Source organism: Acomys minous, assembly GCF_964271855.1.
Source record: "Acomys minous genome assembly, chromosome: 2".
Classification (NCBI taxonomy): domain Eukaryota; kingdom Metazoa; phylum Chordata; class Mammalia; order Rodentia; family Muridae; genus Acomys; species Acomys minous.
In genome coordinates, this window is record NC_140484.1 from 46,639,872 (window position 1) to 46,690,807 (window position 50,936).

The 50,936-nt window shown below is 45.7% G+C and overlaps 2 protein-coding genes across 6 annotated transcripts; one reads left to right on the forward strand and one right to left on the reverse strand.

Moving 5' to 3' along the window:
* Positions 1 to 2,637: 2,637 nt before the first annotated feature.
* On the forward strand, positions 2,638 to 44,940 carry STX3 (syntaxin 3). 5 transcript variants are annotated; one of them, XM_084771771.1, is made up of 11 exons: positions 2,638 to 2,887; positions 19,654 to 19,737; positions 27,334 to 27,433; positions 29,199 to 29,273; positions 30,752 to 30,819; positions 32,416 to 32,524; positions 33,661 to 33,734; positions 33,918 to 34,052; positions 36,284 to 36,394; positions 42,759 to 42,841; positions 43,353 to 44,940. In XM_084771771.1, exons 1-10 carry the CDS (start codon positions 2,858 to 2,860, stop codon positions 42,834 to 42,836), a joined length of 864 nt encoding a protein of 287 aa, XP_084627897.1. In that variant the 5' UTR covers positions 2,638 to 2,857; the 3' UTR covers positions 42,837 to 42,841; positions 43,353 to 44,940. The 5 variants fall into 5 exon arrangements, with proteins under 5 accessions (XP_084627897.1, XP_084627896.1, XP_084627893.1 ...); XM_084771770.1 differs by having other exon boundaries at positions 42,759 to 44,940; XM_084771767.1 differs by lacking the exons at positions 36,284 to 36,394; positions 42,759 to 42,841; positions 43,353 to 44,940 and adding exons at positions 36,057 to 36,167; positions 40,688 to 42,406.
* A 239-nt stretch (positions 44,941 to 45,179) lies between these two features.
* MRPL16 (mitochondrial ribosomal protein L16) lies at positions 45,180 to 49,836 on the reverse strand. The gene is made up of 4 exons (XM_084771804.1): positions 49,673 to 49,836; positions 49,346 to 49,411; positions 46,947 to 47,095; positions 45,180 to 45,833 (listed from the first exon to the last, which is right to left on the reverse strand). Exons 1-4 carry the CDS (start codon positions 49,731 to 49,733, stop codon positions 45,348 to 45,350), a joined length of 762 nt encoding a protein of 253 aa, XP_084627930.1. The 5' UTR covers positions 49,734 to 49,836; the 3' UTR covers positions 45,180 to 45,347.
* Positions 49,837 to 50,936: the final 1,100 nt, after the last annotated feature.

The following is a 50,936-nucleotide window of genomic DNA, read 5'->3' on the forward strand; positions in this document are numbered from 1 at the left end:
TTTTAATTTAAATGTAGGCACTTAGTGCTTGCTATGTGTTGAATAGATTCCCTCAATTCTAAGACTAGAAATGGAAAGGGTGCCGGAATTGTCAAGAGGTCCAATTACTTATTTATTTATTTTTTTATGTATATGAGTGTACAACAGCACAACAGAAGAGGGCATCAGATCACATTATAGATGGTTGTGGGCCACCATGTGGTTGTTGGGAATTGAACTCAGGACCTCTGGAAGAGCAGACAGTGCTCTTAACCGCTGAGCCATCTCTCCAGACCAGGAGGGCCAATTATAAGAGCACCTTAGGTATGGGTTTTCCCCTCTGCCATTCACTGCTTTTTGAGACAGGATCTTGCACTGGCCTGGCGCTCACCAAGCAGGTAAGTAGGGTTGGCCAGTGAGCTCCAGGGACCTGCAGGTCTCTACTTTCCCAGTAATGGGATTGCAAGTATGTGCCACTGTGCTTGATTTTTAAAAAACAACTGTGTTTTGAGGATTGAACTCAGGTCCTCATATTTGTGTAGCAAGCACTTTACTGACTGAGCTATTTCATAAGCTCTGATTTATTTATTTTTAAGTGTCTGGATAAAGGCAAGAATAATGGTGAAGTTACAGGAAGGACATTTGTTCTGTATAATAACTTATTAACTGACTTTATTCCATTCAACCATAAAAGTTGCTACCTTGGGAGTGTACAGAAAAACTGAGCAAATTAAAATGGCCAGTGATCACCACCACCACCAAGAAGCTGTTCCATGCTATGTACCCTGTGGTTGCCTTATTTAACACACCTTTCTGATTATATAATGGCTTATCTCTTTCATTCTCTTACAGATATTGTCCAACTGTGAAAATTAGAGGCAAATTGGTAGTAACAAAAGTGCTTCTATCCATGGAGATGACAAGAGCTCTCCTACCTGCCCAAAGCCAGTTTTGCATTGAGTAAACTACTCATTCCAGAATTCCTGCTGCTCGTCTATGGATCTGAATGAGTGTAACTCCATTTAATTATATTTATATAATTTAATTATATATTGTATAATTATATTTATACAATTATAAAAAATAAGTGTCTTCATTTTATATTTGCATGAGAGCCACAATTTTACCCCGTTGAAATCAAGTATGGTTTTTGTTTTCCGAGACAGGGTTTCTCTGTGTAGCCTTGGCTGTCTTGGACTTGCTTTGTAGACCAGGCTGGCCTCAAACTCGCAGCACTCCGCCTGTCTCTGCCTCCCAAGTGCTGGGATTAAAGGTGTGCACTACCACGCCTGGCGAAGTCAAGTATGTTTTTGAAAATAATTTTCTGAGTTAAAAAATTTTTTTTTACTTGTATGAGTGATTTTGCCCGCATATTATTACACTACATGTGTGCAGTGTCTGCATAGGCCAGTAGAGGGCGTTGCACCCGGAACTGTAAGTCGCTATGTGTATGCTGGGAATTGAACCTAACTAGGTCCTCCAGTCAGTGCTCTTAACTGCAGAGCCATCTTTGCAACCTGAAAGCAATTATATCTTAACAGAGATCCTTGGTTCTTGCTTCGAAGTGAATGGTTTACGGCCACCAGGGGGCGTGGAAGCCTTCTCAGCGCGGAGGGGGCGCAGCAGGAGGACAGGAGCGGTAAATCCTCCAATAGTGTTGAGCACCGCAGGGCCAGCTCATAGTGCCCAAGTCCTGCGTTACTTGGTTATCTTTATGGCAGCGGACGACGTCAATAGGAGCGTGTACATCTCAGAGGGCAAAGTCCGGTTATAGTTATATGACCTTTAAAACTGAACACAAAGCTCAAGATCCTTCCCCGAACTTGAGACTGAGTCTTCGCTAGCTCTGGTTGTTGACGATTGGCTCCGGCTGATAGTCCATTTGTTATACAAAATTAAATACGGAGGAGACGAGGTTAGGGGCATGGCTGAACAGAGAAGAATAGTGAGAGGAACTACACTTCTCCAAAAATTCTTCAAATCCCGAGGCTCTTTACAGCAAGGAGGAGATGGGCGGGGCTTAAGTTTTCCCAATCAAGCTTCCTCATCCTAGAATATTGCCTGCCTGGTAGTTACAATTCAGTGGCTTCGCAGAAAACTACGAAGCAGTCTCTAGTTTATAGCTATGGAAATGGAGTCCTCTAGAGGAACAGGGTTTCCCTAACAGTTATTCAGAGTGTTAGTAAAGGGTGGCTGACCCACCTCCACACACCTTTCTGAGACGCATTATGGCCACTAACAGCATAACCCCGAAATTCCTCGCTGCAGCCCGACCTACTGTGTCTCATCTCCAGTTACGTTCCCTGAACAGGTCTCTGAGACCAGACCGCGCGCAGATTCTATACCTTGCAGGCACCTTCTTTCAGGAGGAACAAGTTCCCCCATCAAAGGGAGCGGGAACCAGGTTGCCTTCAACCGGACAGTCCGCGGAGGGCTGGACACTATGGACAGCACGAAAATCACGGAACCGAAGGCAGACAGATCCCTTCTGGTTTTCTCTGTCTTGAGTGGGGGACCCTCATCTGCTTCTGCTTCTTGGAACGCCTTGAGATATAGGGTGGAGTCGGAGCGCGCGCGCTGGCCCTTTAAGCAGGAGCGCGGGGCGCGGCCCAGGTACGGGGCGGGCTCGGGGGCGGGCGAGCGCTGAGCCGGCGCTAGTCCCGGAGCCGGATTTGAGCGCGGCGCCGGCGGGGGCCGGAGGGGGCGGGCGCGGCGGACTTCGGTGGCCTCGGACGCTCCTCCTCGAGAGCGGCCCCCGCCCGCCTCCGCCTGCGCTAGCAGCTCCCTCGCCCCGGCCGGCACCCGCCGCCACTCCTGGCCGCTCACCTGGGACGCGCTCACCTGGGACGCGGTGCCCGGCGTCCTCACCTGGGCCAGGATGAAGGACCGGCTGGAGCAGCTGAAGGCCGTGAGTCCGCGGCGCCTGGGGATCTTGGCGGGCCCGGGGGCTGCGGGGGGTGGGGTGGGGTGGGGTGGGGATCCGCGCTGGAGGAGTGGCATGGGAAGGGGGCTTTCCCTGAGCTCCCCTAATCCAGGTCGTAGGGGTGCTCTGCGCGCTAGGCCTCACAGCCCAAGCCCCCGCCTCATCCAGCCGAGCTCTGCACCCTCCCCTCCCCTGCAGGGTCATGTGCTCGGTGATTCATCACCTAGCAGCGATTCCCTGAACGCCTAGAACCCTCACACCCCTGTTCCCCCAAAGCTGGACGGAATTCCTCTAGAGCTTGGACCCACCTCGGTACTTGAAATCAGCTGGGCTAATGGGGAAGTCAGGGGACTCACCTCACCAGCTGCCTTCTGCCGCCTGGCACGATGCCTCAAATCGGCCTCCTCTCTTCCTTATTTCCCTCTCTGAGCACCGGGCAGGGCTACCCCATCCCCGGAGTAGCTAAGAGTTCCGGTGACTTCCCGAACTGTGAGCCTGTCAGGTGCAGGGATGGCTCCCCCTCCCCTACCATTCACTGGTCTGTAATTATTTTTTTTTTCTTGCACCCCCTGAGACAGCTGTGGTCGTCTGTACCGCACAAACGCTGAAAAGCTTAGGTCACTTACTCCTTTGAGCCTATTTCCTTGTCTGTCAAGAAAGACTCACCCTCCCTTATAGGTCTGTTACGAAGATTAAATGCCACAACGGGACTTGACAGAGGGAAGTGCTGAGCATGAATTTTTGAGACACTGGTTCATTTAATAAGACATTGCGTACACTCTACGGGGCAGGGCTAGTGTGAAACTTTGGGGACCCACCGGATGATACTGGCTACCCCTTAGACTAGAAGCGCATCACTTGGGCCTCAGTCTAGACCCGATGAAGGTCTCACTGAATCTTCCCAGGCGATTAATGAGGTCCTTACGGGGTTGGGAAGCATTAGTGTGCATTAGCACTGGAGCTTTGTCCTGGCCCTAATGCTTACTGGTTACCCTTTAAACTCCAAGCTTAAGTTTTGTTATTTGTAAAACCAGTAGATGTGCAAGCTAAAAGCAAGATACCTGCAGAAGAGCCCTTTGCACATAAGACTTAACAAATAGTGAATGCTTTGCTGATAACTTTGGGGTGTTTTTTTTGGGGGGGGGCAAGAATAGAAATGTTGGTGGCCAGTGTGTTTCTTTGCTGAGATCTTCCTGACCCGGTTTGCGTGCTCTGGGTATTGGGCTGCAGAAGAGGTTTGGGAGATGGAGAAATGAGAGAAGGAAGGGGCAGTTGCTGATTGTGAGAGCTGAGGCTCTGCACCAAACTTTTCCTTTTGTTTTGAGCCTCCAGGCATCTTGGTTAACTGCAGGGCAACAATTACTTGTTTTTTGTTTTGTAACTGGGGAACCCCGTGGAGCTCAGGAGTTCAAAGCTGAACAGCAGTCAGAGGTGGTGCTCCCTTTCTTTAGTTAGGGAATCTATGTCCAGACTGAGGTACTGCCTGGCTGTTTTCCCTAGCTGGTCATCAACAGTAGTCTTAAGTGAGCTTTGAGTTCCAAGAATAAAGTGTTTTCCCGGGCACTGGAAGTAAGTGGCTTCGCCTTTCAGTCTTTCGGGTTAGCCTCTGCAAAGCAGGGCTAATGGTGTGGTTTCTTCCCTGTACCTCTTTGGGATGTAGTGAAAGTGAGATGCTGGATGGTCCTGCCTTATTGTCCTGTTCTGCAACCACAGGGAGGCTGCTGGCCTGTTTTGGAGCAGTGCAGTGAGAAGAGGGCCGGAGTGAGGTTCAAAGGCTCCTCTAATTGTGGCCTTGACACTTAATAACTGGGATCCTTCTGCAACTCCACCTCTGTGCTGCTGCCACTGCCACTACTGCTGCTTCTTGGTTATTTTTATTTATTCATTGACAATTTCATACATGTGTGCACTGTAACTTGATCATATCTGACCCAAGCCCTCCCTCCACTAGCCTCAGATAACCTCCAATGCATCTAACCATCTTGTACTTTCATGTCTTCTTTTTTTTTCCTTTCCTTTTCCCCTTTAAAGATTTTATGTAACCAACTGAGTCTAGTAAGGACTGCCTACGTGCAAATGAGTGTGGCCCCTCTACCAGAGCAGTGGGCAGCTTCCTGGGGACACACTCCAAAAGGAAGGAAAAAAGATTCCCCTCCCCCCCCTTGCCCCTTTTCTAGAAGCCATCAACTGCCAATAGCTCCTCACCTAGGGGTGGAGCCTCCTGAGCCCTCCCCCTCTGTGATGGAATGTTGACTGACTAGATTTTGTGCAGTCAATCACTTCTGTCAGTGAGTTCATGACAGCCATGCAGTGTCCACGTCCAGAAGAGGACAGCATTTCGTGGCACTCCTCCCCATCCTCTACCTCTTAGGTTCTTTGTGCCTCTTCTCCTACCATAATCCCATGAGTCTGGATGGTGGTGGTATAAATGTCCCACCTAGGGCTGAGCACCTAACTGTCACTCATTTTCAGTACTGACCAGGACTTTCTACATTGGCCGCTGCTCACTGCACAAAGAAGCTTCTCTGATCAATGTTGAGGGCAGCAGTAATCTTTGGGCACAAACATAAGTATTTTGAAGGCAGGTTGACAAGCATGACCATTTAGCAAAGCATCAGTAGTAGGTACCTCACCTCCAAGCTGCTGCTGCTTCTTCTTCTCCTTCTTCTCCAAATGATTTATTTGTGTTCATTGGTGCTTGGCCTGCATGTATGTCTGTGTGAGGGTGTCAGAAGCCTGGGAACTGGAGTTGCAGATAGGTGTGAGCTGCCACGCGGGTGCTGGGAATTGAACCTGGGTCCTCTGGAATATCAGTCACTGCTCTTAACCTCCGAGCCATCTCTTCAGCCCTACCTCAAAGCTTCTGGATGCTTCCTTTGTAAAACAAAAAACTCAGTTGGCTTCAAAACACGCTTCTGCCATTATTTATGGTTTCTGTGCATTATCGACCATTCTGTGGCATACCGCCAGCTTCCTCTACCTCTGTCCCTTATCCCAGGAACCACCTTTATTTTGCAACAAGATAGGGCATGATCTCTCTCTGATTCCTATTATCTACAAAAAAAGATTTGATAACCTGCACGAAACACATTTCCCACTGAGCAGCCTGTGTGGTGTCTTTCTAAACCCCAGGGGAGAGGCTGGCGGCTGCCTTCAGATAGCTGGGGCTGTGCCTTGTGCTTGGGATTGACTTGGCTGTGAGTGGATAGGAGGGAAGACGTGGCTGCTCAAGGCCTGGGCAGGCCAGCTGACCAGGTGCTGACCCCTCTTAGCATGAGAGGCAGGCAGGAAGGCTGTGGAGGTGTTGAGTGCTGTGGGAATTTGAGCACCTCTGGTTTTGTGAAATGCTGATGATTCTTATTTAACCCACCGTTCTGGGGCCCACACGGATGGAGGCATCAGAGTCACACCTGTTAGGGTGATCATCAGTCTTTCCCTCAGGGTCGCTGTGCAGGTGACATGAGACAGTCTGTGATGGTCATCTGCTATATTACATGTGAGCTGTCCACACTTAGCTCCCCGGGAGCAATGTCCACCCTGAGCCACACACGGTTCGGTTCTAAGGCTGCAGTCACATGACCTGGCTTAGCTTATCTCCTGACTGCTCCTCCTGAGGGGCTCCCATCAGCGTTTTCTTGTTGATCTAGAAGTTTGCTGGGAATGTGCCGTGACCGCACCCAGCCCGTCGGCTCTTCTCACCCACTTCTCAGTAATTGAACTTTGAATCTGCCTGACCATTCCTGCCCTGGGAACCCTTTGTGTGGTCTTGTTTATACCCAGTAAACATTTACTAACTGCTTACTGTGAGCCAGGCCCTGCAGTAGACTCTGGGATGTAGTCAGGAGCAACATTTGTTCCTGGAGCTTAAGAAGTTCATGGTTGGGTAGAATTAACAGAGGTCTAGGGAATATGATGGGTAATCCTTGTGACAGAAGCAACCACAGGAAGACCCTGCTGTCTCTGGCCTTCGGGAGGTAGGGGCTAAGTCTAGGGGTGCCGTTCTCAGCTGTAGCTTTTGAGTCGAGTCCCTCTTCAAATTTAATGTAGTCTCTTCAGATGCAAATAGAATTTGTTTGGAAGCAGACATGGATCCTAGTTTTTTTTTTCCCCTTTACTCTCCCTTTGGTGAGTACTTTATGTATAAAGCACGAAGAATATAAAAATAGGCATGCTAAGCTGGGTGGAGGTGGTGGTGGTGCACGCCTTTAACCCCAGCGGATCTCTGTGAGTTTGAGGCCAGCCTGGCCTACAGAGAGAATCCAGGACAGCCAGGGCTACACAGAGAGAAACCCTGTTTCAAAAATCTAAAATCTAAAAAATAAAAAAAGTGCATGCTAATATCAAAAAGAGGTGTACGTGTGTGTGTGTGTCTGTGTGTCTGTGTTCACAGTACATCCTAGACAGCATAATCAGGACTTTTAGAACCATATTTAGCTTGTATCCTGCTGCATATGAAGGCTGGCAGAATTATTGTACAAAGCCCTTGTTTTAAAGAGTCAAACAGGGAAAACAAATGTATTTGGTGGAAAGAGAAACAAAGTGAAACCTCATAATGAAAACAGAGCAGCCAGTATCAAGGTCAAGACTTTGAACTCAGCCTAGAGACCCACCAAGGAATAAGAAAATGACTTGGATGCTTATGGCCTTCTAAGACCAGGCCTGTTAGTCGCTCTGCAGCCTAGGCTCCACCTTTTACTCTGCCGGTCTGGCTCTTGCTGCTACCTAAAGTCCTGCCCACCTCCTGCCCTGACAGAAGTTCAGGATCTCAGTAGGAGCGGAATTCCTTAGGGTAATTTTTTATGCTGTAATCCTGTCAGAAGTAAGGAGCTGCAGCTCTGCTTTGAAGCTTAGTTTAGTCAACGAGTGCTTGCCTGACCCCCACTCTGTGCCTGGTGCTTTGGATCATGATGAATCTTAACATACCAAGTTGTCCTTTGTTGAGTCTCTCTTTAGTAATAGGATTTCCAAGTCGTCTGCCTTCTCTCCTCCTCTCCTCTCTGTACCTGGGAGGATTCATTTGCTGGGAGGCCTGTTTTGTTGTGAGTAGATGGAAGCAGAGATGAGAGGGAGAGGGATTGAGGAGGGATTATAGACCCATCAGCTGGAGGCCAGAGAGAAAATGCTTGGATGAGAGAAGGGGATTAATTTTATTTTTATTCCTGTGAGCTTGGGGGAGGTGAAGAGAGCAGCAGGAGCGTGTCCATACTGTCCTCTCCCTCCCAGGCTTGCGGTCTCCCTTCTGTTGTTGCTCATGCCTTTGCTTCCCAGATTCATTCTTTTTTCTTTCCTCAAAGATTTTTGCTTCATTTTATTTATTACTGTACAGTATTCTGCCCACATGTGTACCTGCACTCTAGAAGAGGGCACCAGATCTCATCGGAGATGGTTGTGAGCCACCGTGTGGTTGCTGGGAATTGAACTCAGGACCTTTGGCAGAACAGATGGCGCTCTTAACCTCTGAGCCATCTCTCCAGCCCTGTGATTCATTCTTTACAAGCAGTTACTCCCTAACTGCATCCTAGAATACTCTGTATCCAGTCCTGCTGCTTGCCTTAACTCTGTATTGTTTTGCAACTAAGTGAGTTAGTGCTTTTTAACAAATGTATTACCACAGAATGGGTTTGAAACCACCTTCCACTAACTTCTTTTGATTTTTTTTTTTTTGTCTGATAGTCCCAGGTGTCTTGGAACTCACTATGCAGAACAGGCTGGCCTTGAGCTCAGGGGGATCTGCCTGCCTTTGCCTTCCAAATGCTGGAGTTAACGTTGTGCACCCAGCGTCACCAGCTTCTTAATGAATTATGCTTTGTATTCCATGTCCTCTTCTGTCTAAGCTGCTGACTCAAATACTTGTCACGTGAGCTACAGCAAGTATCGCTTATTGAGCAGATTACGTTTGTCCAGGACTTTGGTTTGATGCCCGTCACACCTTCTCTCCAGTCTTCCTCTGTTCTACAAGCTGAGGTGGTGGTGTATGTCATTTCTCCCTTACAGGCGAGGCAGGTGAGGCTCGGATTCGATTGAGATCCATCCTTAGCTGGGAAGTGACTGGATCAAGGATGAATATGTCTGCTTTTGAATCTCTTCCCACACTGCATCTGACCACCTCCTCCCACTGTACTGGGTGCTCCCTCCCCAGTTCCCAGACCCAGCATTCTGCATGGTAGCCACATGCTAGACTTTCTCTTCCTGCTGGTCTGTATCAGCATGGCTCCTACGCATCCCTCATTCATTATTATGATTGGCATTTCTTGTTCCACTCCTGTGGTTGGTGAGGCTTTGCCTGATCGGGCGGAGTAGGACATTTACTCAGGGAATCCATAGCTTTGCAAATGAAGCCAAAAGTCATTGGTTCACACCCCCCCCTGCCCCCCCCCCCCAGGTACATTAATTCCGAGGCTTTCCCCTTTATTAAGACACCAGCAGTTCAGGATGTCACAGAGGCTGTCTTTGTTCAGGAAGACAATGGCAGGCATGTGGATACCTAAGTGAAACCCTAGCCAACTCATGTTTCCCCTGGTAAAACCTTTCTCATCCCCTAAGGCTGGGCTCTAGTGTCACCACCATGGGAAAGCTTCCCAGGCTAAATACATTAACCGTGCATTCCATGACCCCCCCACACTCTTTATTTGGTTGATACAAACATAGCCATATGGCCAATATATTATTATTAATTAGTTTGCAGTGTATATAGTATATTGCAGTTTGTGATACTATAGTATTGCAGTTTCAGAAGCTGCCAGCCTTGTCAGGTTAGGCGCCCTGGAAAAAAGCAGACCGCACATGCTTCATTTATTTCTTTCCAGTTGAAGGGTAAAAAGCTGAATACCACGCCATTCAGTGGGTGGACAGTTATACTGTTGATGAATTTACCGACGCACAGATTTTGTAGTCCCAGACAGACCTTATTTCTAGTCTCCTTTATGTATGGCCCCACTTCAGCTTTCTCCCACTGCTGCTTTTCCTGTTAGGTCACCTTGCTTTGTGGCCTATGGCTGTTTCTATGGCAACATTTCCCAGTGTGTGGGGAGGCAGAGTGAAGTTCAGCTCCTGCCTAAAGAGATTAGTAGAGCGTGTACTGTCTGGGTATGCCAGCTGTATGGGTTAGGGCAGCTTGGCATGGCATCAGGTTTGTTTATTTATTTATTTTTTAAATAATTTCTTTCTTTTAAATACTTTCAGATTTATCAAAGATAGTGCAGAGAGATCCTTTCCACTCATCCAGTTTCACCCCTGTTAACACCTCACTTTTCAATGTGCAGTCATCAAACAAAGAAAGCGCTACTGGCACGGGATTCCACCAGGCTTTGTCTGGGTGTTTCTGTTATCCCACTCAAGTCCTTTCTGTTCTGGGATTGAGCCAGGGCACTGACCACTCGTGATGCTTTCTTGGCTTCCTCTGTCCCTACACAGTCTCTCAGCCCTTTCTGTTTTTCATGACCCTGTTGGCATGACATCTGCTTTACAGTGCTTTAGAAATGCATGACCTGGAGCCAGGGCTGCGTGCAGCTGGGGTGTGGGTGTGGGTGAGAGTGGGGAGTCTCTGCAGGTTGCTTGAGAACAGGCTCCCCTGGCTTGGGCACACACTATCGGCAGGGTAGGTAGCTGGCATGTTTCAGCACTAGTCTGTAGAAGATTCGTGTTGGGATTAAATGCTGTGGTAAATACAGGCCTTAGAAGAGTCATCAGCTTAGCTGCGTGTTTAGCCAATGCTGCCTGTTGCAGTAGTGACTTAAGTATTGTAGGAGCATGCTGGGAAGGAGGTCAGGGGCAGCCTGAAAGGAAAGATCCAGCAGAGAGTCAAGGAGGGAATAGGACATTGTCAAATTCTTCCTTCTCCTTCTCTGTATCTTTGAGAGATACCCAGGGGCAGGACTGGGGAGAGAAGGAGGAGAGAGAGTCAGAAAAAGAGTGAAGGAGGATGGGGTTAAAGACCTAAATGGGAGCTAAGCTCAGGAGGAGGAAGAAGAAAGTATTTTTGAGATTTCTCTTACAGCTTCAAGAAGAGAGAGAATGCAGGGTGTGGTCTTCTCACTCAGACTGGTCTTGCCGGAAATTTCCTCTGGGTAAATCCTCTCAGTTTTCACAGTTTTTCTCAGATGTTGCTCTGCAAACATTCTCTCATAAGCTTCCATCTCTAACGGGCTTTCTATGCTTAGGTGAAGTTGGGTGCCCTGCCTTCTCCTGTGCGTAATTTCTCATTATAGTTACTGTCCCGTGTCCTCATGTGGTATCTGTAGTCATCTGTAAGCCGACTCCCAGGTTATAGCCAGAGCGAGCTTGGGAAGCCAGGGATGCTGAGTTCGCCCTGTGAGCCTCCAGCATTCAGACTGTTACTTGGCAAACATCCGGTGCTCCCCTTGTTGGATGAATGAAGGGACGCAGGCATCTAGGGGAGAAGGAGAGACTCTTGGGTGTGGAGGTTGGTTATGAAACCTTGAGGTCCTTCTCCCAGTCAGTGTAGCAAGGAAGCTCAGTTCATATCCAAGAGAGGCCCAGGGTGGAGCATTGTTCCTTACCAGCTGAGGGACTCTGAAGGAATGGACCTTCCCAGCCTCATTTATAGCTGTAGCTAACTCTACCCGTCAGGCCTCCCTCAGCTCCTTCCTCTCTTGAGAATGTTCACTGCTCTACTCTGGATCTAGCTGAGGTCTTGAGAACCAAAACCAAAGTAGGCACTAACTGGACGCGTGGGGATGGGAGTTCACTGTTTGTTTCAACAAGCAGAATGGAAGGGATTTTGAAACATACATTGACCCTGTGCTAAAGTACAAGAAACCATTCCGTTCCACAGGGTATGAGTCAGTGACAGCTTCAGAATAACAATACAACAATAGCCTCCCAGGGTTACCCATGCTGGAATTTCAGAAACTTTTTTTCAAATAGCACTTAATATAAATTAAAGCAGAATGGACAAAGTATTAAGAACTAAATGATAGTAAGAGGAGTAAATTTGTGAGATTGTAGCTGGAACACAATTCAGAGGTTTTTTTTTTTGTTTTTGTTTTTTTTTGGTGGGGGCAGGCAGAGTTTGCTTTAAAACTCATAGCAAAAACCAAAAGGTTTAGAATACATGAAAAAAAATCCTGAATATATGGATTTCCCTTGTCCTCCATCACCTCTGAGCACTGGCATTGGAGTACATGTGGTGTGTGTTGCTGTAAACAGTTGGTATGGAATAGCTAATTTGATCCTCTTAAGATTTTTGTGAGCAGAGTGTTCTGGTCATGCTACAATTGAGGAAACTGAGGCAGAGAGCATTAGCCTGTTCAAGATGGCAGCTTATGCCATACTGGGTCTTCACTACAGAAGTCAGATGTACTTGCATGTCTTTATATTCATGAACAGAGTTTTGAATACATGCATAATATCTCTTTCATTTGAGCACATAGATTCACCTAGCTTAGATTTATGAATATTACAGCATCCTCTAAAATAGGTGAAGATTGAGACTGTGGAGAGGTACCTCCAGGCACCAGAGCAGATAAAGGCGGGAGCTCCCATGCCTCTGCTAGAGGAGAGTCCTAATGATGCCATTTAATAGCTGAGTTACTTTGGATGAATTAATTAACCTAATTAGCATTTACCATTATCTGTAAGTGAGGAAAGTAATATTTGACCCTCAGGGGGTTGATGTAAGGCTTAGATAACATGTTTGAAATCATGGAAATGACAAATATACATGCATATTATCTACTGTCATTGTTGTCACAAAGTATATGGAGTGAACCCTCAGGGACTTTGGCTCTTGTCCTCTGCCTTGCTGGTCTTGGACTGATCTGATAATGTGACTTTATTCCCCAGGTCTCCTCCTTTGAGGTAGGGCCAGTGTTTTGTCTTTAACTGCTCAGCTAGAACAAGATGTTGAAAGTAAAAGCAGGATGCTCACTAAGGTATCATTATCTGCCTATTTCCTCTTTATTTGTGTGACAGGGTGTTGCAGAAGATGAAATTCAGAGAAAAGAGGAAGTATTTTCTCAGGGAGGGTTTTGCTAGTAAAGAAAATCACACTGGTTACCCATTGAGATCCCATGTACTCACTTAGAATTTCTGGCTCTTTAAATCAAAGAAGAGGGACAGGGTGCTCAGATTGGGTCTCTCCTCTCTCTGTCTCTCTCTTTCTGTCTCTGTCTCTGTCTCTGTCTCTCTCTCTCCATGTGTCTGGGGTCCTGTGAATCATGGTGTCTGTCTTAGGAGTCCACAGACCCTGGTCCTAGGCCAGGAGAAAACTGGCTTTATAAAGAGGAGTCTGTGCCTGGAGGAAAGAACTGTTTTAACCAGGGGAGAAGATAGAAAAAAATTGTCATCTCCTGTGCTTGGCAGGAGAGCTCCTTCCACAGACCACAGTCCTTTACTAGCCCTCTGGTGGGGATGATGGTGACCAGATGCCTCCTTTCCTCTATTGAATCGTCTCCTCCCCCCTCTTCTCATCTCTCCAAAGTCCCAGTGAAGGAAAAGCTCCTGCACACTGAAGAGGGCTATGGGGCCCCCCAGCCCCCCAGCCCCCCAGCCCCCCAGTCCCCCATCCCCCCATCCCCCCACCCCCCCATCCCCCCAGCCCCCCAGCCCCCCAGCCCCCCAGCCCCCCAGCCCCCCATCCCCCCAGCCCCCCATCCCCCCAGCCCCCCAGCCCCCCAGCCCCCCAGCCCCCCAGCCCCCCAGCCCCCCAGCCCCCCAGCCCCCCAGCCCCCCAGCCCCCCAGCTGGGCTTCCCTTCCTTGACTATGCTGGGTGACACATTTGGGGGTATCCCGAGCTTTTCCCAGACTGCAGTGGAGAGCTCAGCTCCTTGCTTGGTGAGAAAAAGCAATGTTTAACGAGGACATGTGCTGTGACCAAGATCTATCGCTCCAATTCCTCAGCACAGTGCTTTTTGCATGCCTGGACTGCCAATCTCATGTTCCGGGCTGCTGCCGTTGGTAGCCTTTGAGCAAGGAAGGGCATTAAGAAGGGCTTAAGAGAGAGAGGCCCTGTGCCCAAGCTGTGTTTCTGCATATCAATAGCTGTAAGACCTTAACTACTTTGTAACTTCTGACCTCCAGTTTCTTAGCTACAGCATGTAGATGGGATTTGTTGACATGATGTGCACAAAGCAGTAAGGGTGTTACGGCCACCAAGTACCAAATAGTGGCTATAGGTGACAAATACATTTTATACATTCAGCACATATACATATACATTTAGTACATATTGTACATATGCATTTAGTATATATAAACTGGTATAGAGTGACCTGTGGTCAGACAGAGGATGGTAGAGAAGGCCTCTGAGAAAAAGGCAGTTGGCAGAATTGCAGGTTAAGTTGCTTGTGTGGGAGCAGGTTAAGTTACTGTGTGGAAGGAATCAGCCTTAGCTGTTGTCTTTGAAATATGGACTGTAGTTTAGGCCTGAGGAGTGGAGATAAATCTTTGGGTAGCTTGCTGTTGCCTGAGTCGTTGGTGGTATCTTTCTTCTCACAGGATAGGCATCAAGAGGAAGTAGGTGGCTGGGCTTGTGGTTCTTCTGCACATTTTTTCACCCCTGTGGCTGAACTTTCAGCTACTGTAACGTCCTCGTTACCACATGCCTTGATTCTTTGATGCTGATGCTGATGTTCTCTGGGTTAAGTTCAGTCATGTGGCCTGAGGATAAAGGGCAGAGTATGTTTTCCTTGGCCCCTCTTTCCCCCTGTTGGGAGGGGCCCTGAGGAACCTGGATTTATGACAGCCACCTGAATCAGAGGGAAAGGAGGCCCACCCGCTTCCTGGGATACATTGTAGAGAAGCCAGAGGATGGTTCTGGGTCCAATGATGTCAGGTGGCACGTGACCATGGCCTTTTCCTTGCATTTTCTGGTGTGGGTTAAGTGCCTGAGAAGATGGACATCCAGAATCCAGACTAATCCCATTAGTGCCAGGCATCCTTGAAGTTTCATTCAGCTCCAGATGTCCTGTTTTACCTTAATGAGACTTAGACCCGTGGTATAGCTGCTGAGAAGTAGCCCTCATTTACAGTGCTTTCTTGAATGTATGTTTGAATGTATGTATGTATGAGATATGTATGTATGTATGTATGTATGTATGTATGTATGTAAGATGAAACTTGAAAGCATTGCCTAATTTAATCCTCACAACAGTCGTGCCAGACTATACACATACGTTGATTTTTGCGGATTTGTTATGTCCTATCAGGGAAGGAGCAGGGAGAGGAGGTGGACCTTTCAGTTTCTCCTGTTCCTGTAGAACTTGGAAGTAAATCTTGGCAGAGCGTAGGCCTGTGGCTATATAGAATGCGGTAGATTCAGGCAGCTGACTCCTCCTTACTTTGTTTGGGTGCCACCCTGTGCTGTGTGCCTCAGGATTTAGGAGATAAACTTTTCTTTATCTCTAGTTGCTTAAAATTGAGATCTTTGAGATCCCAAATCCTAAAACTATTAGAAAAAAACAGGGTAGGGAAAACTTTGGGGAGACTGACCAAGGGTAGGCTCTGGAGATAGAGCTTCCAGAGGTGTGGGCTGCTAATCATGGCTGTTTGGGAGGGAATGAAGGGCCGTGGTGCCAGCAGAAAGCCCAGGAACAGGAGCAGACGTGACATGTGAAGAGGATGTAGGATCAAGTTGGTGGGGACAGAAAGTGCTTGGTGCTGAGCAGGGGGACTGTGACTCTGAGACGTAGGCACAGTCATCTTCTAAACGGTCTTAAAAAGTAGACTTTTGACTTTGCCCAGGGTGTTACATCATGTCCTGGGAGCTGGGGAGTAGTCGGAGTGGAACCAAGCGGTTTGGGGGGCCTCGCTGATGCAGTGGTACAGAGCCTGATACTCAACTTAGGCAAGGTCCTGTGGTATAGTATATTTTCTGTTTGGTAGATGAGGAAATGGAAGCTCAGAGATGTTAAACCACGTATTTAGGGTTCAGTGACTAGCATTATAACCCTGGTGTATGTTCTCCCACAGAACTGTCTTACAGATGCAGACTTCCAGAAAGGGATGGTCTCTTTCTTACAGGGATTCTGTTTTTTCTATGCTTACATCTCTAATACCAGGTGCTGGTGTAGGGGAGTTAGGTATTGTGATAACAGGTTTTCATATGTGATTTCTTCATTTCTCATATAAGTAATAAAGTTTGTGGTGGTAGTACTAACAGTGGGTTAAAAAACAGACAAGTGTGTTTGATTGAGACCTCACAGCTAAAGCTGTAGTGGACTGAGCTTGTAGGTGTCACCACACACTTCTTTCTCTTTTCCTAGTCCACTCTCTCACTAAAAGTGGACCAGGCCACTTGGCTCAAGCCTGCTCAAAGCCAAGAGCCATTCTTGGTATTGGGCAACCCTGTACACTGTCTAGTCTTAGGAGCTCATGTTATGATAAGCACTAGGTATATGCTCATGTTCCGATCCGCAGTTGTCCCCAGCTTCTGGAAGCTTCGCTTGATCCATTCACAGGGTAGCTTCTTCCTACTTCTTTAGCGTGTATGCCAGTTTCAACACTGAACTGACATGTGGGTGTTTCGGTGTGTGTCAGTTCCATACTTGAGGTATCTTCTTTTAGTGGGGTTCCTGGGCCATCTCTTTCTCGCAGAGATCCCTGGTTCCATTCTGGTCACCCTCATGGTAGCTCATATCTGTCTGTAATTCCAATATCAGTGGATACAACAGCCTCTTTTGACATTCCTGGGCACCACATACAAGTGGTATACAGGCACACATGCAGGCAAAACATGCCTAAACATAAAACCGATGAATAAATCAATCCTTTAAAAAATGTCCCATTCTTGGCAAAACTTTCTAGCTTCCCAGAGGGACAATGGCTTTGTGCTCTATAGCAAACAGCCCAGGTGTCATCCCCGGAGAGAAGATCCTGTGGAGGCCTCTGAGAGGCTTTGATGTTGAGGGTGCTTGAGTAATGGAACATTTTGTCTTAAAATTTGGAAACTGATAATGTGAATTGAGTCTGCAGGCCAGTGTGAATGCCAGGTATGCATTCAGTTAGGAGCGATTCACTTTCTGTTAAATACTTGGGAAATGTGGAATAAATTGTTGATAAGTGTCTCTCAGTCACTGTTCTATTGCTGTGAAGAGACACCATGGCCAAGGCAACTCTTACAAAAGAAAGCATTTAATGGTGGGCTTGTGTACAGTTTCAGAGGCTAGTCTGTTATCATCGTGGTGGGGAACGTGGCGGCACACAGGCAGACATGGCGCTGGAGAAATAGCTGAGAGTTCTACGTGCTCATCTGTAGGTGGAGAGAGGGGTGGGGCAGACAGGGAAAGGAGACAGAGACAGAGACAGGCAGAGAGACTGGGCCACGCCTAGTGACACACTTCCTCTAAACAAGGCCAGACCTCCTAATCCTACTAATCCTTTCAATAGTGCCACTTCCTGGAGTCTAAGCATTCAAATATATGAGCCTATGGCGGCCGTTCTTATCCAAGCCACTACAACAAGTATGGTGTTGCACCCTAATTGCAGGTAATAAGACTGATTTTGGCTAAATGAACAAAAGAACCATTGAGCTAACAGAAAGAATACTAGGGGAGCTCTGCAGAACCTGCCCGCAGCCAAGGGAAGCGGGGCTCAGGAAAGGAAAGAGGGCAGCTCCGTGGGGTGTTGCCAGCGCTTCTCAGGGAGCGTGAGTGATCTCATGGCCTTCCCCAAATCAGGAGGGAAGGGTGAAAGAGCGTCCACAGAGGGAGGCTGCCCTGGGCTGGCAGGCAGATACACCAGTGGATGTATTCTAACAGATGCACAAGTTAATCCTCCTGGAGTTTATAATCACTGAGTGCAGTGACGAGTAAACGGGCAAATGACAGTAAGCCGTGGTGGTTGCCGTGAAAGGTCTTTACAGAGTGGTGGGAACTTATGGGAGGTTTTAAATTTTGCTCCGGGTGGGGGTGGCGGGTAGCAGCACCAGGTTGTGTGAAGTGAATTTTAAAGATGATTAAGGTTTTGGTGGTTGGACAAAATAACCTTTTTGGTTAGAATTCTTGTGTGCGTAGCAGCATGGAAAGAAAGATGTTACTTATAAAGGAATGATGTGTCTAGGAAATGCAAGGAATTTCCTTATTTGTTTATTTATTTATTATTTTTTGTCTTTTTAAATTTTATTTATTTATTTATTTTATTATTATTATTATTATTTTTTTGTCGCAAGGAATTTCAGGTGGCCAATCTCAAGAATGCATTGAGGGAGGAGTGTGTGGGGCTGGATTTTAAAGGCCCTCGTGTGCTCTTTGGGGCAGAGGGATTTTTGGTCCTACGAGATGAGTTGTCATTACATGACCTTGGGTGTCAGGAGGACATAATTGAGTTTTTTAGGAGGCAGTTATGGAGTGGGTAGGAGGACCCTCAGATTTAACTCTCTTGGATGTAGCTGTTAAGCTTGGGATGTTGACTGCTCCAGACCAGACAGAAAATGAGATGTCGGGAGAACCCTTGAAGAGATCCCCTAGGTTGTTGCAGATTTCTATGGGAATTCTATGGCTATGTGGGGATGGAAATAGTGACGTGAGGCCTGGCGGTTTTCACCGCTTGTGGAGTTTTGAGCCTTCGAGGCTGACGTAGCTAGATGTAGGGGGCTGAGAGGCATTGAAGGGCGGGCTGAAGCACTCTCTCAACAGCCAGTGTTCTGTGTGCTCAGCTCTGCAGCTCTGTCTGTCTGTACAGCACTTGCCTGGGAGAGAGCAACCAGGAAGAGTGTGCAAACAGCTCAGGCTTTTGTTGCTGGGTGGGAATGGAGTCACTTCCTCTAGCTAGCCATTTTGTAATTCTGAGGAGGAAGGTGAAGGAGGTTGAGGAGGCTAGCACTCCCCGAGGCCGCTGCGGGGGCTGCGGAAGGAACTTCCTTTTCCTTTATAAACACGAGCTGTGGAGAGGGAGCAACAGGATTTTCTTTGCTATAAGTAGTTTCCAAACACAGGAACCTGTTCACTCCAACGGTGAGGATCAGTGGTCCATGCTTTGTGGGAACCACCCGGAACTTGTTTAAACAGCATGGGTGGCTTGGAGTCTGCCTACTGCTAAGCCTCCCTAAGTTTTAGGTTCTTCAGCCAGGGCGAGTTACAGAAATGCCAGCAGCAATAGCACCAAGGTTGGATTGTGTGTGGAGTTCAGTGACAGAGCACTTCCCTAACGCAAGCAGAGGCCTCGGTTTTGACCCCCCCCCCCCCAGTGTAAAGTAAAGCAGAACAAGGCAGATGAGCAACAACCACTAAGGCCCTGAAGTTGAGTGTTCAGTGTACCAGATCTGCGCACAGGTGTTTACGTTTATCATCTCCTGCCTGCCTTCCTTTTCTGAGACAGGATATCTTGGGTAGTCCTGGCTGTTCTGGAACTTGGCCTCAGGGATCTGCCTGCTTCTGCCTCCAGAGTGCTTGGTATTAAAGGTTTGTGTCACCACCTCCCAGATTATCTCATTTGTTTCTTAACTAACGCTATGAAATAGTGCTATTAGCTTCTGACAGTTAAGGAACCCGAGGCCCAGCAAGCTGAGGGGTAACTTGCTTGTCCCTCCCTTCGTCGTTTGCACAGAGCCAGGAGGTGATAGAGCTTGGATTTAATCACAGACAACTCCAGAGTATTATAACATTATTTTATTAATTTTAAAGAAAATTATATATGTATACATATATATATAAATTATAAAACGATGTCCTATATTGACGTCATTAAGCATATAATATATATGTATGTGCTTGAATATAACTCCTTCAATTACAGTGGCTGTTTATTGTGTTTTTTTTTTTTCCTCACTCTGGCCTGATCTGGTCTCTTGCAGAAGCAGCTGACACAGGATGATGACACTGACGAGGTTGAGATTGCTATCGACAACACAGCCTTCATGGATGAGTTCTTTTCTGAGGTGGGTAGCCTTCCGGTGTTTTTTTTCTGAATGTGCGTGAGGAAACACAGTTTCCTCACTAAGAATAAAGAAACCTCAGATCTTTCAGTGCTGACAAAGGAACAGATAGGGCAGCAGAGTTGTTCCAGGGAGATTATGTTTGCAATTCTTGGGAGTGTCTAGAATTTACATCTTATTAAGGATGTGAGCAGGAAGGGGCCGCAGAGATGGCACAGTGGTTAAGAGCTTTTGCTGTTCTTCTAAAGGAAGCAGGTTTGATTCCCAGCGCGCACACGGTGACTCACACCATCTATAATTCCAATGCCAGGGATCCAGTGACCTCATCTTGCCCCTGTGGGCACCAGGCATGCACATGGTATACATACTCACGTATATAAAACACCCATACACAAATAAAATAAAATAAAATAAAATAAAAGTGAATGATTTTTGAAAAGTCAGCTGAGGGTAAGTTATATCTTATTGAAGATAGACCTGTAAAGTACATGAGAACATTTTAATGAGGTCTTTTCTAATTTAAAGTTATATAATTTAAGTACATTGTCAACCATGGTGTCACAGCTAGAAGTAAAAACAAAATTATTGCTTCTTTAGGCCTTTGATTCATATTGGTCAAATTTGTTATTTCTTAAAATTTTTCTAATTGCTTTAATTCTAGTGTCGACAGGGAAAACAGGATTCTACAGGGTCATTTTTACAAAGCCACATGTTCCTTCAGATTCATGTGTACTCGAGCGTGAAGGTCTTACAGGTTGAGCTATAAGTCATATGGAGTGGTGGGAGCACAAGGAGGCAGGAGAAATGCTGCTGGGCGGTGGTGGTGCACGCCTTCAATCCCAGCACTCGGGAGGCAGAGGCAGGCGGATTGCTGCGAGTTTGAGGCCAGTTTGGTCTACAAAAGTGAGTCCAGGACAGTGAAGGCTACACAGAGAAACCCTGTCTCGAAAAAACAAAACAAAGCAAAAAAGAACAGAAATGCTGCTGGCTTTGGACCCGAATCTACTTAGGTTCAAATCTCAGACTGCTTCTGACCAGCCACTGATTTTGTGAGTGTTCTTAACCTGCTGAACCTCATTTTCCTCATCTGTAAATTGGGGTTGGTTATATAATAATTTCCCATAGGGTTGGATAGATTGGGTCAGATTATAGGTATAAAAAGTCCAGAATATTACGAGGCACGTATGCACTTGGTGAATAGTACTTAACATCCCTCTTCCCAGTCTTATTGTCACGGAAGTTTCTGTCTGTACTGTGTTCTGTATTTATCTTTTCATCCCCCTGGAAAGAAGGAAGAAACATCATTTTTCCCCCCCTGAGGGGCAGTTCAGGGGTTTCTCAGCATCTGGATCGTAGGTGTGGAGAAGTGGTCCTCCAGAGTCCCCCTGAGTGGAATGGAGGTGGAGATTGAGGGTTCATGCCTGCTCATCTGCCAGATTAAGAGCTGGGCTGAGAAGTACCCGACTGTGTGTTGGCCTGACTGGAAAGTTGCTGTAAGCCTTCCCAGGTCCTAACTCTGCTTGAGAGTAGGTGTGACCTTTCAGTCAAGGCCTCATGGTGAGGTCAAACAACACTTCTGTTGTTCTACTTGTGGGCAGTGGAAGACAATGCTCTTGTTCAGTGGCGGAGGTGAACTTGAGTTTGATGTCAGAAGATGTCGTTAGTCACTATAGTCTAGCCTGGGAGACTCACATGCATTAGAGAGTGTCTTCTGTATGATGAGCAATGTTCTCTGGTACCTGGGCTCTCGCTCTTCTCCTGATCCACAGGAGGGCCCCTAAGAGGCAGTATTCCTTGCAAGGTAGCAAGATACGAGGCTTTGGTCTGTGAGTAAAGGCTAGAGTCTGTTTTCCTAGCTGGTACTGGGCACATGGTCTTGACCATCCATTGTAGTAAGGGACACAAAGAGAGTGAGTATTTCACAGAGAGATAGGATGACCAGGATTGCCATAGAAACGACAATGATACAGCCTCTACAGAGGACCACACTGCTGCCCAGACATGGCAGGGACTGTTAGTAAACGACAAGTCAGGGCTGGGTGTGGCTGTTCGGTCAATAAGAATGCTGATTCTGAATGGCAGTGTGAGATGTCATAAGCCTCTGTGGGCAAGAATTTGAGAAATTCCTTTTTTTCTGTTGGAAATTTATTTGTTTAAAAATACTACTATTTGTGTGTGTGTGTGTGTGTGTGTACGTACGTACATGGGCCTGGGCACATGTAGTGTATATGTGTGTGTACATGGGCCTTGGCACATGTGGTATATGTGTGTACACGAGCCTAAACACATGTGGTATATGTGTGTACCCATGGGCCTCAGCACACATGATGTATGTGAGTACAAGGACCTCAGCACACATGATGTATGTATGTACATGAGCTTCAGCACACATGGTGTATGTGTATATACATGAGCTTCAGCACACATGATGTATGTGAATACAAGGGCTTTGACACATGCGGTATATGTGTGAACACGGGCCTTGGTAGAGGATGTCTTGACTTGAGGGAGTTAGTTTCCCTGGCCACGTGGGTCCCAGACATCTAACGTGGGTGATGGAAATGTCTTTACCTGCTGAGCCATCTTGCTGGCTGTCTCAGAAATTTAGAATGAACATCTCCCAAAAGGCTCCAGGAAGTCCCACAGTGAAGAAACTTGCTTTACTAGGCTCTCTCAGCATTTGGCTCTTCACAGACCTGTAGAACTTTTATTATAAGGTTGAACAACTGCACTTTGGGAAATGTACCATTAAAGCTTTCTTTTGGAGAGTCTACCATAGTTTGGGCTGCTGTCACAAAGCACATAGTCGGGATGGCCTGTATATGACGTCACTTGTTGCTGTGACTTTTGAGTCTAAAAGTTTGAGTTCAGGTGCTAGCACTGTTGGAGTCTTCTGGGTTCTTCTTCTCGATTACAGAGTACTGCAGCTTCCTGTAGCTCCCCAAAGATGAAAGAGAGCAAAGACAGCTCATCCCATTCACAAGGGATCCACCTTTATGTCCTAGTAACCTACAAAAGCCTGATTCAAATACCTTGACATTAAGAATCAATGTAAAAAAAAAAAAATCAACGTATAGATTGTGGAGCACATTCTTTATAGGAATGAGAATTTTTACTGTGGGTACAAAGCATCCCTCTCCTCTCCTCCCCTCTTCTTCTCTCTCTCTCTCTCTCTCTCTCTCTCTCTCTCTCTCTTTCTCGTGTGTATGCAAGCGCACATGTGTGCATATGTGTGTGGAGGACAACCTCAGGTGTCAAACTCAGGAACATTCACCTCTTTTGAGATACGGTCTCTCACTGGCACAGAACTCACCAGTTAGGCTAAATTGTCTGGTGCAGGGATCCTCCTGTCCCTGCCTCCCCAGGGCTGAGATTACAGACATGCCTCTATACCTTGTGTGTTTATCTGGGTTCTGGGGATTGCATTAGTTTAAGTTTATAAGACAAATGCTTTACCAACTGGATCATTTCCCTCAGCCTCACGCATATTTATTTCTTGGGGTTACTTATAGTCCTCCCTTCATTAAACAGACATTTACCGTGACCTGAGGCCTATCGAGTAGTCTGAGATGAGAAACTCAGTCCCAGCATTTGATGCGATCTGAATCGTACCTGCAGAGTATAGCAGAGCTCTCCAGGCTGGGGGTGGGTTAGGGAAGGGTGTGTGGACCGAGCAGTAGGAGCTACAGAGGGGCTAATCTTGAAGCACAGGGATTTGCTGTTTGGGCTTGAGTTTTGTTAGAACCTAGGACCTTCAAGGGATTGTAATTTGGAAATCTAGCAATTAGGGTCAAATCCAGCAGGTTAAGAACTCTTTCAGTAGGGTATTGGTATGAGCAGACGGTAGGCAAGCTGTAGGCTATGCTTTCTAGGCTCGTCCAGTAGTAAGGCAGGAAGCCTTGATTAGTCATTTGGCAATTTATTTTTGACCTATCTCTCCCAATTCCTTTTCTCCACTTTGCTCTTTATTGCTGGGAACTACATTAAAAATGTATATATTATACAGATTAACAGATTTATATGTCACATATGTATACACTCTGTTTGAAGCCGCCTTCCCTACTATGCCCTTGCTTTCTACCTTAGTCCCTCCTCTAAGTTCCTAATAATGACTCACCTACTTTTGTGTGTTTTATTTTTATTTTATTTTTTGTGTGTTAATTCCATATGAGAGAAAACATACCTTGTTGACTCTCTGAGACGGCTTTAACATTTTTTTTTCACTTAACGTGATAATCTCCAGTTCCATCCATTTTCCTACAAATAACAGTATTTTTCTTTTTATGGTTCAAGAATATTCTTATATGCCCTCATTTTTATCAGTTGACAGACACTGGGGGCTGATTCTATGTCTTGGTTATTGTGAATATTGTCCCAGTAAGCACTGCTGTGAGATATCTCTACTACATGCTGACATCACTTCTTGCAGGTGTATTTGTAGGGGTGGTGCAGCAGAATCATACATAATTTCTGTTTGTAGTTTTTTTTTTCTGTTTGTAGTTTTTTGAGGAACCTCCATACTGATTTTCATAGTGGCTGGACTAATTCATTTTTCCATCAAGAGTGTACTTCCTTTATTCACCATGTTTGTTCTTTTTATGATTGAATTCTGATTGGGGAGGATTAGTATTTCAACCTAGTTGATTTGAGAATATTGCCTCAGAAAACTTGTTTTTATTGGCCAGCACAACTCTGAGGCCATTCTTTTCATCCATAAAGAGAAGTTGAAACACTAATCTAAGTCTTGATAAAACCTTTTAGGGACTTGGGTGTTAGCAGAGCGTAATTATTTTTAAATTTTTGTTTATTTTATTTATTATTCCACCAGCAATGCTTCTGTTCTTCCTATAAAGAGCTCCTGATAGGTGTTGTGGTCAGACAGGGAAGTAAGACCCAATATAACCTCCGTGAAATGCCACTGAACCCATTTTCTCTCTCTCTCTCTCTCTCTCTCTCTCTCTCTCTCTCTCTCTCTCTCTCTGCACATGTGTGTGGTATATACAACTGAGTGTGCAGATGTGTGCACCCATGAGCATGTGTGTATATAAGAGCAGGATATGAGTGCCATCCTGTCTCTCTGCTTGCTATCTTGGGACAGGGGCTCTCACTGAACCAGAGCTGACTGTTTTGACTACTCTCAGTGCTTTCAGGAGCACTGTCTTTGCCCATCAGTGCTGGGTCTAAAGGCATGTGCAGCTATGCCTAGCTTTGCAGGACCAATCTTACAGCATATGGGTTGGACATGCACATCAACCTGATGTAGGGTAAATGAATGCACATGAGCTTAACAGACAAGGAGTCTTCTAGACCTTACCTGGTTTAGGAGACAGGGTTTGATGCCTGGTTCAAACTTCAGTTTCCTCTGAAGCCTCTGCCTCAGTTCTTTTGTATGAAAGGAGATAGCAACGGTGACTTCACAGAAGTACTGCAAAGGGCCAAGCATAATCTAAATATTTGATAATGCAGGGTATGTCAAGCACATGCGCAATTCTTTAAGCTTTTAAGATTAAGTCCTTAGCAGTTGTTACCTGGCTTCTCCCCATCCAGTGATTTGTTTGATGATCTGGTGAATGCACATAAGGAAATCACATGTAGCTGTCACCAAGAAGTACTTGGAAATCCATTCTTCAGGAAGATGAACATTTCCAAGGAAAAACTGACACAAAGCTCATGGAGTGAAAGCTCTTGTGATTGGCCAGTTGCTCACCCTGACGTTCTAAAGGGTTTTGTGATTGTTTGGTGAACTGATTAAAGTGCTGTTTAGTCAGATCCCTGAAGTGCCTTCATATGGTGAAATCGATGAGGACAGAGTGAGGAGAGCAGTTGTAGTTAGTAGGGAGGGGTGGAGTTTGCTCCTGGACTTGGGACATCTGGAAGGCAAGCTGATGCCTTGGACCTAACTTAGTTTTCAAGTGCCGATAGTAGATTCTATCTTTCTGTCATTATTTCCAGGTTCTGTCATTGAGCAAAGTTTGGATCAGGAATCTCTCTAGTTCATCAGCTCAGCCACAGGAGCCAGTGTTTGTGAGAGGGAAAGAGGAAGAGCAGGGGAGGTTGGTTTAGAAAACACCAGTGTTCACAGGCAATACCATGTATGACTACACCTGGTGGGACCTATGACTTAGCAAACTTTAACTTTCTAATCATGATAACAATACTGTTATACTCCTAAATGTTATATTGTCAGCTATTACAATGTTAACATAAATATTTGAGTAGTTATACATGTTTATTTACACTCTGATGTGATTACATTGATATTTTATTTTACATCTTTAAATAGTGATCCTACTATCAAACGATGGTACATCTAAGCCAACATATTTATAGGGGAAAAAAGTTCCCTGAGTGGCAAAAATGCTAATGTGAAGGGTAGAAAGCTCAAGTTTGACCTTTGCTATTTTCCAGAGCACTGCAATTAGGTTTTAAAAAAGAGGTGACCCATCCATTAGAGAAAAGGCATTGGAAGCCACCTGTTTCACATCTGCCTTCCAGATGTTAAGACGGTATTGTGTCAATGACAGGGTCCCTGTCTGTTAATTGTCACACCGCTGACGTCCTCTTCAGTTTGGGAGGAGGCAGATGGGAACATTGGGTGCTGAGGTCTTCTGCATCTGTTGCCCCCCCACCCCCCCACGCCCCCCACTGCGATCTGTGTCAGGGGCCAAGGGGCCCAGGCCCTTGGTGCCTGTGGAGGGAGCAGAGATGTACTTAGTGCTCATGCAACAGTGTCCCCTGATGGGATATGACACACACCTGTGCAGCCAGGAACCTTAATGTGCAGAAATGGTCCAAGGCTGTAATTCTGGGTTCTGGTCAGCATCCGGGTTAGCTTATAAGAGTTGGTTCACCAGAACATGTGTCCAGGAGAAGCCTGCCTGTGTTCTGGGATGGCCTTGCCAAATCTCTGCCCCCCCTGCCCCTCCCCCTCCCCCTCCCCCACCCCCTCCCCCTCCCCCTCCCCCTGCCCCTCCCCCTCCCCCTGCCCCTCCCCCTCCCTCTGCCCCTCCCCCTCCCCCTCCCCCACCCCTATCCCTGTCTTCTTCACTTGCCTCTCTCACTCTCTTCTCTGGTCGCCATTCTCCACATTCGCCCTGCTCTCTTCGGCTGTCTCCCTTCCTCCCTGCCACACCCTCATTCTCTTCTACTCTCGCTTTGTGGCCAAAGGATCTTCCTCACCGTCTGTGAGGTCACCTCTCCTGTCACCCTCTACGGGGTCCCTGACCTTCTGGTCTCTGCTCTGAACCTTACCTCAAGGTGAGTGTGGAGGGGAGGAGGGGTCCGGATTTTGTTTTTGTTTTTGTTTTTGTTTTTTTTTTTTTGAGACAGGGTTTCTCTGTGTAGCCCTGGCTGTCCTGGAAGTCAGTTTGTAGACCAGGCCGAGGTCGGAGAGGAGTGTAGATTTTAATGACTGTTCTTTATGGATGAATGTACTTGGCGGTGGAGATGGCACGCCCTGGGCAGTGGAAGATTTATTTTTCATGCTCTTCCGCAAACACAGAAGGTGGACAGCTTGCAGCAGGAAGCGCCACATTCCTTTCAGGTGTGGACATATTTTCCCCTCTTTGATGATGAAGGCTGTTGTCTTTCTGCTTGTAGATCGAGGAAACTCGGCTCAACATCGACAAGATCTCTGAGCACGTGGAGGAAGCGAAGAAACTCTACAGTATCATTCTTTCTGCCCCGATTCCAGAGCCAAGTGAGTGCTGACTGAGATGACTGGCCCTCTGCTGAGACAGGCTTGTTTTCTTCTGTGTGCGTGCTCTCTCTGTCTCTGTTTCTGTCTCTGTCTCTGTCTCTCTGTCTCTCTGTCTCTCTGTCTCTGTCTCTCTGTCTCTCTGTCTCTGTCTCTCTCTCTCTCTTTCCCTCTCCTTCTATCATGGTCCCACTGTAACCATTGGCCAGACTCCTCTGCTTCCCAGCTTGCACCTCTGATGACAGCGATGCCTCTTAACTGCTCCTCACGCTCCCCAAGCTCTGTCCCAGCTTTGTGCCTTGGTTTGCATTCTTTCTTCTGCTGAAATGCGTTTTTCCAGCCCCCTTCCAGAATCCTACCAGATTAAGTATGTCTTATTCATTCTTTTTCTTGTAAGGTATTCTGGAATGGTTTGGGTAAGTCCCTTCTGTCTCTCACCTTGTGATTGTTACTGCTGTGGAGGCAGACTTTTGTTCTCCCAGGTGTCCTGTGTTTGGTGAATACAGTTTCGCACTGTATTTATGTTCCTAAGGAAAGTGAGCAGTCTGCTCCTGTTCACTACTCTGCTTTGTCCAGTTCCTGAGGGTTAAAACTGGAACACGTCGGCGGGGCGTATGGGAGTTGTCTCCTCACGCTCCCACCTTCCTCTCCACCATTTCTCCTGCCACCCCTGCCCTGTCCTGCTGATGCTTTGCTCATGCTGACCTCTGGTTGGTGGCTCCTCAGACATTCCTTGTTCCCTCATGTTTTTTATATAACATTCTTTCTCCTTGAGAATTCCTCCTTAGTCTCCTTGGCTACCTAGTTAGCCTCTCGTCTTTGGTTTTAGCTAGCTAGCTAAGTAATCCTTTTACTATTTCTGTTGAGACTCAGTTCTACTCTCTCTGCCCTCAGGGGCTCTTCTGGATCCATCAAGGCTGTGCTAGGGTTTCTCCATAACCGTCCTATAAAGTCCTTGCTCAGAACTTAAACCATACCTTGTGCTACATACATATCATGACTTCTGATGTACTCCCTCCTCATCTCCTGCCAGGCTCAGCCCCTTGATGCCTGAACCTATATCTTCTCTGTGGCTCTTTTTTTCCTTCCCAGTTCCAAGTGTGGAGGTGCTGAAGGATGGTTCTGTAGTGAATGGTTGTAGTTATTGTTAATTTTGTTCCATACACCTCCTATGAGTGCAGAGCTCCATTCATCAGCTGGGATAGCTCTGGGCACATAGTAGGTACATTATAAATATTTGCCTTACTTAAGTTAATGGGTTTTGGTTGAAATTTCTTTTCTGCAGAACTTACATAGACTCTTTTCCTATTTCATGAGATTGAGCTCACATGTTAAACAACTTGACTCCTCTAAAAGCATGACTTGGATTGAGGAGGCCTGTTTAAAAAAAAACAAAAAAACAAACAAAAAAACCCCCCAACAAATTCTAGGCTTTAGCCCTGGGATATTTGGTTCTTTAGGCCAGGGATAAGGTGCCTAGAAAATGCCTTATAATTTAGTTAATTAGTAATTTTATTTTGGATGTGAATGATTATACACAGGGCTTTGTGCTAAGCATGTGATCTGCCGCTGTGCTATTTCCTTAGTCTGAAAATGCTTTAAAAAGAAAAAAAACATTCTCTGTGTGACTGTAGTGGTAGGTTCTGGAAAGCACACTGAAATGAACACTGCGGTGTCAGCAGGTGTCTGAGAGAGTTTCTGCCTCGTCTGCTGACTGCTGTTCGTCCTCTTTCCTGACTGACTGAGCCTGCCTCCTATGTTTACCCAGAAACCAAAGACGACCTTGAGCAGCTCACAGCCGAGATCAAGAAAAGGGCCAACAACGTCCGGAACAAGCTGAAGAGTAAGAGGGGACGGGAATGAGCCAGTCTCCACCACAAGCAGATGCCAGGCATCCCAACGGGGGTGACGCCACTTGTCCCGTTTCCACTGGAGGCTTAGGCGCTGTCCCTGGACTGACCTACTGTATCCTTAGACAGTTGTCGCCTCTTGCAGCCTCACTGTAGTTGAAAACGCCCAGAACTGAGTTGGGATGTGGGAGTGGAGATGCGGTGCTTCCCACTACTGCCGTGGTTGTTGTAGCTTAGCCCTCAGCTCCCCTTGCTGCTTCCCCAGCACCCGTGTGCACTGGAGAGATAACTGCAGAGACACAGGTGCGGGCTCTGCCATTCAGACAGCAGACATTTCTTCGTGTGTGTCTTCTCGTTCCTGCTGCCTTTCCTGGATTTGGAGCACAGTTCAGTCAACCACTATCATAGATTCAGTCCTCCTCGGCATCCCAAACACAGACGTAATTCATATTTCTGCTCAAAGCACCGTTGAGTATATGCTATTGGCCAGAGAGAAATCAGTATTATGTCTTCCCTCCCTGATAAATTACAACAGTTATTTTAATGGGTACTGAGGGGAAGACAGCTTTTAAAAACTGCGGTAATGTGACTGAGCCTTAGCTAAGCACTTTGTTCAGCTTTTGCATTGGTAGTTTAAGGAGGCTCAGGTTGAGCATACTTAACCCAAAGTTTCCAAGTTCAAAATATTCCAAAATATGAAGCTTTTTGAATATTCACATGACACTGTAAGTAGAAAATTCACACTAAGCCTTACAAGTGCACTAAAAATATAGTAAAAACTTGTCTCTAAGCTCTAAGGTTTATATGAAATGCAGATGAGTCCTGTGTGCTATCCCCAGCATTATGTATATGCAAATATTCCAAATTTTGGTAAAAATCTGAACCATTCCTGGTTTTAAGCATTTCACACAGTATGCTAAGCCTGTATTGCTCCCTTTTCCATTTTATAAACAAGAGGACAGAGCTGGGTGTGGTGGCACATGCCTTTAATTCCGGCGCTCAGGAGGCAGAGGCAGGTGGATCTCTGTGAGTTTGAGGCTAGCCTGATCTACAAAGCAAGTCTAGGACAGCCAGGGCTACACAGAGAAACCCTGTCTCAAAAAACAAAACAAAACAAAACAAAACAAAACAAAAAACAAAAAACAAAAAAACAAACCCAAAAAAGAGGACAGGGGTTGAAAGAGTTAAGTGGTCTCCCCTTGTCACACAGCTAGGCTGTGGCAGGATAGAGATTTGAGTCTCAGTGCCTTGATGGCCTGAACCGAACTGTTAGTTGTGTTGCTGTGGCCTGGCAATAGCACAGGCTGATGAGAGCAAGTGTGTGGCTTGTGGGAGTGGACCCTGACCTTTTGCAATTGGACACCCTCTTGTCCATCTTCATGGCCTCTGTGTGTGAGGTAGGGGTGTGCGTGGAATAGCGTCTCTGTGGAAGGACGCAGGGACACGATGCTAGGTAACCCTCTCACTGCAGGCATGGAGAAGCACATTGAGGAAGATGACGTCCGCTCCTCAGCAGACCTTCGCATCCGAAAGTCCCAGGTAGCTTTCTTTCTGGTTTTGCATCCATTTTTACCATTCTTTTAATTATTTTTTTCACCTTCGTGCATTTGAAAAAAAATTGATTCTATTGTATTGGAATTGAGTTTGAGGAACTGGGAAAGAGGAACTGTCCAGATTGCAGCAGTGACTAGGGCCCATGGCTCCTTTTTGGCCTTCTCTCATGCTCAAAGGAGACCCTCAGAGTACTCCCTTAGACTCTTCAGAGCACACCTTCAGCACTGCCTTGTTTTATAGGCAGAGAAACTAGTTGATGCCTTCCTTCTAAAGATTGTTAGTTACTAGTTGCCCAGTTTGGAGTCAGGCACTTTGGAGTCATCAAAAACATGATCCTTGTCCTATGAGAACCTGGGCATGGTGGCGCATACACATAATTCCAACACTTGGGAGGCTGAGGCAAGAGGACTGACAAGACTTCAAGGCTACCCTGCCTGAGCTATGGTGTGAGAACATTAACAAACAAAAACCTGGCGTGGAGTTGGGGGAGGGAGGGGGTGGGGGAGAAGGAGGGAGGAACCGGACATGACGTTTAAGTGGTGCAGTGAATACACGCCAGGACACTGTAAGCGGACATAACTGAATACACGGCCATCTCATCTTTGAAAGAGCTCATGGAGAATAGGGTCGCTAGAGAAGGCTGGGCCTCGGCTAAGGAAGAGCCAGTGCAGACAGGCTCAGGAGGCAACGCCTCCCTTATTATTGTTATTATTATTTTTTTTTTGAGAGAAATAGGAGACGGGATTAAGGATGATGGGTATATTTGGGTATGTGTGTGTTGGCAGCAGCAGAGGAGTGGTGTTGGTGGCAGTGAAGGTGGTGGTGGCCGCAGGGGAGGAAGGGAGGACTGATGTAACGGAAATAACCTACCTGGGGGCAGATACTGTACTGTCCCACCTCAAAGTTCTTTAAATACTAGTTGAGGGAATTGGAGCTGGTTCACTGCTGACAGTCATTTGTTTCAGTATACACAGCATGCTGGGGGGCGGGGGCGGGGTATGACAGCATTTTGGATGTGACTGGGGAAGAGGCAAGAGGCTAGGAGGTCCCTAGTTAGGCTTTTTTTGCAATGATTTAATCTGAATTTACAAGGTAGTGGTGTGTTGGGTAAAAAAGGAAATCAGTAGGGCTCGATGCTGTGAGGTGGGCAAGGAATAAAAATTATCATGAAGGTCTGTGGAGAGAAAATGTTAATTGTAAGCAAGAAACACTAGGTTGTCATTTGGGGGCAAAGAATTGAAGGATCTTGGGCGGGCACTGCCGTGCGAAGGGTAGTTGACAACTTTAGCCAAGGTTATGGTGGAAAATTGCTGCTGGGTTCTCAGGTTCTCCGAGATTCTCTCCTTTTGACCAAAAATTATGTTGTGAGTTCAGTAAAGCAGGAAATGGGTGTTAGGGATTGCACATTGAAAGTGGCAGTGGACTCTTCCCGCAGCACTAGACTAGGAAAGCAAAACTGGGGTTTGCATTTTTATCTTTTGGTTCCAAGCCCAGAGCTGCTGTAGACAAGGCTGTGTCAGGGTGGGGCAGAGTTTCACTCCATCTCCAGGGGGCTCTACTCATTTAACGTTGTTCTCCTAGCATTCTGTCCTCTCCCGGAAGTTTGTGGAGGTGATGACAAAGTACAACGAGGCTCAGGTGGACTTCCGTGAACGGAGCAAAGGGCGCATCCAACGGCAGCTTGAAATTAGTATGTGTTTGAAGTTGGGCCAGTGTCTGTCTCTCTCTTCCTGCCATGAGGCTGTCCATCCCTGGGAGTCCTGGGAGAAGCAACAATGACCCCGCTGCTTGTGCCTTCTGCATTCTATTTGACACTTAAACACAGGACACAGGCTACAGGATTGGTAGATCTGTAACATGGTATCGTAGATTGAAAAGTGACACATTCATTGAGCCAAGGAATTTTATTCTTATGGGATCCAACACTTACCTTACTTTCAGGAGACATACACTAAATAGTTGGTCTTCTGAGAACTCATTGCATCGTGCTTTGTTTTGTTTGAGCCAGGGTTTCTCTGTGTAGCTTTGGCTGTCTGGACTCATGTTATAGACCAGGCTATCCTCAAACTCACAGTGATCTGCGTGCCTGTGCCTCTCTGACTGCTGGGATTACAGGACTGCGCTACCATATCCAGCTTCTCATTGCCTTGCTTTGCTGCTAATTGGAAAAGTATGCTTATGAAACAAAAGTGTAGTGCAAGTTGTTGTGAGGAATTAAAAAAAATTAATGAAGCTGGCCAGGTGGTGGTGGCACACACACCTTTAACCCCAGCACTTGGGAGGCAGAGGCAGGTGGATCTCTGTGAGTTCGAGGCCAGGCTGGTCTACAGAGTTCCAGGACAGTCAGGGATTTATAGAGAAACCCTGTCCCAAAATACTAAACAAACAATGCTATGTAGTTTAGGAATTTAGTAATATGGAAGGATGAGCCCTATAAAGCAAATGGCTTCAAATGGGAGAAGCTGTGTGAACAAAGGTACTAGCAAGAAAAGCAGATGCATTTGTTGAGGACTGGCAAGTTGTTCAGGAAGGAGGGTGTGTCTGAAGTTACAGTGCAGGGCTGATGGAGGGCTACCCACAAATTGTGTGTTGTCATGAGGGTCTTCAGCTCTATGGTATGGTAGTTGGGCTAATAAGCAGTCTGAGCTGGGAAATAATGCAGTATGTGCCTAGGTGGGGCTATTGGTGATAATGTTAAAGGTGGATTGAATTGGGAGAGGAATCAGAAGAGGTGGGAGGTTGTTGGGGGGCAGTGTTTGTGAGGGAACTGTAAATGGGGTTGTGCTTTGAACTTATATTGGATGGTGTCTTTCTTTTGTTACAAAGCTGGCAAGAAGACAACAGATGAGGAGCTGGAAGAGATGCTGGAGAGTGGCAACCCTGCCATCTTCACTTCTGGGGTGAGTGACTGAGGCACCATGGACAGGGAGGGTCACGGGCGCTTCATTGCCTTAGCGGGTGCAGCTCGTGTAGGCTGCAGTTACAGCTGTGCTGGGGCGGGAACTTCTGTGCAGTGTGAGGGCCGTGCAGGGCAGACTGTCACTAGGGTGGCTGACGGCCTGTCTGTGTGGGGCCTGTTGTAGATCATCGACTCCCAGATTTCCAAGCAAGCCCTCAGTGAGATTGAGGGTCGGCACAAGGACATCGTGAGGCTGGAGAGCAGCATCAAGGAGCTCCACGACATGTTTATGGACATCGCCATGCTGGTGGAGAACCAGGTAGCTGGCCTGGAGACAGGCACACACTTCCTTGAGACCCACAGATGGCTCTGGGGAGGTCAGGTGGGGCAGGGCACAGGGAGTTTTCATCACAGAGCAACGGAGTTCTAGTGTCTGAGGCAGAGATGTGTCTTCTTACCAAGTGCTGTCACGTTGTGCCACCTCAGCCTTGCAATTCTTTGCCTGTGACTTTGGATTCTAGTTTGTAATGAAGTTTTGTGTGACATGGCAAGAACCTGGTTCACCTAGCCACAGCACTTTTTTCTTTCTCACTTGAAATGTAAAGGCATGGTTCTTTGGCTGGCGAGTGCGTAGTTCAGTACAGGATGCGTGCCTGACATTCATGAGGCCTTGGGTCCAAGCCATTTTCTGGCATAAGTCTGTGTAAACCAAGCATAGCAGCATATGCCTATAATATTATCACTTAGGAGAGGGAGGCAGGAACATCAGGAGCTCAAGGTTATCTTCTATAAAAGAGCAAATCTGAGGGGGCAGCCTGGGCTACATGAGACCCAGCATTCCTAAAAAAAAATGAGCAAGAGGTCCTACTGACAACGCCTTGACCGTCTACTGATATGAACTATTTTTTTTTCTTCAACCCACCAAAGAAGTTAAAACCAAGTTGATTTTTTTCCAGTTTTGCTTTTACACTTTATGTTTTTCTAAGCATTTTGGCACTTTCTTGCTAAGAATCAACAGTAGGCATGATTGAAGAATTAGTAAAAGAGTATTTATAGGAGCATCTGAAACACAGGGTGCTTGACAGTCCATCCCCAGGCATGCTTGCTCGGGGTAGGAATTCAGCTTGCTTGCATGTGGTGTTCATTTCTGTAGGGTGGTTGGTCCCTGCTTTTTGGGATAGAGTTAGGTATAATGCAGGTTACAGTGCTGTGCAGCTTTCCGGGAACTTCCAGCTGTTCAGCCACTGGGACAGAATTGGAAACTGGCTCAGTAGGCAGACCGCTGACAGAATTGGAAACTGGCTCAGTATGTAGACCGCTGAAGCTAGTGGAAGCCTGAGCAGTGGTTAGCTGGCTTTTACATTAGTTCTCTGCTCCTTTGGTGCTGTCTTCCCATTCCCCTTTCTGGCCTGAGACCCCTTTCTCAATCCCTCCATTTCCACTTTTCTTTTTTCCACACTGCCTTGCTGAGGATCTGATTTGAGTTCCAAGTGATGGTGAGTACCTTGCTGTCTTTATTGAGAGATCTATGGGGATGGGGTGGGGTTGTAAAAGGCCTAGGGGGGTGAGGGGAATTCTCAACCTCAGATTCTCAGGAAGCAACTGGAGTGAGCGAACCTCCTTGCCAGGAAGTAAAAGCTGGGATATGTTTAGGAAGCTTATTAAACTAGTGTCTAGAAGGGAAAACACACGCAGTAGCACGGGTGGACCCAACACCTGCTGCTTAAGGGGCTTGGTGATTTCTCTTGAAGGACTTTAGTACTTTTCTATTCTTGTGTCAACCTGATACTTACTGAGTACCTTTTATGTGCCGGGAACTATTTCACAGAAATGGAAAAACCAAACCAAAGCAAACCAAAAAACCAAACAAAACCTCAGCTTAGGCTGAATGAACTTGGTTTGGGTTTGAATGGCCAAGAAAGGGCCAGTATCCTGGCGATATTTTAAAAATAGGAGATTTTAAAATTTTGGTTCATTCCTATATGCTTAAAAAAATAAGAAAATTAAAGAAAAAAATGTGGGAGAGGGAATCTCTTTGTGTGTATTTACACATAGTTACTAATCATTTAGACACACTGCTTCAGACGTCTAAGTCTAGTGCTGATCTCAAGGAAATACTCCACTGGTTATGGAATGAGTGAGCACCGTCAAGGGCTGGGGAATTACAGGCCATCACGCAGGAAATGGGAAAGGCTGCTGTCCACAAGGATGTGCTCTAAGGCTTCTGTATGTGTCTCGGCACCAAGGACGATACAGCCCCACCCCCAGGGTAGCGGGCGCGGTTGTGGGTGGGTGAACGGTGAGACTTGTGTCTTCTTTTCAGGGTGAGATGCTAGATAACATAGAGTTGAATGTCATGCACACAGTGGACCACGTGGAGAAGGCGCGGGACGAAACTAAAAGAGCCGTGAAGTATCAGGGCCAGGCTCGGAAGGTGAGATTTCCCTTCTGTCTTCAGACAAGAGAGTTGATTTTTGTTTGCTACTGCGCTTTCTCTCTCCCCTCTTCCTGTCTGCTTCTGTCGACGCCGCGTCTTGCATCTGGGGAAAGGGAGCCATGATTGACCGTATTGAGAACAACATGGACCAGTCAGTGGGCTTTGTGGAGCGGGCTGTGGCAGATACCAAAAAGGCTGTCAAGTATCAGAGTGAAGCCCGGAGGGTGAGCACTTGAGCCTCTGCTTGTTGTGCCTTCTCCACCTGTCTTTTTGTCACCTTTATACCCTGTTCTTGAGCCCATGTCCTCTGTCTCTGTCCTAGTCGTAGCCTCTTCCAAAGCCCAACCGTAGCCTCTCCTAGAGACTTCCTTCCTTCCCAGGGTACCTTGCATGGATCTGGCTCTCACATGCTTTTGGCCCAAGAACCCACCACACTCGAGCAGCCCCGCAGGCTGGATGCATGGTCTAGTCTTCACACTAATCTCCTCAACGTAGCTTATGAACCCTCAACGCATTACATAGCTCCTGGAATCTTTGGAAACCATGGTCTTCCACTCTGCTCGCCATTCTTTTTCTTTCTCTCTAACGGGTACTAATTGTTATGTAAAAGTCATCACACTCCATTTCCCTGTTTCTAGATGAAATAAATTGAGGGTCAGAGGATAAGTAGCTGGCCTCAGGCCACGCTGTGGTGCAGGAGGTGAGCCTGGCGTTCCCCCGACTCATACTCTTTCTACATACCTTTGTGTCTACCTTTCCTCCTGGCCGTGTGCTCAAGAACGCTAAAGCATCTGTCCTCGTTGACGGTGGACATCAGTTACGGCAACTTCTGCCTTTTTTGTTGTTGTTGTTCTTTGCTTTTCTTGGGCTCTGATATTTTTGTTCTTTAATTCTTTCTCTTCCAACTGCACCTATGGCTTGTGCGATTATTTAGGGAGCTACCAAATTATTTTTCATCTGAATCTATTTTGAACTGCACTTTGGATGACTATTCAGTATACGTAGTCTGAGGTATATAACTGGGCTTCTAAGAGGACCAGTGAATACAAGTTGGTAATTAGGACTGTGTCAGAGATATCTTTATTTACTTCCTGTTGAAAAGGCAAAGGTAGACGTTTTATGGATTGGTGAGGTGTGACTTGGAGACCTCATGATACTAATTGCTAGTAATTGCACAGACACAAGCTGGTAAACTAAGAGCTGTAGGTCTGCCACATTTGTACTTTCTGGCACTGCTAGGCAAGAGGAAAGTTAAGAAGTGTAAAATATCCATGAGAACATTTCTATATAAAGATGTGTTTGTCTTATTTGGATTGTGAACATTTTTTCTTTATAAAAGAGATAAGAAAGGCTGAATTTTAGATGTGGCTATTACCCCTTTTTTGTAATAATGATTTTTATTTTTGTTTCTTATCCCTTTCTCCAGAAATTGATAATTATCATTGTGGTAGTAGTTGTGTTGCTGAGCATTTTAGCGTTGATTATTGGACTGTCCGTTGGGCTGAAATAAGAGTGGCCTAAGGGGCTGCTGCACTGACGTAAGTAGATGAACAGCTCTGGGGGAGGATGGCTCGGCTCCTCCTGAGGAACTAGTCTGGCGTTTCATAATTCTACTCTTTTCTAATGACTATCATAATGAGTTCTAAAACTGTTGTTAGCCTCGATTCTTTCATTTCCTTAAAATTCAAATCTTGGGTTCTGGCTGCAGGATATGGGTCAGGTCTTCTGTTTTTTGTAGCCTGAAGATTCTGTTTTTACTTTGTCTTGTCACTTGGCACAGTTGGCACCTTATTCTGACTGTCTGTATCCAGGAGGCATGGGTGTAATATCCAGGAGGATATTGGGTGTAATCTGGGAGCTGTCCTCTGAACTCTTAGTAGCTTTCATGGAGCTGGGCTTAGCTTTCCGTGTCCCTTTTCAACATAAGTGAAGCTTTATGCTGCAACCCCAGGCCTTTAAGAGTTGTGTTTGTGGCTGAATAGTTGGCTCTTGAATGAAGTACTTGATAACATTTTAAAGTGTTGAGTCATGGCAGAGAGTCCACTAAACACCTTGTACATAGAACAGAATCCTCACAACATTCTTATGGGACAGGTAGTATTATTTTAGAAGTGAAAGACTCAAATTTTAAAGAAGGGTTAAATTCACACAGCTAATAGTGGTCCTAGAAACCACATCTTAGTTTCTCTTTATAAAATAAAGCAGTGTTTATCATTGTCTACAGAAATTCTAGCCTATCAACCAAAATTTATTAATATATAGTTGGCCAGTAAATCAGACTTAATAATGGTGAACATGACAAAGATGATCTAGTAGTCTTTGGGACTTAAGAATGTCCCTTTTTTTTTCTGAATAAAATAGTATATGCTATTTCCTCCCCCCTAAGAAACAAAAACAAAAACCAAACACAAAACCCCAGGGTTTCTCTGTGTAGCTTTGGGTGTCCTGGACTTGCTTTGTAGACCAGATTGGATTCAAACTCAAAGATCTGCCTACCTCTGCCTCCCCAGTGCTGGGATTACAGGCATGTGCTACTATGCCCAGCTATTATATGCTATTTTTAAAAGCTTTTAAGATATAGACCAGTAAAAGTTACCTTGTCATATTATTTCTCTTAACAAGTGGCAGGCTCACATACTCTTAGTTTTGCATAGTTCAGACTATATTAATTATATAGTGTTTTTATCCAGTTAGAAAATCATAAGAGCTATTCTTTATCACTAAAATCTTGTAAATCTAATTCTCAACATGAGGAATGTTGGAGTTTATATTATTTTGTTGTCATTAAGTGTGCAAACTTTATATTAGATTACTGAAACAACTGGCATGGACCTCTGAGAGCTGATGGCAGACTGTGTGTTGATACTTGGGGATGGTATTTCACTTTACTTCTGCCCCACCCCATGTGTCACTGCATTTTCCCCCTTTCCATGTGATTCAACAACCTGGAAGTCAGATTATTAAGTCGGAGGTGCTCAACTTTACATTGAGAGATAACAGTGATGAGGCAATCAAGCTCTCATAGGTTCTATTGATTTTTTCCTGCCATCATTGTAGCCCTTGATGACTTCTCTTTATAAAGTTTTAGTTTTGTGCTCAGTCTTGATTATCTCAATGAAAAGTGTGGTAATGTTACGTTTCCATATCCTCAGGTGAAAGACACCTTGCAAATGCAGGGTGCCTCTTAACCGTCATTCCTAATGTCAAGAATTCAGAATGTAAAAGATGATTTTTGAGGAGGTTAACACTATTATTTTTAGTTGGCTAACTAGATCCTATAGCATTAAGTTGCTGTGAAGTTATGTGCCTTTATTGCACATTGTTCAGTATTCCCTAGTAAAAGCAAGGTTGATTGGTACCTAGGCCTAGGCTTACCTGTCTTTCATGCCAGCCCATGACTGAGGCATTCTGTGTTTAAAGTCTGCAGTTGCCTGCCAGCTACAGCACTAAGACGCCATCAGTGCTCCTAACTTACAGATGTGGGAGCTTTTGAAAGCCACTGAAGAAACTAGCCCACATGACTTCACTTCTGAGATGAAGCAGCCAGAGTATAACAGCCGAGCTTTCCTGTAGTGTGTGGATTGGGCCTGTCTGCTTCCTACGTGGAGGGAAGGCTCCTGGAGATGTGGGCATTGGATGCTTCTGAAGCTTGAACACAAGAGGAGAGCTGCCACATGCTAGTCAGAGAACAAGTGTTCTCAACTAGTGATTGACTCTGCTTCCCCACATCTTTCCACAGGAGACAGTTTCTGGCACAAAGGCTTATAAGTGGCCTAGATATTTTTTAGTTCTACTTTACGTAACTGAAACATTTTAAAAATTAGCATACAAAGTAATGGAGTTCATTATACCACGTCTGTATGTTTTGTTGGTCTTCCTGCATGCCACCTGCTGGGTCCCCAGTAGCTCTCTGCTCACCTTTCATGTCACATGCATTCTTTTGTTGGTGTCCCTTCTCCACTACCACCACCATGGTCCTCTTTATCTCGAGCAGTGGTTCTCAACCTGAGAGTCATGACCCCCAGGGACCATTGGAAAATACAGATATTTACAGCACAATTCATAACAGCAGTAAAATTAGTTATGAAGTAGCAGTGAAAATAATTCTATGGTTGGGGAGTCACCACAGCATGAGGAACTATATTAGTTTGTCTTTTTTTTTTTCCGCCGCAGCGCTGAGGACCGAACCCAGGGCCTTGCACTTGCTAGGCAAGCGCTCTCCCACTGAGCTAAATCACCAACCCTGAGGAACTGTATTACACAGTCACAGCATTAGGATGGTTGAGAGCCACTGACCTAGAGGTTCTATTAGTTCTTTCAGAGTAGAGATCTTTTGTTTCACATGTGCAGCCTGAGATTTGTCTCTGGACTATTTCGATTTAGTGTTGACTTCTGCATGCTCTACCTTGTAGGCATTTCTGACCTTTGATCTCTACATTTGGGGTTTGGGGCCAATTCCTCTGTTCCTTAGCATGGTCCTGTATTCTGATCAGCTCCCCTCTCCTTACCTCTCTTAGAACCAGACTTCACTCCAGCTTGGCCTGACCACTCTTGTCTCCAGATGGGAGCAGAGTTTGAGTTTGAGTGGCCTTCCTGAGAATGAGGGGCACCAGTTCCTTTATTTCCTGGCTCAGCAAACAATCTACCCCCGGAAGAATCTAGTCTACCTGATGCAGCCCCGAGTCTCCTCAAAACCACCTCCCACCCTAGCCGCTGAAGTACCCTCCCTTCTGGACTGTGTGAAGCAACCCAGCGTTTCCCTCCCTCTGGTGTGTCAGTTAATGCTTGTGCCTTGGAAATCCCCGGAGACCAGCCCAAGGCGCTGTCTATCTACCTCATGGAGTATTCTCCTGGAATATGTTTTGTAGAGGAATAACTAACAAAGTGAAGGGGTTCTTCTAAGTTTGGTAACACTGTAGCTTGGATCAGAGCCCCTACCTGGTGGGATGCCAGTTCTTAGTTTGTTGTCTAGTGTCCTGAAAACAGGAGGGACTAATGGAGGCCATTTTGGTCTTATAAATTGGCTTATTTGAAATTCACCCTCTAATTAAGCTCTAAGTTCAGCTTGTGGGCCACTTTGATTTTTCTCTGTATCGGTTCTTGCTTACTCGGATGGATCAAGGTGACAGTCCTCTGAAGCTACCATTGGCCAAGACTGAAGTTACGGAATGTCCTTCCATGTCTGAGTCTTGGAAACTGGCTAGTCATTTTAAGAGAGTTACTCTTTGTGAAGCCATTGCCTGGAGGCCAAATAGAACCAGGGATTTACAACTGGTCCAGGGACAAGGTGCTACAGTCTTAGGCTCTGGAAATGCCAGTCATTTGTATGTTCCAGGTGTACTTTTACAACTCTTTATGTGAGAGATATGTACATAATTGTCTGCCTCTCAGGAAGTAGGAAAACTAGAAGATACTATGACCTCAAAAAAAGAAAAAGTGACAAAGGTAAACAGAGCTTGGCTAAAAGAAGGTAAGGAATATATGCTTACCTCAAGTGAATCACTGTTGAAATGTGATTTTCCCTCCTTGCCATCAAGAAGCTAGTTTCTGGCTCTCTGCTGAGATGGGAATCAAACGAGACCTTCAGAGTAAGGACTGAGTTGGTTCCCATTGAAGTTTTCTGCATAGCAGATAAGAGTGTGTGATATTTCTTTACCCCTACCTGCTGCCTACACGAGTGTTGTCTAGAGAACATCTCGCAGCTATCTGATGTTATCTGCACTATCCATGTGATGTCTCTCTCTGGTGGCAGACTATAGAGCAGCTCTTCCTGCTCTCTTTTTCTCCTGTAATTGTTATCATGGAGGCGACAGCCTGGAAATCTTTGCTTAGTGATTGTAACCCAGTGGTAAGCCTTAGACCTTTGGTAGTCCCTGCCAGTATCCCTGATTGTCATTTAGGACCTAAATTTGATGTTTTGTGGGATGGGTGAACACTCTAATCTAGGCATTGCCTATGAACTTCCTTTGGAAAGGCTCCTTCTTCAATCACCCAGCACTCAAGACAGAGCCGAAGGGATGCTCTCCTCCCTATGGCTGTGATGTCTGGCAGGACTGGCTCCAGCTAGGAGGGGAGCCAACCCTCAGTGCAGGCCTTTTCTCTCTGACAATGAGGCTAAGGGCTGAATGTTTTGAAATGCCACATGTGAAGGGCTTTTGTTGTTTGTATTTTTAAAATGTAAACTTGATTATTTTATTGCTAATTTAAAAATAAATGACTTTATATTGATTGCAAAACAGCTCTGAGTCCATCTCTGCAGAATGCTTTGGTGCCACCATGTGGTCACTTTTGGTGTCCCAGAAGCAACTGTCACTTGCTCTAGTAGGAAGTAGATCAGTTAGGATGCTATCCAGAAGGCAGAAAGGACAACACACAGATCCTTGTGGATCTGATTTTAATCATTTTCAGTCTCTAACCTGGAAACATTTCTACAAACAAGCCAGATCCAGATCCATCCATTTTCCTTCTGGCACTCCCTGTCCCTTCCTCCCCTCTTTGATGTCTAGCTGCCCCTGTCTCCTTCTCGTCAGAATGTGTATCTGCACAGTGATGGTGTTTTTCATGTATTTCTCTCTCCTTGGTGAGCAGAAGAAGATCATGATCATGATCTGCTGTATTATCCTTGCCATCATCTTGGCTTCTACCATTGGGGGCATATTTGCCTGAAAAAGGTGAGCTGTCTGGGGAGGGTCAGGCCTGCTGTCACTTGACAAACTTGTATTCTGGGTGCTCTCACTGTATGTCACCAGGTTGCATAATAAGGAGTTGGTGAGAGTTGGGCGCAGGAATTGCCGAATGTTAGAAGAAACCTAAGAAAGGGACATTTTGGAGAGATGTAGATGAAGAATAATTGGGAGGAGGTAGTTAGTGAGGAAGATGGGGAGACAGGGTAGCAGTCTGCCCCATGCTTGAACCTAATAGTATAGTGATTCTCAACAGTGAGGGATGTTCATTCCTGTTGGAAAATCTGAGCCCCTGTATTTGGAAGTGGTAAAAGGAGTAAGAATTAATTTTTGCATTGAGCTTGCCTTAAAACTCCTGTCTCCAAGGCTAGAACAAGCTAGTGTAGTTTTGAGAATAGTTTCCCACCCCTGCAGAGAGGTAGTGTCCTGGCCATGAACACCATGCTGTATAATATGATTTTTTCTTTCCATTTTCTGTTACTTCCTTCTGCCTTCACAGATGGAATCTCAACAGGCATGTCCACCTCTGTGGTGCCATCACGTCTTCCCTTCAGAGTCCTCATCAGCTATGCCTCTTTTCATTAGGACACTTACAACCCAGGGCACCAATCAACTGCTTATTAACTTAATTAATGAAAATGTGGAGTGGAAGGGGGTAGGGATGAAAGAACAGGGAGCACAGCAGTACAGTTGGTTTCTATGGCCCCTAAAGGACAGGCCTACATGGTGGAGAAGCCTAATGGGTTCCTGTGTAGGGCACACCACCGAGTCTGAATGCCAGGATGGTAGTGAAAAGGCAGGTATTACAGCATGCCCAACTCAACAGGGTCTTAATTGAACTCTATGAGGCCATCTCTCAGGTCATGGTTCTCACTCCTACTACTCTAAAGGCTCTTCAGCCTTAACCAACCAGATGTCTACTTCCTTCTTCAGGTCCAAGAAGTTTTTAACGCATAGATTGTTAAGGATAGGTACCATGCCTATCTTAAACACTACCATGTCCCTACTGCTTAGCACACACAGCACTTGCCTCTTTCAGATCTCTGTTTACTTGTAGTAGCTTTGATTCCATTCAGGGATGAGTCCTTGAGCTTGACTTTTAAACTCTTTATGGTGTCATTAGAATCATGGGGTATTAATATCAGAGCTGTATGTAAAAATATGACAACTGTCCCATTACCATATCATAAAATGTTTTTGTTTTGGGGGTTGAGGGTGGTAAGTAGAGGTTGGTTTTCTATTGGTGGTATAAATTTCTATCAATAGTCTCTCATTTGGCAGAGATGGTGGGTGGTCTCAGGATGGAGGTTCATTCACTAAATTCATTCCTCCAACAAAAGAAAGAAGTTTATCCTATGAGTCAGCTTCCAAACCAGCATACCCTTTTATCCAGAACAACGGGAGAAAGCATAATGAGCCTGCTGCATCAGCCCTTACCCGGTCTGTTAGCAGAAGCTGCAGGTCAGTGACATGTGCGAGAAACTGGTCCAAGCATGCCACCAACTCAACACTCATTGTGTTTTGGTTAAAAAAAATAATTTATTTTAAGATTATTACATTGTAAGATGCTCATTAGGATAAATTAAAAATCTGGGTCTAACTTAAACTAAGTAAAATACTTCTATTTTTGCTGGAGACCTTATTTGTTAAGAAGGATAAAAACAAATGCGTGCTGTCCCCTACCCACCTTCAGAAGCAAATGGTTTATACTTCTGTCAATTCCTGTTTCTCTGAGTGTGAACAGGGGGTGCTGGTTCCTCAGAAAAACAGATTAGTCTTGTTATGGACAAATGGAACTGGAACCATGACGTTTTGGACGACAAGGGACCCTCATTTATCCAGAAGAAACGTGTGTGCTCCACATACATCAGACCCTGAAGGGACACAGAGGCCAAAATGCCCCTCCTTAGATAGCTTCAGACCTAGGAAGCACCATGGGTTCCAACTTTTGTTATGAGTTCTTTTGCTAAATGGTATATTCCTTGTCATAGTCCATGTTTCCCCTTCTGAGACTGACAGAAGATGGGCAGATGGGCATTAATAAATATCTGTTCAACTTACTAATCTAGGTACTGTCATTTTTATTCTTATTATTCCAAAAATGTACTTGTAATGACCAAATGTCATAAACTGTGATGAGTACACATATATGTTTCCAGAGCTATGAAATGCAAAGACAAGTTTCAGCCCTGGAGGCATGCAGGAACTAAGAGTTGCTACCAGGCCTTTTTTTGGGGGGTGGGGGTGGGGGTGTGTGTGGAGCCACAGCTGGCTATGCCGAATCCTCCTTCATCTCTTAAGCAACAAACTGACCAATGAGAAGTGGTACCCTGAGGTTACACTCAAACTTTAATCAGAAACAGTCAGGTAAGTTTTTCAGAAGTCACTTACTCAGATGCCTAGTTATGATCCAAGAACCACCAAGGATCCTAAGGGCAATAAAGGTGCAAATTCTCGCTCCAGAGTCTGTGCACATGTGTTCCTTGTGTTTTCACTACACACGCTTAGGCAGGTAGAACTTGCCCCAGTATCGCCCCTTTTGTGTCAAGTCATATGGGCTCAGGAATTTCCGTATGCCAAGCATGTTGGCAGTGGCTATGCGCTCAAAGGTCCAGGGATTTTGGTTGTTACGTTCTCTTTCTTTTTGATCTTGGTGCATCTTTTCTAGAGTCTGGCGGCTCACGGCCTTTGCAGGAAAGGGCAACTTGTGGGCAACTTGGTTCAGGAAACCCTGTACCTCTTTAAATTCACAGCGGCCACCCATCTCAACTATGAGGCCGCCAGTCTTCACAGGTGTCACATAGTGGTCAATGGCACCTTTACCTCCCCCCATGCGCTGCCCGACACCTTTGCGAGTGATGGGCTTGAACGGGGCTGGTACTCGCCATATGGCAAACATGTTTTTGGGATCCATAGAACGGTTGATTGTCAGGCGCATCATCTCAAAATGGCCCCAGTGGAGATAACCACCTCCTAGTGCCTAAAAATGGATAAGAAAATCAAAACACACAGGGATTTAGAAATATTTTTATGGAGTCTCTTATTATACCTCCTTTTTTTTTTTTTTTTTAAATAGTAATTGGCTTTAATGACAACATAGAAAATAAAGCATAAACTTCCCAACTAGTAATACAGAGGAGACACCCAGGGACAGTAATAGAGGACATCAGGGGTGGAGTCACTCAATGCAGAGCCCAGGGAAGCCTTTTTGCAGATATGGCACTTAGAGCTGAGGATAGCATCCTAAGAACTAGTCAAGAGAAAAGAGGAGAGTCCCAGGCAGAGAAACACTGATTAAACACCCCGACACAGTAAAGGGCTTGGTGAGTGTAAATAGAATCAGCGTAGCTGGGTACAGTACAGGAGGAATGCGGAGTGGGCCACGGCTTTGAGAGAGCAGCGGCAGGAGCGCTCCAGGGTACAGCAGGCCAGGGGAAGAGGAGCTTGCACATCCACCTCTGTGGCTACTGACATGAATCTTTACAGAAGCCACCCAACAGGAAATAAAGCAGCTGCTGCTCTAATCTTCTACGAGGAATACTTCACTTTTACCAGAGGCTTGAAAAGATCTCAGTCTAACTGGGCAATTGAGGCAGCACCTGTGTTCCCTGCTTTTACAGTAGTTTTCCTTACTCCCTCTACAGTTTCAACCCGCATGAAATAGTAAGTGGAGATCCTGGTGTAAATAATACTAAATTTTCAACTAAACACTTTTTGGAATAGCAGATAAGATCTAACATCATCTTGTACACAGTTTCACCTGGATATGAGTCATCTATCTGTTCAGTGTGTACCTGTTGTACACGCTCCCTGCCCGTTGGGTGCTTACCAGCCACTAGGTTATCAGCTCCACTGTGACAGCAGCACAAGGCTTACAGACAGAATCCAGTGCTAGCCATACTCTAAAGCATATAGTACGTGACTACTGTTCTCAATCCTAAAGAAAGACATCACGCTTACCTGGGAACCCAGTAGCCTCTGTTTAAAGAGCCATTGAAATGTGGCGTGTATGTGTGGCAGTTCTAATAAATGTAGCGAAAGAGACTAGAATCAATCCAAACAGTAGAAAACGCCATTAATCTTTATCACTCACCAAAATTGCAAAATTGCCATTTGTGAATTCCGTGGCTTCAATTGCAGGTCCTCGTATGTCCTTCAGGTTTTTAGGTTCTCTCCTTACTTTTGGCACAAGTGGGGCCCTTTCAACAAATTTAAGCTTGGGCCTTTCAGGGATGGAGACATCTAGCAGGAGCAAAGACAACCAAGAATGAGCGAGAGCACGCTAACTGGAGGATCTACATTCTCCCTATGAAGATTCCCAAGAATCTTCAGAATAATAATTCTGGTGCTTACTATTCTCCTGTGGACATTTCTACCAGTACAGGAATCTTTTGGCTATTACAGTGATTATGCAAATGTTTTTAAACCAAATTCACTTACTATGCCATGCTCTATGTTCAGCACTTGTAATAGGGACTGTTCTAAATTATTTTATTCACCATAAAAGCAGCTTCCATATTTTGAGACAGTCTTTTCATCTCCCCCATCCTGATCTCAGTAAGACTAGGCACCTCCCCTTGTATTAAGGCTGGATGAGGCAACCTAGTTTGAGGGAAAAGGTCCCAAAAACCAGCAAAAGAGTCAGAGACAGCCCCTGCTCCCACTGTCAGGAGTCCCACAAGGAGAGCAAGCTACATAACCATAACACATATGCAGAGAGTTGAGACAGTCTCTTTTTTCCCCCCAAGACAGGGTTTCTCTGTGTTGCTTTGGCTGTTCTGGACTCGTTTTGTAGCCAAGGCTGGTCTCAAACTCACAGCCATCTGTCTGCCTTGGCCTCCCTGAGTGCTGGGATTAAGGGTGTGGTAGCACACACCTATGGGTGTCAGGTGATCTCTGTGTAACCTCAAACTTGTAAGAAGTGCTGGACTGAGTGTGTGTGTCACCATGCCTGGTATCCTTTATACTTTTTAGAGCTTCTTCCTTTTTTTTTTTTTTAAAGTTTGAACTCCTGAAAACCTAATTACACTAAACAGACAAGGGGAGGGGGATACAAAGTGAAGTATTAGAAATTGAAAACAAGGAGCCTATGAGGTATCTCAACTGCCAAAATGCACCTGCTGTCAAGCTTGCCTACCTGAGTTGGATCCTTAGGGCCCACATGGTAGAGGGAGAGAACTCACTCCTAGAAGTTGTCCTCCGACCTCCATATATATGCCATGGCACGTGTGAACCCACACATGTACATGCATACAAAATACATACAATGTAATAAAAATAAAATAGTGAAAACAAGAGCACCCGTAATTTTCACCTAGGTCAAGAAGTAGGTGGTGTTCTAGTCTCCATTTTAAAGAAGAAGAACTTAAGGCGTAGAGCCATTTCACACTTAACTAGGTTACAACACCAAAGCCACAAGCACGTTTTTAGTCACTGTCCTTCTGGATGCCAATGAGGGAACACAATACTACACTGTACGAAAAAATTAAGTTCTTCAATTGTGCTGTATTTTTCTTGGGAAACTTACAACCTAGGATTTCTCTGATCAGCATTTTAACATCTTTATCCTCTTCATTTGGCAACTTGGGAAAAATAATTGTGGTTCATAAAAAAAAATTAAATATGAAAAAGTATGGCTCCAAGATAAAACAAAATAAAACAAACAAACAAAAAACAACCAGGAAGCTTCAAAGATTCATGGAATTATAAAGTTGCTATTCCAAGTTACTCCCCTCACTAACTCCTATGGGCAACTACTGTGAAACTTTGTAATGCTTTTTTTTTTTTCATCTACAAGCTAATATGCACTTCTAAGAGCACACAGCACTTTATTAGAAACAATTATGAGTGTTTTGCCTTCATGTATTAATGTGAAGAAGAGGTTGTTGCATCCCCTGAAACTGGAGTCCCAGATGGTTATGAACTATCACGTGGGTTCTGAGAAGTGAATGTAGGTCCTCTGCACGAGCAACAAGTGCTATTAATCTGATGCGCCATTGTTCTAGCCCACACAGTAGTTTAACAATTACGTGCAGGGGACACTCCGATGTGTAGAAGACACTCCGATGTCCAGGCCATTTTTTGGAGTTTTTAGTATAAGAGAGTAAAATTAGAGTTACAGGACTGCAGTTCACCTGGTTGCTACTGCTAAGTGTCTGCATGTATGTACTGTCATTTAGAGATAAGACAGAGAAGATAAAAAGTCTAATTATAATGCCCAGTTAGCCCTGACTGGGTAGATTATGGGCCACATATCAGTGATAGTATGCCAGAGAACTAAACCAACAGGTATTTGTTCCTCAACAACAAAGACCTTTTATGGCTTCTTTTATTCTTTGCCTCCAGTGCCTAAATCACAGTTTGGCAGCACATCATGCGTTCATTACATGTATCTCAGTGGACAGTGGAAGCACAAGAGCACCTATGATGTCTTTTTATCATCCGTTGGGTTTTAACAGAGGGGGCAAAAATGGAAATGACAGGCACTCTCACCTTCAAAAGTTGGTACTGGGAGGAGCGTCTTCAGACCAGCACTGGCGGGAGGGGCAGCCCAAGAATCTACAAAGACAAATCAAACCGCTATTGTTACGCTCTGGATCATTCCTGATAGGTGTCTACAAGTATGGGGGCGCAAGTCGCATTAAAAGGGTCCCCAAGGGAGCTAGTAGGGTCCCGGAGCACCGTTTCCTTCACATGACCCGGACCCAGGCATCCTCATAGTGGGAGGTGGGGGAGGGAAAGTGCAGGTCCTATCGGAGTTTGGAGTGTGAGAGGAAGAACAGGGGAATGCCTTTTTAAAGACCAAACAAGTCTTCTGACCTGAAAAGTGCACCCGCAGGAGTGGGGCGGGGGCGCGCGTCAGCAGCCTCCACATGGCCATGCGCGGGCAGCTGGGTCAGCGTTTCCCTCAGTAACAACAGCAGCTTACTTCCGTGAAATTTAGAGCTCAGTCCGCCAGAATCGGCACGGGACCGGAGGTGACGTTGGCTGCGTTTCGTACTTTTGAAAGTCCCGACGGAAGTGGAGGAAACGAGCCCAGCTCCTGGTTCCGGAGCAGGTGTCTGCGGGTTAAAGGTTCGGCATGTCAAGCCACGCCCAGAGTGTTTCATGTTTCTGTGAGGGTCTCCTGTTTTTCCTACTCAGGTTTTCCTCCTTGGTGTTAAAAGCTGTGAAAGCCTGAGGTTTGGTAGGCAACTTGTTCCTTTAACTATCGCTACATTATGTCCCTTTTCTAGAAGACGTTAGAAAGATGCCATAGACTTGTCATTGCTTTATTTACTGGGTGCTCGCAGTTTGGTCCTGACAGACCCATAAGAAGTGCCGTAGCTGGAGTTTTCAAGGTAAAAGCACAGGTTTGGACAATCCCTATTGATAACCTGTCACCAGGATGCCAATTAAAGAGAAAGCAATGGCGAAAAGCTTCTATACATTTAAAGTGGCTTAATTTTGAATACTAGATGAAGGGGTACAATGACCATCCAAGACTGCGTTCGTATCCCGGATATGAGCTTTGAGTCATTTACTTGTTTGTTTGGTTTTTGAGACAGAATCTCTCTATGTAGTTCTGGATGTCCTAGAATTCACTATGTAGACCAGGCTGGCTTCTAACTCCCAGGGTCCCACCTGCCTCAGCCTCCCCAGTGCTGGGATTAGAGGCATGATCTGCCACACCTGACAGCTTTAAGTTTAAATAGAGGATGAATTAGGGCATTGGTTGGGGAGTCGGCTAAAAAGCATAAATCATTAATCAGTCTTTGTCAAGGTTGATCATTCTGGTTTGGCATGGTGGCCATCTCTCAAACTGGCATAGTTTGACAGGTCAGTCTGTTTCTATAAGAGATTGATTCTATTTCAAGATACAGCCTTGTCTTCACTAAAGAGAGGCAGTGTTCTGTCTTCAAGTTTTTCCCTTCAAGAAATCCAAGAGAAGGAGCTGGAGAGATGGCTAGGTAGCTAAGAGCACTGGCTGTTGTTCCAGAGGATGGGAGCTAGCGAATGGACCACACCATAATTTAATAACAAAGGGTGGTGAAATAGTGTACAATTATCTTTTGGGAAATGTTGGGCATATTATTCTTTATGA

Bases quoted from the DNA above. Each gene is read 5' to 3' on its own strand.
- MRPL16 (XM_084771804.1), bottom strand. From the start codon at position 49,733: ATGGCCATGTGGAGGCTGCTGACGCGCGCCCCCGCCCCACTCCTGCGG. The intron at 49,412-49,672 runs GTCAGAAGACTT...TTGTCTTTGTAG, and splicing joins CCTGCGGGTGCACTTTTCAG to ATTCTTGGGCTGCCCCTCCC. The intron at 45,834-46,946 runs GTGAGTGATAAA...ATCCATTTTTAG, and splicing joins ATGGCAATTTTGCAATTTTG to GCACTAGGAGGTGGTTATCT.
- STX3 (XM_084771767.1), top strand. From the start codon at position 2,858: ATGAAGGACCGGCTGGAGCAGCTGAAGGCC. The intron at 2,888-19,653 runs GTGAGTCCGCGG...GGTCTCTTGCAG, and splicing joins GGCTGGAGCAGCTGAAGGCC to AAGCAGCTGACACAGGATGA. The intron at 32,525-33,660 runs GTATGTGTTTGA...TTTGTTACAAAG, and splicing joins CCAACGGCAGCTTGAAATTA to CTGGCAAGAAGACAACAGAT.